General features: G+C 42.2%; 1 protein-coding gene across 1 annotated transcript; it reads left to right on the top strand.

The window, feature by feature from the left end:
* Positions 1-28,433: 28,433 nt before the first annotated feature.
* Positions 28,434-57,656, top strand: LOC310702421 (uncharacterized protein; the record flags this gene model as incomplete). Its single annotated transcript, XM_083493898.1, has 7 exons — positions 28,434-28,587; positions 38,202-38,406; positions 42,040-42,098; positions 43,881-43,987; positions 48,654-48,792; positions 49,002-49,076; positions 57,568-57,656. Exons 2-7 carry the CDS (start codon positions 38,327-38,329, stop codon positions 57,654-57,656), a joined length of 549 nt encoding a protein of 182 aa, XP_083350024.1. The 5' UTR covers positions 28,434-28,587; positions 38,202-38,326.
* Between the last annotated feature and the right edge of the window lie 14,433 nt (positions 57,657-72,089).

Here is a 72,089-nt window from a genome sequence, read left to right as displayed (position 1 = left end):
TGTATTAAAAAGTAACCAGAACAAATGCTCTAACTATACTGCTTTTGGGCTATTTATGGCACAATTTTACTCAGAAGTACTCACTGCAGCTTCATCAGGAATATATCCAAGGGTAGGCCTTTGAAAGGTGCTGTGAAATAAATTAATATTATATTAACGCCTGATATGATGCCTGTGATACATGGCTTGCAATAAAACAGGGCTTGACAACCTAGCACCCATGGGTGCCTCAGACTCTGAGCTTTCATTTTTAAAAAATGTATCCGGCACTCCTAGGAAGCAAATGAGGGAGTGAAAGTTGCAGGTACCCTGTGAGAATGTCCCCCTGGTGGATCCCTGATTTTTGTCTCTGTGGAGGAACTGCAAGGGTATAAAGGAGAGGGAGGGAGGGAGAGAGAGAGAGTTGAGAGAGTTATGTACTGAGGTTCTAGCCCTGGGCCAGCAGGGGGATACTGTAGATAGTTTTCACTCAGGTCCACATATGCAAATAAGGAATTGAAAGTGACATTCAGTGATTGGATAATTACAGAAAGTTGTTACCGTTGCTTTGTGGTTGAGCTCTATATAAGCAGGTTGGCAGAACAGTTCAGTGAATAAACAAGAGCTGTCTGAAGAATCGCTGTGTCGTCTGATATGTTCACCCACAACTTAACAGAGAGGACAGCAGGAGAGGGGAAAGGATCTAGTGTGGAGAAAAGAGAGCAAAGTTAAAATAACTTGGTATCAACCTACAGAAAAGACATGCAATGGAAACAGCAGCAAAACACATCAGAAGTCGCCTCAGGTTGTCATGTTTTCAAGATGGGTACCACAGTCTGAGGGATAAACACTTGATTATCTCCCAGACATTCTGAAGCTTTTGTGTGCAAAGCTCTTTCTAGAGATGGATGGGTGCAAAACAGCTGGCTCAACTGGGCAAAGGATAAAGGACGATGTGCAGCCATGAGCTATAATAGCTCCTCTACAGCTTGTGCATTATAAACTGAGATCAAGTTAGCTGATTGATGCTGTTCATTAAACTGACTGTTGCTCATCATACAATGAGGTGGTGGTGGGGAAACCCCCTGAATGCAATACTGTCACTGTTATTGGTACAGTGGTACCTCGGGTTACAGACACTTCAGGTTACAAACACTTCAGGTTACAGACTCCACTAACCCAGAAATAGTACCTCGGGTTAAGAACTTTGCTTCAGGATGAGAACAGAAATCACGTGGCAGCTAAAGTGGTACCTCAGGTTAAGAACAGTTTCAGGTTAAGAACGGACCTCCAGAACGAATTAAGTTCTTAACCCGAGGTACCACTGTACTGATTTCACTGATACACCTGAGAGTATGTCTGTTGTTCTAGCTGCAGAAAGTGTAGACCATAAACATGCACACTCTTGACAGAGAAAATATGTATCATGGGATATGGATTATTGTCATGATGACACTTGCAGTGAAAGCAGTGAGTGTTATTTCCAGGCATGAGAAACTTGATAGGGACATAAAAATAATAGTGAACGTTGATATTTATGAGTACAGAGCAGCAAAACGTTTGTTGAAAAATATAAAAGATTATGTACTCCCTCTGCTGCTAAGCACTAGCAGGTCAGCCTGCAGCAGATGTCATGTTTGTTCAAAACATCAAAAATAACAAATTGGTTCAGAATTATGCAATCCATTATGGTCATATGGGAAAAGCTATTGGTGCGTTTCCCCCAGTCTCTCATATGACCACATGCAACATATCCTGTAACTTGTACGCACTGTCATTTCTGGAGAACCTGAGACATAAACCACCTGTTATTGCAGAAGGCTGATTATTCAAAATCCTTTATCACACCTAAATGTTTACCTCTGACAACAGCAGCCACTCACAGTCTTCACATATACTTCCAAATCTTACCACATAAGCCAATGCAACACTTAGACAATGCTAAGAATTGGGGTTAGTATGTGAAAGATCAGAAGCATTGGCCAAAAATATCTGATATTTCCAGACAGTTCCAGCTCCTGAATCACTTCTAAAACTGATTCAGTGCAACTGCATAACAAAATGTTCAAATAGCTTGCGGTAATTGCTAAGTCAGGGGATATGACAATAGTTGATAGAGTATGAAGTCAGCGATTGTGATGAATAGGTTCATTGGAATGGTTTTGCCTGGAATAAGTTTTATTATTTAACTTAGTTGTGTTCATTTAATATTTATTACCTATTGTTATTTATTTTTATTATGTATAAGAAATGCAATACCAGGTTCCTGGATCTGCAGTGGTTACTTCTTAGACCTTTGCAAATTAATGACCAGCCACTGAGGCATTAAAAATATAAAACAAAAGTTTAACAGGAAATTACATTATTAGCACACCACCTTCATTTTAAAATGTGAATTTTAGGATGTTCCAGTGCTTCGATTTTCTTAGATTTTAGATATTCTAACTAGTGGTCATTTCTGAGTGGAACTGTTTCAAATTTTCCCCATGTCAAACCTGTGTTTCTTTTTAACATACAATTGTTTTAAAAACTGCTGGTTTTATTTATATTTTCATAAAATGTTATGTTTACTTCTTTTCCGATGTTCGCTTTCATTGATGTCTTTAATGGATATTTTAGATTGTCCTAGAGGCTTTTGTTGTTTAAACAGGAGATAATTTTTGTCAAATAAAAATATTTCCTTAGATTTTTCAGTACATTTTCCATTCCAAGGTTGTTGATTGTGTACCCCTCTCTGTACAGACATCTCAGAAAAAGTAACTAGTCAAAGACAATGGAATCGTATTTCATATCTGTGGGGGTGCCTATGCCTCATGTTACTATTTGGGATGCTTTGGTCTCCTTGGCCTTTTAAAAATAGCATAATGGTGGAGGGCAGCCAATCCCTTGGTTATTTGCTACATGTCTGACATAAATCATCATCACATCAAAAGAAATGACATTCACAAGTCAAAGCTGCATGTATTGTCTTTACTCAGCTACTCAAAGTTACCAAAACGGTTTTTCCTGACACAGCACTGAGCAATTTATTCAGCAACACAAAAAAGAAAGAAAGATAAAATAGAATGCAAATTGTTCATGAACAGGATGTCCACTATTGCTTTACTTGGATAAAAATAGGACCCAATACATACAAAAAAGGGCATTCTATTGAGGTAACTACAGAGAGGGCAGCCTCTAAAGAAAGGTTAGCATTGTCAGCTCTGATAGTATTAAGCATATTTTAAGGTGGGGAGTCTGATTCTAGGAGTCCCATTTTCTTTCCCCCTGACAAAGCCACCAGCAATTTCAGAACTAGCATTGTGCTCATTATGTTCCCCTTATACACAAAGTTCACTGGATCAGGACCATTGTGGTAATACACCACGTGACAGTATTCTAAACCTTTTTTGGTGTGGAACGTAATGCACACATAGCCAGGCTTGCAATGGATTTATGGAGACAGAGAGGTCAAAAGAGATAATCGCTTTAAGGGTGGGTGGGGGGAATCTACATAATTTAGTGCTTCTGCTGAAATGATTTGTAGAACTAATTGACACACTTTCTCAGGAATAATTGAACATGAATTTATCTGCTGCCTTTAGCTTTAGCTAGTAGCATTTTGCCGTCACATTATTCAATTTGACCTCATTACTTCATAATCATTGTCACATTAAACAGATGCCACAATCAGTACAATAGTTAATGTCAAAAGAGAACCTCTAGCCCCATGATCATGTCTGAAGTTGGAGGTTTAGAGACCAGCCAATTTCTATTCACTTTCTCACAATGAAAATGGCGCTGGCACCTTGAGATCTCTGGAGCTGTAGACTGGTACTAGTGAGTAAGCGATACACTTTTGCACAACCAGGTGCTTGTCATGTAAATTTTCTCGCTTGTCCGTCAATGTTCTGGGAATGGTAACAGACTTCTAACCACACAGCAAAAGAAATCAGAGCATGAGGCTGCAAATATTCACATATATTTATTCGTTCAGATTTTAAGGCTGTCCCATCTCGAAAGCTTGAGACAGATCACAATGCCTGACAGATATACATATATATTCTATTTGTAACATTTCTAGCTCACCCTATGGCTGACAGCTTAGGGTAGCTATGTGGTTCCTCCCAATGTGGCCAAGGCAATTAAGCTGAAAGATGGTAACTGGGTTGAGGTCATCTGTAGATGCAGAAACATGGAGAGGGGTGGACCAAAAATGGTTGGGGTTTTGTAAGCATTTCTTTGAGTACTAGCAAAAGCTCAAGACTTTTTATTCCATTGATTTGAATAGGTGAATCTAAAGATGCAGTAGCTCTGAAAAAGCTCTGGAGGGGGGGGGGGCAGAAACCAATTCGTTGATGAAGATGCTTGTTCCAAGTGTCTTCAGCAATAGGTTGATATTTGTGCCATTGCAGCCATTGTTTGATGGCTTTGCTGCCACACATCTTTAGCATTTGGTGATCGGCCAGCAGAATCAAGGCTGGAGATTGTTCAACATGTGCTGTGTCTGCCTTGATTCTGTAGGCAATAATTTAAATGGGGATATTTTCCCAGTCTCTAACATCAATTTGTGACCTTCTTGGTCAGCTGGAATTTAAAGCCAGGTCCCACTGGCTCTATGAGTATACTAGTGCAAGGTGTCCCTTAATATTCTGACACAACTACAGATTTTGGACATTCAGTGAAGCTTGCCTCATTATAGTCAAGCATGACTAATTCTACTGAGGTTCAACATAGCAAAACCTCAGAGTGCCTAGGAGAGATTGAATCCCAGTGGTTTAACTGACCATCATTATTCCAGTCTTGGTGAACTTGTTTGTCAAACTTCTCCAAAATGGGAAATTGGATGTCAACCACCTACAAGTAGAAGAATAGACAGTTCAGCTTGCTTTCACCAGGGTGCTCTGATTGTTGCAACAAGCAAAGCCCCCCCCCCCCCAGCAAGCTTTCAATAGCCGGGATGTTCAAAGGCCCACTCACATCTGTGAGCTTTTTGTTTTACCTGCTAAAATTGCCTGAAATTGATCCAAGCACAGACTGAGCCTCCCTCCCCACCTCAGGTGATGAATTCTGCAAAACTGGAGGAACAGGTGTACTATTCTCTCCCCACAGCTCCAAGCAATTGCAATTTCCCTTGGAGTTTTAGCCCTCTCCCTTATTTCTACATAGTGCAATCATTTCTTTTCAGGACAAGCGATAAACATCGGAGTTGATGTAAGGATAAGATCACTGGCTCTTATCAAAGATTTAGAAGAGGGCTCTGCATAAATAACAGACACTCTACCTTTGATGATCCCATTCCTAGTCCTTGCTGTCTGTCCTGTGAGCCTAAGGCTGACTGCCACATGCAAATTTCATGTACTCCAGGGCTTACTGTGTGATACATGCAGTGAGCCATGCAGATGGAAATCTGGCTAACAGAATGCAATCAGAAGATGAAAAAATAAACAGAAGCACAGTGAAAACAGAAACTAGCTGAAAAATGTATTGCTAGTGTGGTTAATAGGACTGTGCTTAGCATTTAGATAGTTTAGAGGTTTCAAAGTGCTTCACATGCATTATTTTCTCAGAACCCTGTAGCAACTCAGAATGATATGTCAGTATTATTACTCCCACACTGTAGATGTTGGAAGGAGTATGAAGCTCAGAGTAGCATTTCTAAAACCACATTGTGAATTCCTGGCAGGGGTGAACTTTGAATCAGGGACATTCTGATTTGTCACTCAGTCTTTTAGCCATGTTTATATACCACCTCTAAGAGTTTACACCATTTACCTAGTCATTAATCATATAAAGATTGAAATCCAAAGCATACAAATGAAAATCGGATGAAACTGCAGTGGGAGAAACTAAAAATGAAGAAGAAAACAGATATTCAGGAACGGTGAAGGCAGAAGTGGGAGCAGCCCATAAGATAGTACCATAAAATACCTTCAAAGTAGCCCCAAGAGACAATCCAAGGCAATAGGAAAGACTAGAAAGATGCAGTGTCCATGCAAACAGAACAAAATTGACCTGGCTCTGAAAGAATAACATTCAGCACCAATCATAGTTCTATGGCTCAGTGGAGACATTGTAACCTGACTTCAGACTGCAGATGGGCATGTGTGACGTGTCTGAATGCTCTTCCATGTTTAACTTCTTGCAGGGGGAAAAATAGCATCTCAAGGCAGCACATCTTTTCCACTGACTTGCTTGTTTTCTATGTGCAGGAATATTTTTATCATTTGATAATTAACACTTATAGTAACTGTGTTAACCAGAACCAAGTACTGTATGCCATAAGCAAAGTTTAAACACAATTCTTATAGACTATATATAAACAAATGGGAGATATATTGCAATAAAAAGATTGTGGTGGGGCATGGGCAGGGGAGTCAGATAGACTCACAAAGAGTACCATAGAGGTACACATTTACCTCCCTGGTTAAAAGAAATAATCAAAAGAAGGTTGGGTAAAAAAAACCAAAACAGCATTAATCTTACAGGATGATGCAGTGACATCTCAGAAAATGTGTAGCTTCTCCAATCTTTTCCAGCTTTATTGAAATATTGCGAAGGAGTCAACAAGAAGTGTCAAAAAAGCTTACTCTTATGTACTTGATTGACATGTGCTTCTTTACACTGCCTGCTGCAATTATCACCTTAAGTGACTCTTACACTATGGTGCAAATTCATTTAAGAAGATTTCCCTTCCTATTTTGAGCAAAGAATTAGAAGTGTCAAAACAAACTCTTCAGGATTAGACTTGAGTCATTTCACTTCTGGCTATTTAGTATCTCAATTCTGATGGAGTTCTTTAGTTGGGGGAAATGAAAAATGAAAATGTTCTCCTGCTCTGGAATATCAATAACATTTGCGAGAAAAGTTTTTTCTGTGTGGTAAAGTGTATATATTTGTAAAGGTATTTAAATACTCCACCTCTGCATGGCACTTACATAGTTCCCAATATTTTTGTAAACAGAACTCAGTACATAGGCCAAGAATCTTCTTACAGCCCAAGCATATTCAGAAGCAACTCCCACTGTGCTGAATGGGGCTTAACCACTAGTTACTATTCATAGGATGGCAGTCATAATGGGTTGGTGTCAGTAGGGCAACACGGGACAAAAATATGCAAATTCACAGGAGAGTATAGCTTCAAAGAATGAACTTCAAAGGTAGTAGAATTGAGGGCAGGGTCTGGAACTGGCACTTGAAGGATTTGGAGAGGAGGACTGCCATAATGATGAACGTGAGAGGAATGACTCCATAGACGAGGGCAGCAACAGTAACATTACTGGAGTGGAGAAGCATGGTTTCAATTATCCTTTGGCTGGAACAATTGGGCGACAAGAATATTGCGAAGGGATTTTGCTTTTTGAGTGAAGGAGTGCCAAGTCGAGAGGAAGCAGGAAAAAGGAAACGGGGAGGGTGGCAAACAACAGCTGGGGGTGAGATCAGGAGAATTTAAGAAGAGACCTGCTGGACCAGAGCAAAGGCTTATCTAGGTCAGCATCCCATTTCCTACAATGGCTAACTAGATGCCTATGGGAACCCTGCAAGCAGGACATGAGCTCTCCTGCTCATGATATCCAACAATATAGCCATTATGCCTAGGAGCCATGGGTAGCCTCATCCTCCACCCCCTCCCTTTAGACATCACCTTTTTTACAGCCTTATTCTTCATGAGAAGAATCTCCCATTCCCACCACCCTTCTGAGTAATACCCCTCCCCACCTTCTCACTATATAGAAGGATCTGGCAACTTCTGTTTCAGTGTATCTGAAGAAGTGTGCATGCACACGAAAGCTCATACCAAGAACTAACTTAGTTGGTCTTTAAGGTGCTACTGGAAGGATTTTTTTTATTTTGACTATGGCAGACCAACACGGCTACCTATCTGTAACTTCATGAGAGGGTGAGGGGAGGTGTTGTGATGCTGAGAGCAAGTACCAGAAAGCCAAGGAAGTTGCTAGGGCAGTCAGGTGTTTCGGATGGGGAGGAGAGCAGCTCACCAAGGGTAGTGGCCTGGTCAAAAACTAGCACCCAACAGGCAAAGATGCTGTGGCTTGCTGAACATGTGCTAAAATGGGATGCCTTAACCTGGGCACCACTCCCTCTGATCTGACCTCAAATGAGGCTGGGAAACTTACTTGGAAGCAGGAATCCCACAAGCAAACACTCATACAGATGGAAGGTGGGAAATCATCTGGCTGGCTGGCTGGCTGGCCACATTGATATGGAAGCTTGAGCTAGGTCCCACTCCCAAGATTATAGCTTACATAGTAAAGGTAAAGGTAAAAGACCATTAGTTCCAGTCGTGGCCGACTCTGGGGTTGCAGTGCTCATCTCGCTTTATTGGCCGAGGGAGCCAGCGTACAGCTTCTGGGTCATGTGGCCAGCATGACTAAGCCACTTCTGGTGAACCAGAGCAGCACACGGAAATGCCGTTTACCTTCCCGCCAGAGTGGTACCTATTTATCTACTTGCACTTCATGCTTTCAAACTGCTAGGTTGGCAGGAGCAGGGACCGAGCAACGGGAGTTCACCCCATCATGGGGATTTGAACCACTGACCTTCTGATCGGCAAGTCCTAGGCTCTGTGGTTTAACCCACAGCACCACCTGCGTCCCTATTGGTTGTTACTGTTATATAAAAAAATAAATAAATACAGCAAGTTTCTAGAGTGTTCTACTTAAGAAGAGGGAGACCCTGGTTTAACTCTTTCATCTACCAAGCTTACCTTGAGCTGCCATTGAGCCTAGCTTACCCATACATGAGCTCTTTGGAAGAAAGTTAGGGTAAAAATAGCACCCTGAATAATCTGTGACTACAACATACAAGATACAGACGAATAACTGGCACTTAAGGCTGGGAAGATGAAGAGTTCCGATGCTTAGTCTGCAAATCTATGTACATTTACTTGAGACAAGGATCCAGTGGGACTTACTTCTGAAAGGTTGCAGTCCTGCACATAGACTGCTTAAATTCTGCTGTGGGATGGATGGCTTCCGAAACCACAAAGTGCTTCCTTTGCATGAGGAACCTGCTCGATTGGCAAGTTTCTTAATACTGTAAGCATTAACAGTGGCACACATAATAGGTCTGTTGTAAAGCCTAAGTGGTTTTAATAACAAACCAAGGACTTTCATTCATTCTTTACAAACAGCATTTTTAAAGTTTAAAAATGCTTAAATAAAGGATTTTACAGGGCAACCAGCTATTAGTGGCAAATGGAAGGTTTTTATAAGTCCCCCAAGCTAAAGATTAAACTCCAAATGAATAAGCTGTGTCAGGCAAACTGTTCAAAAGCTTGTCTGCTAGAGTGTCTTTTAGAAAAAACAATAACTCCAAAAAAGAAATTTTATATAAAAATATGTATCTAGCAATTTTATATATTTCATATACAGACCTTAGGGCTGCAATCCTATGTTCATTTAGCTGGGAGTAAGCCTCTCTGAACTCAATGAGACTTATTTCAGAGTAGACTGCTATAGGATTGCACCATGATACAGGAAAATTCAAGACTGGCCCAACCAACAGGCATAGTTAGGGGTCTGCTTCAGATGGCAGATGAAGGGGAGAGGGGAGTGGCAACAAGGTGTTGGAAGGCAGAGTTGTGTGCACCACATAGCCTGCCCTGCGCCCCCTGACCTAAGCAAGCCTGCTGCCCTCAGGCCAGGCAGAGGTGGAGAACTTTGATCCAGTTTGCAAACTTACCTAATTTGCACTTTCTGAAACAGTATGCAAAAATGAAACAAAGCCACCCTTCAAAAATTCGCACCTCTCCAAATTTTACAATGGAGCCAAGCAATGTGTAGCAAAAATGCATATAGGCAGCTGAAGTGTGCATATAGATGCATGCGTTCGTGAAAAGAGTATACAAAAATGCATTATATTAGGGGGAAATGGCTTTCAGAAATGTGTTTATTTGTCAAACCTGCATAGACAATGTGTCTATTAGGAGAAATTCACACTAAAGTTTTGATGAATTTTCATGAGGATTCTTTTGTTTAAAAATTGTGAATTACTGCAGTAATACAAGAGCTAAATTTAAGATTATAAAAGAGAGAGAGAGAGAACTGAAATTTACAGATTCATCCATCCCTAGGTAGAGACAAACATTGTTCAAGTGAGATTAAACTGCAGGTCTGCTTGGATTCTGTGTCTGGAAGGAAACAGAGGTTGAGGCTGGGAGAGGTACCATGTTGTGCTTCGCCTCAGGCAGTCCAGTATCTTTTTCAATAAAAACTATCAAGCTGGTTGATAAGCAGTGTGTGTCTGAAGAAGGCCACTTCTGAGCCAAGTCTTGTACTAATTTTTTCCTTACTTTGAGCAGGAGCTGGCAATGCTCATGGAATCCCAGACAGCTATCACTAGCAGAGCAATGCCTGGTCGCCGCCTTTTCTCATCCATTTTATGTAACTAATAGAATGTTAGCAAACATATTACTGCCCCCATGTAGAAGCTGCCTGAAAGGTCTTCCTCATAGCAATTTCAGTTATAGACAAGCTTATTACTGTCACTGCAAGAAACTGGAGCCAGCATGGATTCTTTCCACAGGATGGTGGCAGATACATGTGATCAAAGCCGTCTTTACCTGGGGGAGTAAGGGGTGCGGGGCACCCAGGTGCTGAATTCAGGGGAGTGCCAAATGTATACCTACTCTATACCGGTCCCTCTCAATCGGTGGCAGTGAAAAGCAATGGAGCAAAAGTTCCCACCCCATAGCATCAAATATTCCCAACGAGTCAGAGAACAAAAGCAGTTTTTTCCACTGCGTCATTATTACAGGTGAGCGATTTCCCCCCTAAAAAAAGGTCAATAATTTTGGCTTCCCCCCTCCCCCCAAAAGCTCAATAAAAGTTAATTTGGGGGTGCTGGGCGAATCTTTGCATCCCGGCGGCGCATATGCTAAAGTCAGCTCTGCATGCGATATGTCTTTACTTGTAACAGAAGCCATATGGAGTTGCAAAAGGTTGCCTTCACAGTTGTGTCCACCAATAAATTTATTTCTGGGACAAGTAGGTGGCAAAGTCTCTCTTTTTGATCCTGCGCCGCAACTTGAAATTATGAAGTTCTTGAACTGTAAGTCTTTGGGGAGTGTCGATGTTCTCTAAAGGTCATCATGTTATTTTTCTTTCAAAAAAGGCAATTTGATGACTACTGAGAATTAGTCATGGAGGTGGTTTGCATCAAAAGGTGAGCCTGTGAGAGACTGCTTTTTTATGGAAAGCATAATTAATTATGCTCACTTCTTCTATCATTCTGAGAAAGACTATTCCAAGAACAGAATACTTCGGGGAGGGGGGAGGGGGGAGGGGAATAGCAAGTTTGTGTTCATTTTTTCCTTTGCTCACCAGCAGATGTTTCAGGGAAACAATTTTTTTTATTGAGTAATTCAGTTGAAGAAATAATGGCTTTATATCCATATTTGTTCAGCTTTTCCTTATTCCTGGGAATTATCATCTGATATGATTCAATATTAATTATGGTACTAAAAACAATCTACCTACCCATGGTTTAATCACACATATGAGCACAAAAAAAGCATTTTTATTCAACGTTGTTCATAATACATAACTAAAGTGATTTCAGCATGAAGCTAGATAATGAAACATTTTTTTAAAAGGTATGTCAGTCTAATGCTATTCTAGACTGCATCAACAGAAGTAAAGTGTCCTGTTCAAGGGAAGTAATAGATACACCCTGTTCTGCCTTGGCCAGACCACACCTGGAGTACTGTGTCCAGTTCAGGGCACCTCAGTTAAAAAAAGATATTGACAAGCTGGAAAGTGTGCAGAGGAGGGCAACCAAGATGATAAAGGGTCTAGAAGCCTTATGAGGAACGGTTGAGGGATTTGGGTATGTTTAGTCTGGAAAAGAGGAGACTGAGAGGAGGTACAATAGCTATCTTAAAATGAAGAGTGGTCACATAGAGGATGGAGCAAGCTTGTTTTCTCCTGTTTCTGCTAGGACCCAAACCAATGGATTCAAGTTAAAAGAAAGGAGAGTCTGTCTAAACGTCAGTAAGAACTTCCTGACAGTAAGAGCTGTTTGACAGCGGAACAGAGTACTACAAGGGGTGGTGGACTCTCCTTCCTTGGAAGTTTTTAAGAAGATGTTGGATGGCATTTCCCATGTATGATCAAGTTCCTGCACTGAATGGAGTTGGACTGGATGATCCTCAAGTTCCCTTCTAACTCTCCAGTGTTATGATCCTTGGACAGCAGTCATTCACTTACATATCTATAAATCCCATGAGTTTAATGGGGAAGTACAGTCCTCATTCAGGACAACACTCTTAATTTTCTAAAGTCAAACATGTAGGACAGGAGCAGGGCTGTCTTAAGCATATGCGGCGCCGGGGTGCAAAGATCCACCCGGTGGCCCCCCCCAGGTGTGCAGGAGGGCAGAGCCAGCCAGCCACCTCAGCGTCTCGCTGGCTCTGTCGCCCCCGAACTCATGGTGCAGAGCTGCCCACAGCAGAAGAGCCCACTGCAGCGCTCTGACCGACGGACGGGCTCTTCCCTGGACTCAACTCTTGGGCCCCGGACTCTTGGCCTGGCACCCCTGAGAGCCCAGCGCCCAGGTGCCCCACACCCCTAGCACCTATGGGTAAGACGGCCCTGGACAGGAGTAGCTAAGATGATGCCCTCCAGATGTTGCTGGACAATCAATCACGCCCATCATTCCTGACTGTTAGTCCCAAATATCTGTAGGGTACCACTAACTGACATTTAATAGTTTCCAGCTTCCAACTAGTTCAACCTCCCCCTGAAAGATGTTGGACTCTCTTCTATGTGTGCATGATGTCCACGTAAGAATGCCCCCTCATTAAGGTGACTGTTCATAGGATTAACACAGTAAACTTAAATGGTTTCTTGGATCATGCTATTGCTCAAAAGCATTGCACAACTAAGCTCTTAGATTTTGTGACCCATATTGCACGATTCATTTTAATGAACATTTAAATTTTTAATATCAGAGCTCATTTTGTTTATTCAGGATATTAAAGACAAAGTTGCTCAGGTTCCTGCCACACAAAGAAGCACAATGCTGCCAGATGCCTGCCCAAGTAATTTTTTGCTACCAAAATGAGGAAACTGCATTGCCGTTGGATGTCATATTGCCTTTCAGTGGTGAACCTTGCTCAGTCGCTGCCTGCCTCCCACTGAGCTCCATCATGAATTGCTACAAAGCAAAACAGCTTCTTTCACCAGTTTGTATTTGTGCTGCATTCAGAAGAGTGCCTGGTCACCATAAACAAATTCAGAACAAGGGGAAATCATCGGAGAGGTGAAAAATAGCTTGGTCAAGTTTCTGGAGAAACATATTCTCCTCTTATTTACCAGAGCTCAAAGTGACAGCATTCCTCTTTTCAGTCCCTGCTTTGAGATGCTGTTCCAAAGCTATGCACTGAAATAAAGTATTTTTGCATTGTCTATTGTACTTGGCTTGAATCGACGAAGAAGAAGCCCCCGCAAAGTCAAGACAGCATCATCAGTGTAAACTGTTTTGAGGGTTTTTTTAAAAAAGAAAAAGACACAATCAAGTAGCATGTAAATTGTATGACTGAATAAATTTATCAATCAAATATTGGTGTGCCCAGTAGCTTACAAGAAAGGGACGAGACTTGGTTTATACACGTTACTTGGTCTCTCATTATTCAGCACTGGGTGATTCATAGCTGAATGTGTGAAGAGTTTCAGGTGATAATAATAAGCTCTGCCTTTGATGTTTGATCTATGATGTCACTCACAGATGGATGTTGCCACTCGATGCTGGTGAAAAATATGAATAGATGAAATAGCCCTAAGAAAACTCGTGCTCAGTGTTTGCTCTGGGGTTATTTTTTTTTGGTTGAAGGGCACAAACTTTCTTTAAAACAACTAAATAAATAATGTGCTAATTATTTTGTTTTTTTTAAAAAAAACACTGAATCAGAGTAGACAGGGCATAACAGATAGATGAAAGGGATTCTATAGAAAATGCAACATATCTTGGGATGCTTTGGGATAGGGGGTGTTAATTTGCACTGAGATATTGCAAGCAGTTTGTTGGCAGCAGGTTCTTTAAAATATTATTTATAGGATACATGCCCAAAAGTTTAAATCTGGATTAAAGGGGGGAGGGGTATAGGCTTAGGATTTGGGAAGATCCCACATCAATAGTTCGGCCACCAATAACAGTGGATTAGTAGTGGATTTATTCTCCTTTATTCTGTAACGCTTCCCCAATGCTACTATGTTATCGCTGTCTGGAGGGGCTGTTTGGGAAAGGAAAGTGGGACGAAAATAAACCAAAAAAGTTGGTACAAAAAGTTGGAAGATATCGTCAGGAGGTAACACAATAGGAACTGACTAGAAAGGAATCAGTGTGACTTCTCCTAATCATTTACAGGTGCAAACAGTCTTGAAAGGAGATTGCACGTGACTGTGTTGATAGCACAAACAACCATCATGAAACTGCTTTAAAAAGAGTAGCCCATAGAGATGCGCTCACAGGCTGCACACCTGACTCTGGAGCTCTAGACAAGTGCGATTTTCAACCGATTGCTCTGCTTAGGTCCTGCTCATTTTACTGGCACTTCCACAGGTCTTTGTTCCCCTCTCACGTTTAAAGTACCACTTAATAATAGCAATGACCGCTCCACGCTTAAAACGGGGGGCGCCCTTTGCGTGGACGCGCGCAGCCCCTAGATCTGGAGTGGCTCCATCAGCATAGGCTTGGCTTTGCCTTCCCTCAGGTGGAATACCTGGAGGTCTCCGCCTACCTCAGTCAGTTGTCCAATCCCACCTGGGGGAAGCGTTGCCAAGGAGACCAGGCCAAGTAGGGGAGGGATTACCTGCCCACACAATAGAGGGAGGATCTTACCTGGGAATCCTCACTTGGCTCCAGAGCTTCTCCCACCCTACCCACCCTCAGTTAATGTCTTATTTGCAGGTTAACTTTTCTTCACAGGTTTTGCAGGTTGACTTTTCTTCACAGGTATGCGGGCGCTGCTACGTTAAGGTCGCTGTTAAAGGGCCGGAAAGGAATTTCCCTGCATTGGCAAGTTTCGCCTTTCCCGTAGCAAAACGTCACAACTTTGGCGGTATCAGGCCTTGGGCGGAATCCTTTAGTCCATCTTCCTCTTTGCGGCGGCGATACCAGGGTTCCCCGTTAACGGGGTTTCTGAAGGGAGGCTTTGACCGTACGCCGAAAGGTCGTCATTGCTCTCCCCTGTGGCGGCGGCGGCGTAACAGGGGCGGCTATCTCTGCTTGAACATATGTTCTCCAGAGCTGGCCCATCCCCCCCCCCACACATTGGATAACCCTGATGCTCCCTAGGTCCCCGGCTGGGGACTGGGGAGGGAGAACGCCCAATGCCTGAGCCAAGGTCTACCCACATTTGAAATTTAATAAAGTTGTGGCCAATTTAATCCCATAGCACGTTGTCATGAGTCGTTATTTCACATGACGGGGGGGAACGCGCGGGATCTGGGGACTCCGCCTGTCCACGCAAAGAAATTGCTCGAGTACTCAGACATTTCCTTCCTCATAGAAACTGAGCAGACATGACACCATTTTATTCAATGTAAGGTACAGACTCCGCAGCTGCTTGGCCGTAATAATAAACATTCATTCAGACCCTGCAGCAAAAATGTGAGTGGATATTGAGGCATGACATGCTGCCACTCACACTTGCCAAAGAAAGCATCAAGAAGCTACAAGTTTGAGTAGGAAAAGAGTTTGCTTAACTCTTTCCACTCTGGCTGTTTTCTTGTTTAAAATCTCCTCCCTCCACCAAGGGAAAATATATGGGTAGCAGCATAACAACCATGGTAGGTTGGATGAACCAAGTTCCATGCCACCATTTCCTTTTATTTTCAGGCTCTTTTGAACCACATGCCGAAGTTGCAAATGCAATGCATTTCTTAAACACCTAAAACCAAGATTTTGGTCATGTAATTAATGTTAAAATCCTGCCTCCAGGCTAGCAATCGAAACATCATTAAAAACTTCTTCATGGTGACTTTCTTCTTATGATGACTACAATTTACAAATTAGAAATTGGTTCGGTATCAGTCAAGTACACATTACAGTATCTATACCCTTTTAAACATATTCATATTCTTGTAATTGTACCTTATAATCTTTTTTAATCCTGCTACATATTCTTGTAGGAGGACACTGTAACAGTAATAGGAACTTGGGAAGAACAATCAAAGCCCATGGAAATTCATAGGACCAGACAAAGCAAATAATGGGGAAATGTTGTAAAATGTTCTCTTTCACCATGATGCCCCCTTTTGACAGTGTAAAATGCCCATGATGGAAGTAAATAAATAAATGAGCAAGACCTGATCTTTGAAGTTTTTATATCCAAACACATCAACGCCTACCCACCCAGGCAAAAGTCAAGGGATAGATTATAAAACAAAAGTTATGGAGGAGGCTTGCTGCCTGCCCAACCATAGACAAACGAGAAGCTAAATAAAAATTGCCCAGAGCATTATCACAGGCTGCTCAGCCAAGGCATAGAAAAATGTTCTAAAGTAGCATGAAATGCAATCTCTACAAATAGAAGCAGCAAACCCCATCAGGACTCAATGGAAAAAGAAAACCTGCATGAATCTAAGGCCAAATATAGTATGTCAAGAGAGAGAGACTATTCAATGAGTGTAAGACTGAGTTGTGATGGAGGGATAAGCTCATAGCTCATGTACTTAAATACAACGCTAAATAAACACAAAGTTGAACTGGAAACTAACGTTTTATTCATTTCCTTTGACTGGGTCCTGAATCTTTTATCACAGAGGTGTGTATTTATAAAAATGAATAATTTGGGGGGGGGGAGGGGGGTTGCAAAATCCTGCCTTGTGGTAGCCTCTCATTCTAGCAGTATATCATATCAACTCTCTTAATTTCCCGAAACACTCCTGCATTAACAAAGTCAATCTTAGATTCTTGGTCCACGTAATATACACATCCAGTTTAACTAGTATGAAGACGTGCCTTCTAATTAATTTGTCATTTATACACTTTGTATTTGAGACCTTACTAAGTATCACCAGCTAGGTTGCTTTTCCATTAAGATTTACTTCATGGAAAATGGCCTCTCTTCATTCTAACAGATAATTTTGGGGTAAAAGCACAATTTAGTTCCTTAATTTGTTGCCAAGAAACAGGAAAATGCAGCATAATGTGTCTGTTTTCCAGTTCTTGGAAGAGCTTAATAGAACATATGGAGAAGGATCTCTCAGCATATCAGCTCCAGACTTGAAACCATGAACTGACAGCTTTCAGATATGATAGAAAATACAGAATATTTTCAGATTTAGTCCTTAGCTAAAGAGATGGCTACTGCAGCAAGATAAGCATTATGGCAGAAAAAGATCTACAGAGTCTTGCGGCACCTAAAGGATTAGTTCATTTATTGTAGCATGAGTTATCATTGGAAAAGTATCATCCTCAGGCTGTCCTACATGTTTGTATGATTTCCAAGGGTACTAAGGGTTTAGTCGTGGGCATAGGCAATCTTGTCCCTCCATCTGTTTTGGGACTACAACTCCCATAATCCCTAGCTAACAGGACCAGTGGTCAGGGATGATGGGAGTTGTAGTCCCAAAACATCTGGAGGGACGAGTTTGCCTATGCCTGGTTTAGTGGATATTCCTCCAAAGTATTTCCCACGACCCCATTTGCTCTCTCAGCGGTCAATCACAGTTTATTAAGGTTTTAGAGTGATGTGGTTCAAATGCTCCCTTCTCCAGTAATGGTTTTTGCCTCTCCTTCATTTCCCAGAGCCAGTCTTTTGTGGAACAGCTGCTTTGGGTGCAAAACAATAAGTGTGTAAGTGACAATTGGCAATCTGAAATAGATGGGGCTGGTATGGCATTGACAAAAGACTTCCAACCTGAAGTCCAACCCCCTCCCCCCACATGCCTGCTATGGCATGCTGTAGGAGTTATCCAGCATCGAGGACCCAAAGTGTTGCAAAACTAAAACAGGGAGCAGAAATTTCATTTTGCTGTGAGAGAACATCGTCTCCTGAAACAACAAGAGAGTCTTAACTTTCTGAGATGATAAACAGTTTGAAGGAGGCTTCATTGTCAAACGTGACCAAGTGCAAATAGCTATCATATTTTGGAGCAAAAGGGGCATTTCAGGCCTGAAAGGAGCATATTTCTTTAATCTGGGGGAGCGGGGTTGTATCACCCTGGGGAAATTGCTTTTAGTGTATTCCTCCACCCCCACCCCCTGCCTCCGTGTTAAACCACCAAGTAGGAAGACTGGCAAATAAATTGAGTGATTCTTGCTTGTTCTGTTTACTCATTGATTATGAACACTTCATTTCTACATTTGAAGTTGCTTGATCTGATCCCTCGCAAAAGAACAGGTTTAGACAGATTCTCTATATGATACAGAGAAAAGATTAAATAAGGGAAAGTATCTGGTAAATCTCCCACACAGCTTCTCAGTCACACTTCAAAAACTGTTTGTCATGGCACATATTGCAAAATAACATTGGCTGAGGCAGCCAAACTAATTGTCAACAAAAATGATAGTGTAAATGAATAAAGAATGGAACCATGCCAGTACAGTTACAGTGGCCATCTTTCAAGCATTTCCCATTTTTTACTTAGCAGCTGCTGCACACGGTATGGCTGCCACAGGGAGACGGCTTTCCATTGTTCCATGCAGCATGGCAAATTCTTCCCATGTAAACTGAAAATGCTATACAGTGGTACCTCTGGTTACGTACTTCATTTGTTCCGGAGGTCCATTCTTAACCTGAAATTGTTCTTAACCTGAAGCACCACTTTAGCTAATGGGGCCTCCTGCTGCTCCCGGAGCATGATTTCTGTTCTCATCCTGAAGCAAAGTTCTTAACCCGAGGTACTATTTCTGGGTTAGCGGAGTCTGTAACCTGAAGCGTATGTAACCTGAAGCGCATGGAACCTGAGGTACCACTGTACTGGCTCATTGCTCGGTGTCAGCTTGAAATGAGGATGTTTAAAGCAGTCTCTATTTGCAGGCCATATTGCAGGGGTAACCAACGTGGTACCCTCCAGGTATGGGTTCATCCCTTGCCCAAATAATGCGTTCAGATGTGTCCTCTCAGATTTATCGCTCTAGTCGACAGTGGTAATCTGTTTGATAATGGCGAACTATGTGGCAAGGGATGCAGGCAGGCAGGAGACATAAGAAAAGGGGACAGACCTGCGAGTATAGGGCGGCATACATACATACAAACAAACAAACATACTTAATAGTTGCATCCAACCAAACATTCCTTTTATGGTGACAGCATTACTGTATTGTGCTACGGCATGGCCCAGATATGATCACACACCTGTTTCATGACTACACAGATAATAGTTTGTTGTCAACTGTAAAGGCTGGCATGAAAAAAAAAAGACTATTTACTATTTTTGCCGCAGTGGCAGTTGCAGCCTGGCCTGGCGAAGCTGAGGGCAGCGAAATTCCTTCCCGCGTGACCAGCCGACAATGTCATCAGCCTCAGCTAGTCAGTGGGACTATCAGGGATTTCCCACAATTTTAATTTTAATGGACCAATCACGGCCTAAGAAGGCGGGACTTGGGAGTGGGCTGGGATGGAGCCTCCAACTTACATAAGCCAACGGCACTTGGAGTCAGCTCCATCGGCTACGGACATCCCACTCACCCTGTATAGTTTGACCTTACCTGAAGGCAAGCAGGCAACTAATGTGCATGTCCTTGTTATGGAATTAATCAGTCACCATATTAGGGACCAGAGAGGAATTTGCTAGTTTGGGGTTTTTGCCTATGTTATAGGAACCATCAGAACTTGCTGGCAGAACAAGGCATTGGGTTGGATCTTTAGTCTAAACAAAAGGGGGTGGGAAGAAGCACTACCTCCCTTCTTCATAAACTAAGTATCTGGGTACCCTAGTAAAGGGGTCCAAGGGGAAGGTTCTGACCAAATGCCCATATGGGGGCTAACAGACTTCTGGCTGTTCCCTCCCTGCAAGAAGTGAGGTTACAGGGAACCAGGCAGAGGGCCTTCTCGGTAGTGGCGCCCGCCCTGTGGGAACGTCCTCCCATCAGATGTCAAGGAAATAAACAACTATCTGACTTTTAGAAGACATCTGAAGGCAGCCCTGTTTAGGGAAGTTTTTAATGTTTGATGTTTTATCGTGTTTTTAATATTCTGTTGGGAGCCGCCCAGAGTGGCTGGGGAAACCTAGCCAGATGGACAGGGTATAAATAATAAGTTGTTGTTGTACTCCCCAAAGTAGGTCCTTAAGGAATCACCCTATTTGATGTGTGCCATGTGGAATCCTTAACCCAGGATCAATCCTGATGACATAATCAGTCAGTAATTGAGCTGGTCAATTCAGGATACATATTCAATACCTTTGCCAATGTCTACTGACACCTGTAATCAATAAAGTTGTGGCCATTTGAATCCCAAGATTTGAATCCCATGTTGTTTTTGGTGCTTCCTGCTTCATGGGCCCGCAAATGAATATGAAATGTTGGGATAATTCTCACCACAAAAATAGAATCATAGAGTTGGAAGTGACCCCAAGGGACTTCTAGTCCAACCCCCTGCCAAGTAGGAATCCCAACTAGATCATACATGACAGATGGCCATCCAACCTCGGCTTAAAAACCTCCAGTGAAGTAGAGTCCACAACCATCTGAGAATGTTCCACTGTCAAGCAACTCTTACATAGAAAAGATATCCAGACCAGCAAATGTGCTTTCCCTGTCCCACCCGCTGTGTATGCAGATGAATGCACAAAAGCAATAACTTATTTTCAGTCTCTGTTGCAAATACTGTGCAATATGAGCAGGAGATAATAGTCATCCATTTCATTAATTCAGATTATTAAGCTCTCTTTAAACGACAACCTGGTGAAATCTCATTTACAAAGGAATAGCTAAGTAGGAAAAAGAAGTCATGTTTATATTTTCATCATCACCAGACTAGAAATTTATGAACCAATCATTCTACATTTTATGGTAGCTGATATTTGAGGGCAATGGATGAAATATGTATTTCATATGTCAGTTCTGAAGACATATTGAATCACCTTAAAATAAATATAATGGACTGTCAGGTCTGACAGTTTATTATTTTTAAAGGGATTTGATGTATATCTTCAAAAACGATGTATGAAATACATATTTTATGTCAGAAAACTGAGCTATAAAACAGTTTGCTGCACAAATTGCACCTCAGAATGAACCACAGAGGAATTTATTTTTTAAAAAATGATGATTATTTCAGACAGGGCAATACCATAGAATGGTCCATAGAATGAAGGAGCAGAGCGGGGGAAATAGTTTCTACCAACTTTCCCATTTCTTCCTTCTCATGAATCTTTTTGCCAGTGATCACCTCTATTTAAAACCATTCCTTCTACCAATGTACTGAACTAAAATCACTGAGGGAAATTCTTTCACAATGCAAAATAAAAAGACAGCGTTTCCAAAATCAAAAGAAATCTAGTCATAGGATACATGACTCCATATGGCGTGAACCCTTTTAAAGGAATTGCTGAGGCTTCTTAATGGTCTGTGTGCAACCATATGAGTTCTGTACCTGTGTGGAGCCTCATTTGGGTGCTGCAGTCTGGAGTTCCCCCTCACCAGTGGACCAGACTGGAAGCCTGCCGCTCCAGTGAAGCTCTGCCCAACAAGCTGCCCGTGATTAGGCAGTTCAGACTATGATATTTGGCGCACATCCCATCACAAAGCGTGCACTATTCTTGATTCAATGTGCTGCCCGCTTCTTCATCATTTCTCATCTAAATATTCAGAATCATCTCTTTGTAACCTCTTTGTACAGATGTTTATGTTTTGGAAATCAGAAAACCAAGGGCATTTGGCGTCTCTCTAAAAAGAGGCACGATTTGCAGCAAGCATCTTATTCATTTAATGCAGGAAAGAAAAATAACAGAAAGCCAGTGTAATCAAAACAAGTTTTTCATCCTTGCCCTGGGGAAAACAGAGTAGAACACAGGATAAATTTCATGTTTGTTCAGCCTTTTCTTTGACTTTGGGGTTAGATTTTGAGGCAGTGGGAGGGAAATGTTTGCTTTTTCTACATCGAGGTGGGGGCCAATAGCAGTCCTCCGGGGCTCTCTGTCTGGTCCTCAGGATTCCTCCTAGGTCTTGCTCTCCCCCAAGCATTGCCCCATCTCCACTGGGCACACCAGACCTGCTCAAAGCCTTCCTAAAGTGCTTTTGCACCTGTGATAGTGCCATGTGCATGCCCTGATGGAAGGTAGAGATCATATGTGTGCATGAGCAAAAACCTTTCATTTTGCTGGAATGTAGCCTACTACACAAAGATAGGAGCCTTATCCATTGGCCCACCCACTAAAAGGTAAAGGGACCCATGACCATTAGGTCTAGTCGTGACCGACTCTGGGGTTGCGGCGCTCATCTCGCTTTATTGGCCGAGGGAGCCGATGTACAGCTTTCGGGTCATGTGACCAGCATGACTAAGCCGCTTCTGGCAAACCAGAGCAGCACACGGAAACACCGTTTACCTTCCCGCCGGAGCGGTACCTATTTATCTACTTGCACTTTGACGTGCTTTCGAACTGCCAGGTTGGCAGGGACCGAACAATGGGAGCTCACCCCGTTGTGGGGATTCGAACCGCCGACCTTCTGATCGGCAAGTCCTAGGCTGTGTGGTTTAACCCACAGCGCCACCCGCGTCCCTTGGCCCACCCACTACCCCTGAGCTAAAAAGGGTTCCTCAGCCCTGATCTTCATCCTTGCCATAGACAGCAAACCCATTCCTCACGGAAACAACTGCTAATTCAAACGCTACTAAAAATAAATTTGCAAAAAATAAATCAATCGAATCCAGTCAAAACCTTACAAGCAGAGCCCCAAATGGGAAAGTGGAAAAAAAATTAACTTGATGTCAATTAAATCAAGCTGTGCTGCTTTCTTGTTTCGTTCATGCAGACGTTAGATACTGCAGAAGTCTCCAGGGAACAAACCTTGTGAGCATGGAAAATCAAATTCTGAACAGAATATTAAGATTCTAAGTGAAATGACAGGCATCTGAGATATATGTGGGGTCGGTGGGGGCGAATAAATGGATTGAAATTCCTCAGAGGTGCAGCAGTCCAGGAAGCTATACCAAACCGTATAGTTCAGAGTAGCTGAGAAATATTTTGCCAAATAAAATATGCAAGCAATTACTTCTTTTACTTCAAAAAGACATTGAGAAAAACTCAAATAGATTTTCCTAATCTAATTTCAAACCTGAATTGATTTGGTTGGTGATGGGGGCTAGGAGTGGAGAACCTTTCCTTCTTCTATTTCTCTATTAATTGGTTCATTGCTGATCCTGCAGCTCTCAAATATATATAAGAAAGACCTGCATACTTTTAATTCTTTCATATTAGCCTACCTTAAAAGTACAAATTCAAGGTGCATCAAGGGTCAGCCTCATTAAAAACTTGCAGTCTTATACTTGGAAATATTTCACCGACCTTGGTAGTTCTAACTACAGGGTATGTAGTTTAGGGATTAGAATAAAATTCCCCTCGCCTTTCTTGAAGGATAAGTGGCTTAACATTTCTCTCGTTTACTGGCTAATCTGGGAGAACAATGTTCAAAACAACATAACCTATAATGTTGTGCAAAACTGTGGTGCTGCTCTGGTCCAATTATATTTTGAGAACTGGAGTTAATTACGTTAATGTGGCATCAAAAGCAGTAAATTTCAGAATGTAATAACTCAGAAGGGAGTTCTAGGCAGTACAAGAAAAACAACAGCTCAATAGTTCCCTTGCACTGCTTGCCTTTCATTAAATACACCTAGCTACAGCGGACATATGCACAGTCATACCTTGGTTCTCGAACGCCTTTGTACTCGTACGTTTTGGCTCCAGAACACCGCAAACCCGGAAGTAAGTGTTCCAGTTTGTGAACATTTTTGGAAGCTGACTGTCCCACACGGCTTCTGCTTGAGTGCAGGAAGCTTCTGCAGCCAATCGGAAGCTGCACCTTGGTTTTTGAATGGTTTCGGGAGTCGAACAGACTCCGGGAATGGATTAAGTTTGAGAACCAAGGTGCCACTGTACTTGGGTATCTATTTTGAAAAGCTCATCAGTGTAGCATTTACAGTGTACAGCATCTTGGCTGTTGAATCTCTTTGCGGTGGTGGAACCAGCACAGGCACCCACAGATACACAGACCACACACTCTGTGATAAAATAATTTAGTGTGTACCGGTGTACATACTATTTTGCAAGAGGGTAAGAACTACACCTGCAATTAAACCTTCAAAGTCCTTGCTTCACATGTTGTTCTGCATCTGTGGTGGAGCGGACAAGCCTTCCTCCTTCTCGCGTACAAAGGGCTTCAATGGGCTGGAACCAGCCCAGGGGCAAAGTTGCCAAGCGTCTTCCAGAATATATGAAGGAAGAAAGTGTTAGCTAAACTTTGGAAGAGGAGAACCAGGCTCTCTCACAGATGTTTAAGCAAAGAAATCTCTGCACCTCCTTTTGCTAGTGTTCCTTACTTGCTCCAAGTAATTAAGCATGGAAATGATAAAACAACAAAAAATACTTAAATGATGAAATATGCAAATGGTGAAGCTCTCTCTCGTAATTACACATTGACTTTGCCAGTCATTGTTCATTTGCTATAATTTGCTATTTTATATCAAACATTGCAAAGGGAAATGCAGCTCATGCTACTCAACAAGATTCTTCCATTTGTGGAGCATAATTAAAACGTCTTTTGACACTGCAGCTTGAAGGACCAAGTATGTATAGTCCATGAACTCTATATTACCGTATTTTTCGCTCTATAACACGCACCTGACCATAACACGCACGTAGTTTTTAGAGGAGGAAAACAAGAAAAAAATATTCTAAACAAAACAGTGGATGTATGATTTTTGTGGTTCATGCTGTGGCCACAGACATGTGATCTGACGGTGAGTTTGGGGTAGCCCAATGCAAAAATCCTGAGGATCCATGTGGGTCCATGCTTTGTAACCACGTTTTTGCCCCATTGCGGCCCCATGAAACAGTGGGTGCGTGTGTGTTTTTTGTGCAGGCTGTAGCCATGGACATGCTATGTGATCTGATGGTGAATTTGGGGTGACCCAGTGCAAAAATCCTGAGGATCCATGTGGATCCGTGCTTTGTAACCACGTTTTAAGTGGGGAGGGAAGGAAAAGCACTCAAGGGACAAGGAGCACACGTGGGGGGGTGTGTGGAGAAGGGTGCTGCTAATAATGCAGGAGAGGCTCCTCTCCGGCTTTGCTCCTTTAGAACAAGCAGGCTCTGCATCTCTCCCTCCTCCCCAGCAAGGAAACCACGATAGTAACCACTCTGAGACAAATCAAGAAAAAGTGCGACCAACACTCTCCCCCAACAAGCACAGTGAGGTCAAAACACACACACACACACACACACAGAGAGAGAGAGAGAGAGAGAGAGAGAGAACTGGCCCTAAAGTTGCAGGGCGCTGGAAGTCGCAGGGGCGCTGGGGGAGTGAATGGGAAGCAAGAGAAGGAGAACGATCCCTCACAGACACACAGACACACAGAGTGTCAATTCTAAAGTCGCAGGGGCGCTGGGGGAGTGAATGGGAAGCAAGAGGAAAAGGAGCCCTCACACACAGAGAGACACACAGTGTGGATTCTAAAGTCGCAGGAAGAGTGAATGGGAAGCAAATCACACACAGAGAGACACACAGAGTGTGGATTCTAACGTCGGGAGAGTGAAGGGGAAGCAAGAGAAGGAGAAGCAGCCCTCACGCACACAGAGACACACAGAGTGTGGATTCTAACGTGGGGAGAGTGAAGGGGAAGCAAGAGGAGAAGCAGCCCTCACGCACACACAGACACACAGAGTGTGGATTCTAACGTGGGGAGAGTGAAGGGGAAGCAAGAGGAGAAGCAGCCCTCACGCACACACAGACACACAGAGTGTGGATTCTAACGTGGGGAGAGTGAAGGGGAAGCAGGAGGAGGAGAACGATAGCTCAAGCACACGCACACACACACACACACACACACACACACAGCCCCTACAGTGTCTAATCCAAAATCGGACAGCAAAAAACTGCAGGCAGGGACAGAGAGCACGGGGTTGTTTTAAAGCAGCCAACTCCCGCTCTGCTTCTCTCCCTCCTTCCCGGCTCCGCTAGCTGACAGGAGCCCCTTACACCCGCTTTGCTGTTTCAAAGCGAGCCACGGACTGCTCACGACTGCAGCAGATTCCCCCGCCATCTGTAGGCATTCGCTCCATAACACGCACAGACATTTCCCCTTACTTTCTAGGAGGAAAAATCTGCGTGTTATGGAGCGAAATTTACGGTAGTACCGTTAAAAAGAAGTCAGTGCAGCACACCTCCATGTCTACTGCTCAATGTGTGTACATCAGGCATAGGCAAACTCAGCCCTCCAGCTGTTTTGGGACTACAACTCCCATCATTCCTAGCTAACAGGACCAGTGGTCAGGGATGATGGGCATTGTAGTCTCAAAACATCTGGAGGGCTAAGTTTGCCTATGCCTGGCGTAGATGAACAAGTGCTGTACACACAATATGTGACTGAGCTCTACATCCTTTTGGGACCAGAGAGTCTGTTCTCCCTTACAAAAGTAATCCCATTTCATTCAAAGATGGTGAATAAAACTTTGGAGTCTGCATATATCAGAAGCATTGTCTATTTGAAAACTAACCTGCCAATTCCACATGCAGATAATTGACATTTTTTGCCTCTTAAAGCAATTACCTTCTTCAGGTTGGGAGCTGGATTCTCCCCAGCTGAGCAGCTTGGATGTCAAGACCCCCTTGTATGGAGGCAGGTGAGGTGCCAATTATAAAGAAATAATTTGAGATGCTACCTCTGCACTGGAGTGACTTTAAAAAATACATGGAAGTAATCCTCCTTATGGCATATTTTTTAAAGATAACGAGCAAAGACACAAGTTACTAACCATGTGTTATGATTGCCATAAGGTATTATCCTAACATGTTGAAACATAGCAGAGGAAATATGGGAGTGATTCATCACAGGAAATACGAGTGTAGGTTAGACGTTGCCAACCTGGTGCCCTCCTGATGTTGCAGAAATACAATTCCCATCATCCCTGACCATTCGCTATGCTAGTTGGGGCTGATTGCTGTACAGTGGTACCTCAGGTTAAGAACTTAATTCGTTCTGGAGGTCTGTTCTTAACCTGAAACTGTTCTTAACCTGAGGTACCACTTTAGCTAATGGGGCCTCCCACTGCCGCTGTGTGATTTCTGTTCTTATCCTGAAGCAAAGTTCTTAACCTGAGGTACTATTTCTGGGTTAGTGGAGTCTGTAACCTGAAGCGTCTGTAACGCTTCATGAAGTTGGGGAAGGGTGGTGCAGATTCTAAGGAGACTATACAATATCACTGCATGCCCTCCAACATTCTTCAGATGAAAATAGGGACATTTCCCCCTCCCCCCCACAACTGACCCTCCTTGACCACCCAATCTCTTATCAGATTTCTTATCTACACACCAACAAATTAATTTTACAAAAGGGCAAGCTTAGATGCAGATGCACAAAGCATTTAAAAAACAACAAGAAGACTCCTTGCACTTTGTTCCCCCTTTATTCATGCCCAGGGCAGCCCTGCCCTTGGCCTGCATCTCACAGCCAGTGCAGCACATGGGGCTGGGCCTTGGCAGAAGCCTCTCCTCTTCTTTGCCTGCTCTCCAGCAGCTGTTAGGAGCTGTCCAAGGGATGAGGCCAGCAGCAGTGGCGATGGAGAGGTCACAGAGATGCAACAGGATGCTTTCTTGCCACGGCCACTTGGGACAAGCACTGGCTCATCCTCCTCCCAGCAGCAGGGAATAGGGACATTCTGGGATCAAATCAGAAGCTGGGATAGCTTTTGTAATTCTGGGACTGTCCCTGGAAATCAGGACACTTGGAGGGGATGTCAGTGGCTGGCATGCCTTTGCTCCAAGGAACAATAAATTAACGCATCTTCTGACTTTTCCATATTTGTAGAGTTATGAGATAAATAATAAAACAACCCCCTCTCCGAAACTGTGTGTTGTTTTTCAGGAGAGAAACAAATGCTCTTTTCAATTCACCCCCCCCGCCGCCCTCAATAATCCTGCAAATATCACTTGAAACCTCCAGTTATTCCTCACTGACTCACACACTGTCATACAAACTTAACTCACCAACCCAGCAGCTGGGCTGCAGGATGTTCTAGGCTGATGCTGTGATTGACCCTGGCCTGCATGACAGATGTCCTAAAATGACCCGAGTTGTGGGAAAGAGTGGTCCTTTATTTGTCAATTGGAGAGCGGAGAACATGCTCTGGCGAAGTCTGCTAAGCAAGTGAGATCACTGGCCAACTTAGTGTTAACAGGGAAAATTCGACAGGAAAAAAAAGAACGCCCCCATTTTTTTTAAATTATGGGTAAAAAGACTAGATGACAATGAATATATTCGTTACTTAGTGGTAAATAGCAGAAGCTTCTTAACGATAATAGTGCATCTCACATTTTTGCATTGTGAGGCTTTTTGAACAGAGGAAGTGAGGTATGAAGTGCCAAATTTCCACTTGCTGCCCTGGAAATTGTGCTTGAGATTTTCCTGGTGAGCAACGGCCACAGCAGTGATAGAAAACAGTAAGCGAAGATTATTTATTCACTTCTTATTTAAAGTTTTTCTATGTTCATTATCCAATATCACTACCATAAAATCAAATAGAAAAGGACATTGACCTTCTTCCAGATCTGAAACAGGCACTATATGTTCTTCTGTTTTTCTGCTTCAATACTTTTCATCTCTTCTACTAATTGCTTTATGTTTTTGGCAGCTGGTTCATTTTATTGCCATTATCATTTGTTTCTATATCAAACAATCAAATTGAAATACAGCTGATCTAGATATTGTTTGCCATATTTTTAAATTATGAATAGTTATAACAAGTTCAAGTAACCCTTGCCTCAAGTATTTCCACTAAAAATGGCACTGCAATAAAGGTACGTTTGGTGTACAATACTGTATTGTTGAAGCAGAGGATTTCAGGATAATTTTTCCCATTTATCCCCAATTAAAATTCTATACTCCGGATCTAAAGCAAACTCATCCAGCTAAAAGCCATAAAATCTTATACTCATTAATGTGCAATCAAGACTTTCTATCTTTTTATTCTGTGTGGAAAACTACAGCAGTCGCAACATCGGCAGGGAGTCCTATAACGCAACTGTAGAATATTTTAGAATGATTAATCTATTGCAGCAGTAAAAGTCTCCAAAAGGTTATTAATTAAAAGAACTAATCTTGCATTTTGGGACTGCACAAATAATTGCTAGTAAATCCAATACCTCGGCTCACCAATGGGAGTTTACTTTAAATAATCTCTGAAAAGTATCTGACAAAGTTAATTGTGGTTCAGAATTTCCAATTTATGTAGAAGTAGCTAATAAAAAAGAATTTGTGTTATTTATCACCGCTGTCTTAAAGCTGTATTAAAATCCTATCCACAGCCAGTGTTTAGAACTTTTTTTCTGTCATTCTTTTGTACAGAAGTGGTTTGCACCTGTTCTATTCAGTTACCACTGGTTCTTCCATCTTTCCTTTAGTCCATAGGCACCAGCTCCTAGGGGCCAAAGCACTTTCGGGGACCCCAATGTATGTGTGTGTGTGTTTTTAGGGGGCCAGGCCCCCAGAGGTGTAGCAAGGTCAGGTGGTACCCGATGCGGAATTTTTTTGTCACCCCCCCGCCCATGTCTCCTTGGCTGTCAGCCAAGCAACCCCCCTTCTCCCAGCTTGCTGTAGGCTTAGGAGTCACAGGCGGGGGGCGCACCAAATGTCACCCTGCTTCAGAGAAGACACCTGTCCTCTCCCCTGCCTGCCTGCCTGCCTCTTTGCCTGCCTCCTCCACCAGGGAGCCTGGGCAGTGTGGCAACCCCCCGCCCATGACTCCCAAGCCTACAGTGAGCCAGGGCAGAAGGATGGAGCCCTGCTGCTTTGCCGGTGGCCCTGACGGCCCATCAGGGCCGCCGCTTGCCATAGGCTTGGGAGTCATGGGCGGAGGTGTGTGCTGAATGTCACCCCCTTTCAGGATGACACCTGGTGTGGCCTGCCCCCACAGCACCCCCATTGCTCCGCCCCTGCAGGCCCCCTCAGTGTTCAGAGGGTGTTAGGCTCTGGTCGAATGCTGTGTGTCTGCATTGGAAAATAGGAAAGGAAAGGGGCAATATTCTCAGGGCTAAGAACAAATACAGTGGTACCTCGGGTTACAGACACTTCAGGTTACAGGTGCTTCAGGTTACAGATTCCGCTAACCCAGAAATAGTACCTCAGGTTAAGAACTTTCCTTCAGGATGAGAACAAAAATTGTGCGGCGGTGGCGCAGTGGCGGCGGGAGGCCCCATTAGCTAAAGTGGTACCTTGGGTTAAGAACAGTTTCAGTTTAAGAACTGACCTCCAAAACGAATTAAGTTCTTAACCCGAGGTACCACTGTACAGTACACACACACCCACACACCCACACACACCCACCCCACTGCCCCTTACAAATCACCAAAACCTGCTAGTTTTCACTTGCCCTTATACGGAACTAGATTTTCTTATCCCTCACCTGTTTTAAGCTTTTCTCTTCCCCTCAATGCCTCATGGCCACCTTAAAACAGTAGAATGTGGAACAAGAGCCAGAGGTAAACACTCTGAAGCCTAACATTCCTCCAGGGCTGACTTGAACATTCTCAAAGACTTCAAATGAATCTTGCTTTCATATATAATAGAAAAAAGTTGCACTACGTTCTACAGTTGAACCTTGTCAATCTCTTTTGCTTTCCAGGCAGGCAAGGTGAACCAGTTGCTGATGGCGCGGCTGCCACATGTAACCTTACTTTGTTTCCTGCAAATCAACACACATCTGTGCCTCTGAATCACAATCCATTTATCTGAAGCAAAGGAAGTGTTCTGTTGAGACTTTGATATGCAATTCTTTTCTGCAGCATTTTTGACAATCGCTTTTATGATTCAAAATGAAACAAAGGCCAGAAAGCGAGGGGGAACTTTGGGTGTTGGTTCTGCAGCTTCTTCTTTGGGGAACGGAGAAAACGATCACTTTCCAGCAGCTGACTGTTTATATATTCCCCCTAGTTTGCCAGTTTCACTTGCATTATTGCAGGGAGAGGAGTTGCTTCTTCTGCAATTCTTAGATGGATAATTCTGACTATGGTTGTATACGCACAAAACTCTGGAACTGTAATCATTCCCTGGTTGACTGGCAGAAGGAAAATTCCCCAAGGGACAACCTCAGCCTGGAAATTACCTCCCAACTCAAAAGCATCTAAACTCTTAAACCGTTTGGATGTAATGATGATTTCAAACAATAATTTCTGAGGCAAGGCTCTTTGCAAATAATTTCCAGGAGCAAAATGCACCAGGAGAATTGCAGTGCAACAGGCTTAATCTATGGAACAATTGTAGTGATTGTTATTTAGGAAACAAATGAAGACTGTTCATGTAAGACAGACTACCAATATAGCGATAAGTTATCTGAAAGTTCTGGTGAAATGTTTCACTTGGCTCTGGGCTCCAAGAGACAAACAGGAGTTGGTAACTTGGGACTAGTTTTCATAGAGGTGGAAAACCAGTGACTTGCCTGTAGTCTTTCAGACTGCAGGCGTGGGTGGTGTTTGTGGGGGTGTTACTTGATGGAAAGCTAGCATACAAGGGAAAAGGTTCTGTTAGCCTAGTTTTCTATATGAGGGGCTGGTGGAATATGAATTACTGCCTGCAGTCTAAATTGATACAATCCAGACAAAGGTCTATCAGGGATATAACAATGGTTTGGGCACAATGATGGCTACCATTTTAGGAATGCAGAATCAATAGGATTGTGTTTTAAAATTCTTGCCTGTTTTTTCCTGGACGACCAGGTGTATGCCAAATGCCAACTGGGATCAATTTCTACATATGACAGCTGCCATAATGATGAAGGATATATTCCCTTTCATTTTAAATTTGATTATGGTTAAATTAACGAACAGCAAATGCTGGCAGATTGCACACATATTCTTATAATAAGTAAAGAACTTTCTATGCCCAAGATGTTATCCTTTTATTTTTTGCTATTTTAAAAATGGATAATACATTTAGGGCCCGGGGTTATAATTGTTCAACCTTATTGGGTTAGGAATGGCAAGAGATCCTCTCTCCTTCCACTTAAACCAGTACACCAATAATTAATATATATATATATATATATATATATATATATATATATATATATATATATTACCCAGAATAAGTGAACAGTGAAAGTAACTGCTTTGGCCATTGTTAGCCATGTGAAATTAATACTTGCTTTACTCTGGTGTAAGCCGCTGTCCACTGTGGCCATACATTATAAATGGAGGGCACTTTAATTTGCTTCTACTATGGTATTTGCAGCAGATCCATTTAGAGCTATAAAATGAATGAGCGTGAAAAAGAGATGAAACCACATTTCTCTGGAATAATTTGTTTTTGCAAAGAAGCAGGTATGTGGTATAATTAAGCAGGGATGTCAGTGAACAAGGCAGGGACTTTTAACAGGTGCATCTTAATTATCCATAACCAACGAAGATTAAGCAACAAGCAAATGATCCCCTGGACTGATGCCTGTATGAAATAGGCTGCGCTTATTTGCACGAGACACAGCTGTCATTTCTTAATGACAACTGAAGGGAAACAAGCACCAAGCTGCATCTAATCATTTTAAGAAAGAGAGAAATGTGGAGGGAGAGTCGGAGGAAATCACCAGTCGGGAATTTAGCATACAGCCTTACTAGCTTATTTGGGGCAGATGTATGCCTCTGCCAGGGCTGCTTCCTTATGAGGGCCTTTGATATATGATATATCCGATATCTTTATTGTCATTGTCCCATACAGAACAATGAAATTGAAAAACTACATAAAACATTCAAAACCCCCTAAAAACTCTGAAACCCCATTTTAAAATACACTATACTATACTATAAAACCCCCAAAAAACTCTGAAACCCCATTTTAAAATACACTATACTATACTATACTATACTATACTATACTATACTATACTATACTATACTATACTATAAAATACACTATACTATAGAGACCCCTTATGCTGAGTTTAGAACCAGAATTGCATTTGCGTAGAAAGTGTTTCTCAGGTGGCTAGTCCTGGTCTTTATAACCCTATACCTTCTTCCAGAAGGCAGAAGCTGAAAGAAATCATTTCCGGGGAGCGCACTATCCTGTGCTATCTCTGCTGCTATCTTATGACACCTGGCAGCATAGATTTGATCTAAGGTGGAAAGAGTGCACCCAATTACCGTATTTTTTGCTCTATAAGACTCACTTTTCCCATCCTAAAAAGTAAGGGGGAAAGTGTGTGCGTCTTATGGAGCGAATGCAGGCTGCGCAGCTATCCCAGAAGCCAGAACAGCAGGAGGGATTGCTGCTTTCACTGCGCAGCGATCCCTCTTGCTGTTCTGGCTTCTGAGATTCAGAATATTTTTTTTCTTGTTTTCCTCCTCCAAAAACTAGGTGCTTCTTGTGGTCCGGTGCGTCTTATAGAGCGAAAAATACGGTATTCTCTCCGGAGTCTTTACAACCCTGGACAGCATTGTTTTTCCCCTGGCCGTTTTTTCAATACTGGGTAGTGCTATTTTGGTGTGGTGTGTGTCAGACTCACAGCTGAAAACCCTCTAATTTTAATTATTTATAAATTGTATTTTTATTAACAACCAACAAGACGAAAGAAACTACCAAATAGACTTGTGCAATTCTTAAATACAGTTTGCTACAAAAGTGGTAGCAAACCACTTTTGTACTGTCAGCAGGTTTAAAGAAATGTTTCCCCTTAAAGATGGTAGAATCAAGGCTTCAGAGACAGATACTTCCAAAAGGAAACTAACCCATTAATCATATGTCTTCCCTTCGCTGCGGCAACCCTCATTAATAGATGGGTCCCACTTTCCAAAGTTCTGGGAAGCTCTTCAAATTCTCCCTCTGGAATGCAAAGAGAATCAATGTGCAGCCCAGTTGCCTCTCCTGTTGCATTGCAATAGATATCATGCCATTGATGCAGCTGTATCTTGCAGACAAGTTGTGTCTCAATGGAACATCTCAATGGAACATCTCAGTGGAAAAAGCCCTAACACACATGCTCTCCTGAATGGAAAGCTACATTCTCACAGACTGTTGATAAAGAGATCCCTTCTCTTCATGAAATCCATTTCATTGCTTCGTCTGTTGAATAGAAAACACCTGAGTTTTCTGATTAAGGTGTCATCCTCAATTTCACCATACATGAAAGCAGAGCAGCGGGCACCCACTCCTTGGTTGCACATAACGTCTAATCCTGCTTTCTTTCCTAGAATGCCATAAAACTATTTCTTCGTATGAACAGTGAAGATGTAAGAACCATTTATCATCCTCCTGTGCTGGCTGCCATGATGCATTACTTTGTATATTTTTCCTTTAATCAACAGAAGTCATTGGCAGCCAAACCAGGCTGGGACCAACAACAGACAATATTATTGAAGAAACTCCTTCTGTGATCTTTTTATGAAATGTAGTATACTACAGCTGCTGCTGCTACTACTAATAAACCAAATTAACACGGTGGGGAATAAATATCTCAGATTATAATACAAACTGTAGCAAAATATATTGTTTAAACAGTGAGAAACCAATTCCCCCCCCCTCTCCAGTTTAAGAGCTATCCATATCAGTATGGATGCTGATCATACCCATGCTCTCATAACCATAATGGCCAGATTTGATTATATTATTAATATTTATTTATTTATTCAGTTTGTATACCACCCTTCATCCGATGATCACAAGGCAGTTCACAACATAAAAATACAAAATGAGAACATGAAATACATAATAAAACAAAAACAAGCCAATAACCCCCTTCCCACAAACACATTTGAAAGGCCATAGATTGCTTAATCAGCCAAAGGCCTGGCTACAGAGAAACATTTTCAGCTGGCACCTAAAGATATGTAACGCAAGTGTCAGGCAAGCCACCTTGAGAAGAGCATTCCACAAATGTGGGGCCACTGCAGAAAAGGCCCATTCTTGTGCTGCCCGCCTATGGAGGAAGCACACAGACTAGGAACACAGATAATGGCCACAGGATCTGGGTCAGTCCATTCCAGTTCTCCTGCTGCAGCAACTCTTAGGAATTGTTCTATTTTAAGTCATGCTGTTAAGGACACAGATAGAACATCTGACAAGACTGAGATGCTTCCCCATTGATTCCATTTGCCCTATGATGCTTCCATTTGAAACATCAGTCCTTAAATCTCTGTCTTCAGCAGTTGGGTTCTCAATGAGTACTTTATACCACTTGACATTTAGGAAGCTGGCAGATACTTTCCCACTACAATTTCTTAGAGACCAATCTAGAGCAGGACTCGTCTACTAACTTGAAGATTAAGCACTCTCTGCATAGGTTCACTTTCTGGATATCTGCCTCAGTTGCTTCCACCTATGACTATGATATGATCCACTGTTTATCATCACTGAAACACAGAGAGGAACTCAACGAAGTGCTAAGGCCATTGTTCCAGATTCAGGTAGGTAGCAGTGTTGGTCTGACGCAGTCAAAATATATGTATCTGAAGAAGTGTGCATGCACACGAAAGCTTATACCAAGAACAAACTTAGTTGGCCTCTAAGGTGCTATTGGACACTTTTTTAATTTTTTAATATATTTTGTCCATTGTTCCTTCATTTCAGCTTGCCAGATGAAACAATATCCCTCTCCTTCCTGCACATGCCTAGCAGAGGAGAGAGGAGAAATCCCCATTGCGCTAGTGGAAGTCTTTGCATGGGCTTCCACTAGCAGGACTTGTTGGCTGAATCCAGCCTGGGAGGTTTACCTGAAGGCTGCCATAATTCTGAAAGCCAAGCTGCTTTATGTGGATGCTGGAACAATGAGAGCTGGCATAGCAGAGCAACCACAAAAGTGAGCTGCGAGTCAGCAAATTAACGGTTCAAAGCGACCATGAATTCAAAATAAGTGACCTTAGGTGAGCTGCTATTTGCTCAATCTTACAGTCTGATTCTGTATATGTGTCCTCAGACGTATGTGTTTAATAGGGCTTACTCCCAAGATTGCATTTTTAGCTCCCGACAGAAATCAGTGGCACCTTATACAAGTCTACCTAATATGCCCGTTGTAAGGATTACTGAGATAATGTATACAAAATATTTGAATTACAGTGGTGCCTCGCAAGACGAAAAGAATTCGTTCTGCGAGTCTTTTCGTCTTGCGATGTTTTTCGTCTTGCAAAGCACGGTCCGTTGCAACTGCGCCTCTTCAAGCGGCTTTTTAAAAAAAGCGCGAGACGTTTTCGTCTTGCGAAGCAAGCCCATAGGGAAATTCGTCTAGCGAAGCAACGCAAAAACGAAAAACCCTTTCGTCTAGCGAGTTTTTCGTCTTGCGAGGCATTCGTCTTGCGGGGCACCACTGTATGCTGTATAAGTCCTGAGGGTGGTAGTCAACTATGTTTTATTCAGAGTAGTCCCATTGAAATTAATATAAGTTTGGTCAGAGGCTAATTCAGTATAAAACTTAGGTGAATAATAAAACAAATAACAACACACACAAAAACCTTCATGCAAAATCCTGTAATTCAAAGGTGTACTAAGAATACATGCCAAAAATTAAAATTAAATGATAAATATAGCAAGCACCTTTAAACATCCATGAACAATTCTACAAGTTGCTAAACCTAAATTAAATAGGCTCATACTGACACAATACTATTCCCCCCCCCCACATGTCTGGTGAATCTAAAATATTAAAATTCAATGCAAATAATTTCAGTCTCTTGAATTTTTCTTTTATACGCATGCCATTTTAAACAGTGCTGGCTCCTGATCATGCCTTGTGCATGACAATACATGCATGCAGCTGTTTCATGAGCACAACTCTACACACATGGGACAAAGGCCCAAAGTGATGAGCTAGGTGTTTGGTAGTATAGGAATCCATGCATGGACAATGCATGTAGAAGAGGCAGAAACGGAAGTGGTAAGGTATTAAACCACAGGAACAAGTGAGCTCTCCAAAATTTGGCTTGGACTGAATAGTTAGCTAATCCCCCCCCCCCAAACAAGAAGAGATTGTTTTTCTGATCCCACCTCCACACCCCATTGCCCAGGAGCCCCACAATGCTGAAGCACATTCCCGTTTACTTTTTTTAAAGCTGTAAGGTGTGGTGGTGTGAGCAGCAAAGAAATTCCTTCTCTCCATTTCTCTGACACTGCATGGATTAGCAGTGTATGTGTTGGCTCATAGGTTACATAGTTCCCTCCAGAGGTGCCAGCTTCTCCAGCGTATTAAGGGGGCAACGACACATGACTTCCTGATGTCGTGAGAAGCCAGGGGGCAGAGCTGAACACCCTCTGAAAATTGAGGGGGCCTTACTCCCTCAAAAACTACATGGCGGACAAAACTGCCTTGGTCCCCAGGAGTTGGTGCCTGTGGTTCCCTCAAAGACTGCCGCAAAGGGAGGAAGGCAGTGGGGGAATGGGAAACCACTCTTTTCTTTCTATGGAATCTCCTGCCTAGAGACAATCCTGAAATATATTTACAAATCTGGTGATTTAAGCACAGCTGAAAGGCGGCATGGAAGGCTCTCTTTTGGGCACCTTTAAACTTCAAGTACAATAGCTCTCCAGTGTCAAGGTGAAATCTATAACAGCTAAATCTTTATGACAGCATAAAATCTCAAGCACCACAGTACCTCATTGGCATGCTGCAACTCACCAGCAAATCGACTGACTTCTCCAAAGAGCAGGGATACGCTGCATCATCCAGTCAGAACAAGGGCATGGGACAGAGATTCCTGCATCTGAAACGGAGTAAAAAAAATATCAATAGGCTTCACATCATTAACGTTTAACCAGGAAAAAGTAGCCGTAAGTTAAATAAGAAAATGCACTGGTACCCTCAGAACATTTATGAAACACTCAAAAATGATGACATTCTCAGAGCGAGAGAAATAAAGGTAAGAGTAATAAGAAATACAAGTTAGGTTTGCTCCAAATATTCTCCTGACTTGGTTTTTAAGCAGGAAACAACTATCTGGGCTGAGGGGGGGGGGGGGAGAAGCATTTCCCAAAGTGGAGTTTAATTTTTCCAGTCCTGTTTTGTACCATCATTTTTGCTAGCTAATAGTGCAGGAAAGTCATTATAAAAATTCAGTATCAGTGCTCTTCCCTCCCCTTCTAGGATTAGTCACATCGGTGATCCCTGAGTGAATGTGTTGAAGAATCACCATCCTATGTAGTCAACTGGGTTTGGCTACGCCAAGGGACAAACAAAGAAAATTCAGAGAGAGTGACACAGAAGAACACATGTTGACTTTTGAAGCAGCTGCAGAAAAATTGTCAAAGGGTGCAGTGGGAAGTTACTTTTGGCCACCTCCTGGAAAAAAGTAAGTACCGTATTTTTTGCACCATAACACTCACTTTTTTCCTCCTAGAAAGTAAGGGGAAATGTCTGTGCGTGTTATGGAGCGAATGCCTGCGGGTGGCAGGGGGGAACTGCTGCAGTCGTGAGCAGAGGATCCATGGTTCCCCTTCCTTCCCTCCTCCGTGGTTACAAAGCATGGATCCACATGTATCCTCAGGATTTTTGCATTGGGCTACTCCAATGCAAACTCACTGTCAGATCACATGTCTGTGGCCACAGCATGAACCACAAAAATCATATAGCCACTATTTCGTTTAGAATATTTTTTTTCTTGTTTTCCTTCTCTAAAAACTATGTGCGTGTTATGGTCTGGTGCGTGTTATAGAGCGAAAAATACGGTACTTTCATTTTAGCACTAATCCTAATTACAAGAGTGTGAGGCATGGATTTGGTACATAATCTGTCTTTGCTAGATATTAAAGAATGAATATAAGAATTCTAGGCAGTTCCAAATTAATACCTCACGAGTCATACTACTGCCCGCCAGGGCATTAGACGTTCCTCTCTATCTATGCCTTTGTCCTGTGAGAAAGCCCCTTCAGAAAACTTCAAAAGTCGTTTACATTTCAGCTTGGGGAGCTGCGTTTCAAAGATAAGTTCAGAGGTTCAGCTGGACATGTACAAGCCCTGAGGTATACCTAATGACCTCTCTGGAGTGTGACCACTGTTTTATAGCAACAGTATCATCCATAATTCTTGTTTAAACCTTGGACATGTCCCAGATCGGCAGCTTCTTGCTCCATCAGCTTCCAGTTTTCATTTTTTTTTAAATGAAAGGCTGCTTCTGTCTGTTCCCACTGCCCATGTCAGAGTTGTGTCTCACCTGACAGTAAGAGCTGTTCGACAGTGGAATTTGCTGCCAAGGAGTGTGGTGGAGTCTCCTTCTTTGGAGGTCTTTAAGCAGAGGCTTGACAACCATATGTCAGGAGTGCTCTGATGGTGTTTCCTGCTTGGCAGGGGGTTGGACTCGATGGCCCTTGTGGTCTATTCCAACTCTATGATTCTATGATCTTTTACACTGGGATTGTTCTGCCTTGCCAATGGTCGAAGGAACAACACTTTTCATAGGTGAGAGAATGTGAGAGTGAATAAGCCATTAGCTATATGGCTGGTGTGATGTGCAGCAATAGCACTGCTGGAACGGACAATAGTGTGTGTGTGTGTGTGTGTGTGGTGATTCAGGAATTATTTTAATGAGCATGGTTTCTATCAAAGGTACAAAAGTTAAGTGAGTTGGTCCACCCTGCATCGTGCCTGCACAAACTGATTAGATTTTACCTACGTAACCGACTGTCAATACTTGACATTTCACTGCTAAAGCAATTAAGTCTGTCAAGGAGTACGGTTCACAATAATACAAAGTGTCAAATATGTGGTACAGTTCACAATATCACATGGGAGACTTTTCATATTAAATACATATATATTAGAATCCTGTTGCAGACTACCTTGGAATTTTCCTGCTTTGAATTATGATTTTATAGTCAATTTTTTTTTTTTTTAAAAAAGGAAATCACATTTGAAAGATTAAAAGGATTTTGTGCTAAAATATTCTGTGATGATGCCTGGGGTCTATTCACATAATTCCTAGAGCTTTGAAAATGCAGCATCTATTGAAAGAGGTACATTATTATAAATGAAGTAACTGAAAGAATACCTTTCACAGAAAAAATACCTTACCATTCACCTCCTCCTGATTCATCTATTTTAAATGTAAGACAAAAAACATGAACCAGTTTTTAAAAACAAACAAACAAACAAACAAACAAACAAACAAACAAACAAACACCTTGCTGGCCTTTTATCAAGTTTTAGACTAGGAGAAGCAAGCAAACGAGCAGTTTATGTGAAAATGCCAAACTAGCCAAAATGAAGGATGGTTTTTAGTTTCACTTTTTCCATTTCAATACCTTCAGGGTTACAGTGTGTACAAAGCTTTAGAAGGTCACAGGTTCACCATCCTTCATTTAAGGCTTTAGAAAGGTTAAAACCAGCACTTCAAATTGTGCACAGAAACAAAAGCCCCTCTCTCCAATAACCTCACAGTGACTAGACCCTGTCAACGACATGGCTGCCATGTTCTGAACCAGCTGATGTTCCCAAAGTCTTGACTGGATATTACTTAATTGTGGCAAGGTTACAATCAACCAACCACACCTACAACCAGGCAGGCTCTACTATTTATTTAATTTGGTTAGAAAGATTGGTGGCATAAATAGTGTTACTTCCAAGAAACCATGGTTGAGGCAGGGAAACATGGATGGAATTTCAACAAATTCAGCAGCTCTTACAAGTGTTCACAAATGTTCAAAGGGAGCAAGAAAAGGGCTGTGGCAACTACAAAGCTTCCCTCATAGTTCACCTCATCCCATCTTGTTAAAAAAGAAATCCTAACTCTGACCTTAATCCATCCTGCGTCACCACAGGGTTAGGACCTTTTTCTCAATGTTAGTGTGTTCCTGCTGTGCAGCCACAAGCCTTCTGCTACTGTAGCCCAACACAGATTATCGGACTGAAAATGTGCCCACAAATCTTTGATTGATGTATTTAAATATAGCTTTATTTTTTTATCTATGCAGAAATAGAACATTATGGCATGAAAGGAAAGCTAACTTTTATTCAGGGGCATTTATAGATTTTTGTTTTTTAATGATACAATTACAGAGTTCCCACTAACGCTAGTGTTTGATTACATGCCTAGAAGCAGAAGCTAAATGTTGTAATGGTAAGTCAAGCCAACATTACCACAAGCAAATGTTTTGACTTGTACTTAAAACAGATGAAAAAGATTGCTGATGGGAAGAGTGCAAGGAGGAGGGATGTAGGGTGGGAGGAAAAATATCAAAGTAAATAGCCAAAGGATGAAATAAAGCACGAATAGAATTTGAGGGATGGAGTCAAAAAACAGAAATGGGGCCAGGGGCGGCGGCGGGGGGGGGGGTCTGGGGGGAAGGAGGAGGAGAAAAGAAAGCTCCCAGTTAAAAAAACCACATGATTTCTTTCATATCTGGAAGTTAACCAGCAGATTAATAGAGAATGGCATCAATTCTTCCATCCAGGATGGCAAATCACAAATTACAAAGCCTATCTGGTCAGATTAGTTACTGTGCTCAGAACAAAACTAATTATGTTACATGCAATGTGAGAGACAGCAATTGAAACGAAATACAGTGAGATCTTGGTTCTTGTACGGAATCAGTTCCAGGAGTCTGTTCGACTTCTGAAAAGTTCAAAAACCAAGGTGCGGCTTCTGATTGGCTGCAGGAGCTTCCTGCACTCAAGCGGAAGCAGCGTCAGATGTCTGGCTTCCGAAAAACGTTCGAAAACCAAAACACTTACTTCCAGGTTTTCAGCGTTTTGGAGCCGATCTGTTCATCAAGTAAGCAGTTCGAGAACTAAGGTTCCACTGTACTCAAGAGGACTTCCCCCCCCTACATAGAATTCCAACTTGGGGAAGGGGGACCTTAAATCTTTTTATGATCTCTTCTTATTGCAGGGAAATGCAACTTGTGACCCACCAAGCCAAATGCAGCTTAGCACCATGTATTGCAGCCCACCAGATGCTCAGTTGTCTCCCCCATTTTTGCACTCCTAGGCAGTTAAAAAGAGGACCAGGATATTGTCACGGACCTGGAAGGCCAGAATTCATGACTGGTGAGTTGCTTTCCACTTGGTTGGCCACAAGTGGTAAAGAGGCCCGAGTTTTCAGCTGCCCTGGTCAGCTTGCTGACTTCCCACCACACTAGCTTTCAGTGGGTGGCTGTGCAAATGCTGACAGCTTGACAAAGCACACAAAATAGCATTTGCATGGCACCATCATCTGTCGAAAAGCTGTTCTCCTACTGGGATGTCAAAAGGCACCAAGTCTGGCACATGCCACTGGCATTCCTACAAGCAACTGAGTGTATAGCAACTCCAGCTGGAAGTCACTGCTGACTGACTGAAAACCGCAGCTGTCGCACATGGAACTGATCATGAGAATATGCCCTTTGGTGGGAAAAAGGCCAGCTCAGTCTCTTGAGCAGGAGAAGGCCATGCCAACAGTTTTGCTTGACTTAAAATCACAGAATACCTCTAATATTCACTTTTATTGTCACTTCCTTAAATAAACTTGCATAAAGACTATTTTAGAACTGTCTAATGAACACTACTACTTTGAAGGAGTTATTACAGCCACTGCAAGTCCACCATGAATGGAGGGACAGCCAGACATTGTTTATGAAGACTAAACCCCTGTGAAGCTAGCATGAAAGCAACAGGATTGCTCCCCCAGCTTGGAAGTGTAAAGGAGAAATGAAGCATTAACCTCACAGTTATACTGGACCTCAGGTGTACACATCATGTGTAAGAGACAAGACCCTCCCATTCCCCTTTCCATCTTGCTTATCAAGGTGAGCCTTCTGAGAGAGACGGGAGGTGGAGTGGTAGGCCCATGTTCTCTTCTCTAAAGCAGGGCTGGAAAACCTTTGACCCTCCAGATGTTGTTGGGCTTCCATTCCCATCAGTCTGAGACAGCATGACAAGAAATTAGGGGTGATGGGAGATTTAGCAACACATGGAGGGCCAAAAGTTCCTTAGCTCTGCTCTAAAGAAACACTGTGATTAGCTCACATCTTCTTATAAAGGCCCACTACGCATGACAAATGCTGATCCAAATTTCTAATAGTTGCTTATAACATTTCTATCCCACCTTTCTTCCAATGAGCTCAGGTGGTGTACGCAGAATTATCCATCTTAGTACCTCAGTAACAATAGTAACACTGGCTTTTCTACACTACAGTGGCTCTCAAGCATTATGAAGTCTACTAATTTGCACCATATTTCCAGTTTTGGCTCCCAAAATACATGGCCTACGTAGACTGATTTGATATGATTAATGATTATCCAAATGGAGTGCAATAGCCTGTCAAAACAATGAATATAAGAACAGAAGGTTCATTTCAAAAACAGTCAGGCCTTCTTATTTAGGTTCATAGGTCAAGCTAGGCAGCCTTCCCCAACTTGTTGTCCTCCAAATGTTGTAGAACACAATTACCATCAGTCCTAGCCAGTCCTAGTCAATGGTCAGGAATGAGTGTAACTGTATTCCAAAACCTCTGGTGGACACCATCTTGGGGGAGAATGAGCTAGAGTGTCACCAGTGAAAATAGCCTCTTGTTTTATTCCTACAAACCACAAAATATATAGCAAGAAAATCCCCATTCTCTTTACATTTTTTTTCTAGAGGGTCTATACGCAAACGGGATTCTCTGTTCATTCCACTGAATACATTTTGTGTTTCTCAGAAATGTGGTTCTTTAGGCTGTCACTCATCATTACCCGGAAAAGTAATTGAGACAGATATTAAAACACGATCTTGTGGAATTAATGAAGAAGGTTATCAGTCAAATGAAATCAAATGAGAAGAGCTTTAACTCCCCTTCTATTTTCACACAGAGAAGAAAATGAACTGCAGACAAATTTTTAATTGTTATGGGCTAGACAAGATCAAGATGACAGACAAGGAGCACCACAGTGCAGGGAAAAAAGAAGACAGAGCCAAGGTTAACAATAAATAAATCAGACATGCAGTCCCTAACCCTCTTTGTACTTAAATCTCAAGGATCACAATTTTCATTAAACAAATGATGCACCAAGCAGTTTGCAGGACGGATTCAAACACATACTAGAATTGTAGGTTTGTGCATCTGAAGTGGATTAAAATGCACTGTCGTCCTAGCACTGAGTCCCTAGATGGACTTTGGGCAGTTTGAAAAGTGATGCGGAAAACAAACCATGAGCCTTAAGTCAAGACCCAACCTTGGCTACAGCTTGTAGTTTCTCTGGGGGAGATAAGCCACATTCCCGGGTTTGAATATCATGCCAAGCCAAACCGTAGCTTGGCTCCAGGCAGCACAACAGCAGGAGGACCAGGAGAGGAGAGGAGTGAAGAGGCTGCAGTTTTTATTGCAAGGATCTGCACCCTTGTGTGTTTATGCTTAGCGATGGTTTGACTTAAGTGCTAAGTGTCAATCAGGCCACTTTGTATTCAGTGACACAGTAACTATAATAAGAAGAATAACAAGTGTTATATATGTATCGCTTCTAAATCTCATTCATAGCCAGTGGCGGAGCAAGTTGATTGGGTGCCTGGGAGCAGGACACTCCAGCCAGGGCAGGACGCTCCGTGGGGCCTCCAAGGAGTCTGTTGCCTCCTCCCATTCAGCCGCCCTACAGCTGAGGGGGAGGTGGTGGGCGGACCGTTAGGGGCACAGCCGAGCCTGCGTGCGTAAGCCTCTTCCAGGAAAGACGCATGGCTTAAGTGCGTTGCAGGCCCCATGGTGAGTGCTGCCCGGCAGTTTGTCACCCCGCCTCAGTGGTGACACCCGGGGCAGACCGCCCCCACCACACCCCCTTCCTCCACCCCTGCTCATAGCGCTGGTGCTGTGATGTTACCAAGTTTCAGTTATTATTTCAGCGAACTGAATCACAATTCTGAACCTTTAAAGGTAAAGGTAAAGGGACCCCTGACTGTTAGGTCCAATTGCGGATGACTCTCGGGTTGCGGCACTCATCTCACTTTACTGGCCGAGGGAGCCAGCGTACAGCTTCCAGGTCATGTGGCCAGCATGACTAAGCCGCTTCTGGTGAACCAGAGCAGCGCACGGAAACGCCATTTACCTTCCCGTGGGAGCGGTACCTATTTATTTACTTGCACTTTGACGTGCTTTCAAACAGCTAGGTTGGCAGGAGCAGAGACTGAACAACTGGAGCTCATTTACGACCATTAATTTAATGACTGCTATCTAGGTGGCTGACTGCCTGAAAGTCTCATCTGGTGAGATAGTATTTGCCCATCATCTGCCAATGACCAACAAATTCTGTTACATCCATTGAAATTATGTGGGAAATCATTGCAAACCAGATTAAGCCATCCATACTGGTCCACATATTTAAAATATGAGTGGCTTCTTACTTGGACAATTTGCCTTCTGATCCAATGACACGAGGAGAGAGAGATCATCCCTAGGTTTAAAGGAAAATATTGTTCATGGATTCTAGCTAAAATGGGCCTGTGGACGTAGCTAAATGACAAGACCAATGTGACTCTTCCCAGTTTCCAGACTCTACAGTAAACACAGAATGGAGCTCTCAAAGGGTTCACACAATGTAAAGGTCATAGGATCCAACTCCTCGGGGCAGTGGGGGCTTCGGCTCCCACAATAAAATATTTAATAAAATGGCCAAAATATTTAAAGGTTCTGCCTCTGATGGGCATCCCTTGCCAGGGATGCAAGCAGGCAAACAAACTAACACCAACTGCACTGATCTCCTTAGCTGAAGCGGTACAAAATTGGAGAGATGTAGCTTCCAATTACCTCCCCTCTTTAACAGCACATTTGCAAGAAAATAGTTGAAAATAGCTGAAATTAAAGCATGTGGAAAAAACCTAAAGGGTATTTCCAATGTTTCATTCAAATCAGTCAACTACTAATCTAAATATGGCTACTTCAGAGAAAGAGAACAATCAAAGGAGGAATTTTATGTTAGCGCTTTGGAGAAAGAAAGGCAGATGGCTAGGAATGATAAAAAGGTAGCATTTTACAGGGAATGGTCTGATGCAGTACAAAGTATGTGGGTGTCCCTATTTGTGCATTTTTGGTAAAAATATGGCAATAATTTGCAGAATAATAATAATAACATACAAATTCAATGAGCTGTACAGCATACTGAAGATGTTTGTCCATTACTTGATAATGAGCAAGCTTCACATCTCAGTTGTAAGGAGGGGAGAGCACTATTGTAAATACATATCAAATATTCACAAAATAATCATCTCAAGTAGGAAAAGGACAAAGAGAACATGTTGGAAATGAAGGTGAATTCAATGGTGCTTATTTAAGAAATCAGTTTTCCATGGAGTTGGGCTTTTTGTTTTAGTTTTAAACACTACTACTAGGACAAATTACTATATTTCAGGTTGCATTTGCCCCTGGAAAAGAGTGATATTTATGAATAATTCATCTAAAAATTAGCTTTCCCTCAATGCATTAAGCAGCTTCTCTTGATAAGGGTGATCTGAAATTGAAAAAATACTCAAGCAGCAAGTATTTTTAAAGGCAGGGGCATATGAATGCCAATAGAGATCCTGTTTCTACTATTCAAAGGACTTTATGTTATTCATAGCTATTCAAATTGAGTTGTTTTCTTTTATCTGAAAAAGGGACCACAAGCTTGAATAACAATTATAAATATTAACATATTAACTAACCAAGTGACATTAGTGCCAAGAAAAGAAAAGAAAATGCAACAAGCTAAAGAAAAAAGGAAGGACTTCAGGAACTGCATCAACACTAGAAGAAGAAGAGGAGTTTGGATTTGATATCCCGCTTTATCACTACCCTAAGGAGTCTCAAAGCGGCTAACATTCTCCTTTCCCTTCCTCCCCCACAACAAACACTCTGTGAGGTGAGTGGGGCTGAGAGACTTCAGAGAAGGGTGACTGAGCACCAGTCACCCAGCAGCTGCACGTGGAGGAGCGGAGGAGCGAACCCGGTTCACCAGATTACAAGTCTACTGTTCTTAACCACTGCACCACACTGGCTCTCCACACTAGTATCCAAAGTGCATCCATAGAGTCCCCCAACCTTTGGGGGCCTCTGGGCAAAACCTGGAAATCTAAGAACTGATAATGGGCAGTAAAATTATGCTGCTGCAGTTCCTGTGGAGGTAGCTCCATTAGGAAGCCATTTCATAGCCCCAAACAGGCAATGCCCAGAATTTTCCTTCCTTTCTCACTTCCCCAAAACAGGCCACACACACACACACACAGAGAGAGAGAGAGAGAGAGAGAGAGAGAGAGAGAGAGAGAGAGAGAATGGGAGGGTTCTCATTTGCTGGAGGTATTTGCTATATATTCAGTGGTCTGTTTGCCTGAGCTTGAGTCTGGACCAAGGATTCAGAGCCCCTGTGTTTTGATTCGATACATGATACCCAATCACAGAGCATTTCAGGATTTGGGCCTCTGCCATTGGCCCTTAAACTTATGATTCACAGCTTGGAAGTTTAGACAGCCAATCACGTTGGGAGTGGGAGTGGCCCAGGCCTTCAGAAATGTATATAAGCAGTTGCTTTGCCCCTGTTGTCTAGTTCTGTTAGTTCAATAAAGTTTCTTGCTGTTATCACTTTGTCTTGCATTGTGGGAACCCACCTACACTTTAATATTTATGTGGCAGCCACAATCTATCAAGAATGTTATGCTTGGATCCTGCATTGTAGTCCCTGTGTTTATTTAGCAGCATCCTGTACTAGACGACCTCTGAGGTCAATGATTATGGGGCCACACTAGTACACTTAACTTCAGGGGGCGGGGAATCCATGTTTGTCACATTTAAGCATTAAGATCCTTTTCCTCCCTGCACACCAGAGCACAGGCTCACTTTTCTTTTCACATTGTTTGCTCTTTTGGCATTTGTTCTCCTCTCTGAATCGGCTGGTTTTCCTCTGTCCCCAAACACTTAGTTTCCACACTCATTTAGTTTCCATCCTCATTCATGTCTCCAGACTGGCTTTTTGTGCTAGTCAGAAAGGAAGGCTTTTTAAGCATTTCCCACACATTATCTGTTTTAATCAGGTTTTAATTGGCTGCTTTAGAAATGCATTTTTAACTAATTGTTACACACAGAGAGCCTTTGGGACCTACCCACAATTAAAAGCTTTAAAATCCCAGTTTCGGAAAAGAAAGAAACAAGGATTGTAGAGAAAGATCCTCATAAAAAAGGGCTCTCTAATGAGCCAGCTCTCATGTATTAAGAAATTTAAAATTAGAAATAGCAAGTCAATTCACAGCACCTCCTTGTTATTGTCAATTACAGCTTTCTGGTCCTCAAAAGAGTTTTAACAACTCTGGGCTTGTCACATCTCTTTCAGGTAACCATTAGCCGCTCCAGTAACAGAAAATTAATTCGCAAGCTAGTTCTTTGGCTTGGCAGTTTCAAAGATTAGGGAGTTCCAAGTTTGGGCCTGTAAAGACAGCAAGCAGGTTTCTTCAGGAAACATTTGCCATGAAGCAGCTGAAAAGGCAGGCTAACTTGCATATAGTGTCAATGACCTCGGCTGCTTCCAGATGACCTGTTTATTGAGCAGTCACCCCAGTTTATCTGCACAAGGTTTGTGAGGAGGTATGGCGACATCAACTATTTATGAGCGTTCATTCTGCTTTGTTTGCAGGGAGGTGATATGATGTTGCATCAAGCAGTTGTCACCCCCTCCCACTTCTGTGCGCATTTCACTGTCATGGCAAAAAGCCTGCTTTGCGAAGCAGGGGAAGAGACCAAATCAGCTTTAATTGCACTTCCTGAATTTGCCAGTGTGCGCCTTGAATTCCACCTGAAAACAGCGACATTAAAAAACAAAGAATATAACATTGGACTGTTTTTGTCTTGCATGATGTTATTCTTAAAATGCCATTGTTGTGTTTGAAATGGTGCTTTGGGTGGCTATGATGCTTGTGCAATAAAGTCTGCTACTTTTCCATTTGCATGTTTTTCAAATGACACGTGTATTTTTACTTTTCAGAAGTGTGCACGTTATCGGTGCACGCGAAAGGCTTCTCTATGATTTACACGCTCAATGCTGGTGATTGTACTTGTTGTGAGTGCAGTCATACCTTGGGTTGCAAACGTGATCCGTGTGGGGGGCATGTTCGCAACCCGCAGCACCACATCTCTGCACGTGCGTGACACAATTCGGCACTTCAGCGCATGCACGTGATGTCATTTTGTGCTTCTGCACATGTGCGAGCACCAAAACCCGGAAGTAACCCATTCCAGTACTTCCGGGTTCGGCACAGTCCGCAACCCGAAAACGCACAACCCACAGCGTTTATAACCTAAGGTATGACTGTATAGCAAGGCTGGGTTATTGATGCCATTACTTACTGCACATTGACTCACAGTCTTTATCACTTGAGAGGTAGCTATGAACACAAACTTTTCCCGTATAGGTGCACTGGGAGATTCCTCCCCTTGCCCCAGGTTAATTCTTTACAGTCATTTAAAGATTCCTGTGCCTCAGTTTTTAATAGAACCATGGCTAAAATGTGCGTTCCTGTTGCCTTGGGAAACACTAGCATTTAATTCATGTCACTACAGAGACTAAATCCTACTTACCCCATTAACACAAGTCAACACTAAATATAGAAACACCCCCAACGCTCTCCCCAAGTAACTGTTCCACTCGGGAACATATGCATTCTACACTAGTCTGATAGCCAAACCAGATGTGGCATTACTTACATGAATATATTTAAGGTGGGTTTGGAGTTTTGTTTTGATTTTGCTATGCAAATTTCAGCCGTGAGGAAGCCTGATGGGGAAGGCAGTGCTTAACACATACTCTCTCAAGTAGCAACTTCCAAAAGATGATTTTGTCTGACCATGGTATGGAGAGTTATGTTTTCTTCCCTCCTGATGCCCAGGTGTTAATTTACATTGGTGCAATTAATGTCATGTCTAGGTACACTATGAACCTACAGCTTTGCTGCTGAAGCCCTGCCGCTGTATATATTTTATTTGTAGCCTGCGTTTCTTCCATCTTTAAACCTCAAGATGGCATACAAAGGGTTTTCAGGCTATTTCCTTCCAGACATTGAACAGTCCTGCGAAGCTTCAGCAAGGCAGCCGCATTGTGTGCCTTGGGTCTCATTGCTTTGGGAAACTGGCTTATTAATTCCAGTGACAGGTATGGAGAAAACCATTTGAACAGAAATGAAGTCAAAAATTAAAATAAACTCTGCTGGTCTCTCAAGGCCCATTATGCGCTCTCTCGTTATTATACGATAACGCCAGAGACTGTTTTTAGATCTAGTGCTCTTCAAGGTAATGATCGCTATTTGGATTGTACTGTTGTCTCTAATAAAAAGGCAGATGAGTAGGGAACTCATTTAAGTTTAATACAATTAGCAGGCGGTAGGCATTTGTGATCCCTTTCCAGCTCTCCCTGTGTGTTTCCAAATAATAGTCCAATAAATTTTGAATGTTTTTTAGTTGGTGCTACTGTTCTGTCATCTTATAGGATATTCTTAAAGGCTGATCAGAATGTGCCTGACTTTCTCAGTCATACCCATAAATCCTCTTGAGACTCAATTAATTTAAAGCAATGGAAGCTCAGTGGCTTTCAACTTAAAAGGCACTGGAGAGACACATTAATCTATTTTTAAATATTATCCATCCTTGTGCTGGGTAGCTCGCAGAGTGGCAAGAGAGCCAGCTAAAGTCACCGAGGCTATTCACAACCTAAGGCAATTCATTATATTTGTATGGAGTGATTCCACATCTGCAAACCAGCTTATTATTAGTGCTGGGCAAACAAACAAACCAGCATGAAAACTTACTGAACACGGATCTTATGCCACCCCCTTTGAAATGACACCTGCCCAACACCTGGGAAGATCCTCTCGCTCATCCAAGGCACAGATTCAAGATTAGAGTACTATAAAGGTTCTCAGTTGTCAGCAAGGTGCTGTTTTTAATGTCTCTGATAAAAGTTATGCATAATACATGAAAGAAGACTAATTGCCAGTTCACCACTCACTCCCGAGTGATTTATATTGTGGGTAGCAGTTTCATTTTTGAAAAATAATCCAGTAATTAAAAAAATCCTATTATTTTTTAAAATATGCGAATACTTCTTTTAGCCATGAAATAATGTTAGCCTTAAGACATATTGAAGGGTTTGAGTGAGGAAGGTGTAGGAACATGAAAAGGTAGCATTCCTATGCACAGTTGCTTTTGTTCCAATCTCATTTAAACTCGGTGGGATTCATTTCAGAGTAAATGTGAATTGGATTCAGCTGCACGAGTGTGATCTCTAGGCAGTCACAAACTTGGCATATGGTTTCGTCTGTGTGGTGGTGGTTGTTTTAAGGTGTATAACGGTGTTTTGCCTGTTTTTTTGTGGAGGGAGAGGCATGTGGGGGGCAGAAGATTAAGGATTCACTTTTGGATATCACTCAGTGTTCAGCTAAGGCTAATTTCAGCTGCAACATGCACCACCCAAATAACCATTTCAGAGAAGAGAAACTGGGAGTGTGTACCTGCACAATAATCTCTGGGCCGTCCCAAAACATAAACACACACCTCCAAGAGAACACCTTCCTTTGAGGCAGCATGAAGTGTGTCCAGCCTAAACACTGCCCCAAGGTTTATTGCACCCCTGTATGCCCCAGGTTCCTTATTCCACACTGGCAATTCTTAGCCAGGGGCCAGGTACCATGCCTGGTTGTGTCTTGTGCCAGACACAACTAAGAAGGCTGTGATGCTGAAGTTTAACAGGTGGTGATGCTGACACAGCACAGGAAATTTACAAGATTAGCTTTAGGGATACTACCAGCGTTGTGTCTCTCGTAATTGCTGTTATAATAAATGGCCCTATTAGACGTTTTAATGTTTGAAAAGCTGATTTTCCCAAAAAGAACCCATTTGACTCCCCGCAGAGATGACATATTATATACAGTACTCTCACTTTCCAGCCATTTCCAGTAATAATTGAAGATGGGGGGGGGGAGCATTGTTGGCCTGTTGTTTCTTTTGTTGGTCCAATTGCTCTCTCAAAAAGTTTCTTTTGCAATTATTTTAAAGTTTAAACTAATTATTATATGGCAAATTCATTGTGATTGGCAGGTGACATTAGACAAGGTTGTGTCAAAGCAAGTGTTATCCCACACTTTCTAGTGCATTTCCCTCTTACATCATAATAAAAAGTCCAATCTTTTGGAGAAGTGGGTTTGTTGAGCAAGACCTTCTAATCAACTATAACTGTGCGACCAGAATTAACAACAACAACATCAACAACAACAACAACAACAATAATAATTTATTTATACCCTGCCCATCTGGCTGGGTTTCCCCAGCCATTCTGGGTGGCTTCCAACAAAACACTAAAATACAATAACCTATTAAACATTAAAAGCTTCCCTAAACAGGGCTGCCTTTAGATGTCTTCTAAAAGTTTGGTAGTTATTTTTCTCTTTGACATCTGGTGGGAGGGCATTCCACAGGGCGGGCACCACTACTGAGAAGGCCCTCTGCCTGCCTCACAGCGAGGGAACCGCAGAAGGCCCTTGGCGCTGGACCTCAGTGTCCGGGCAGAACGCTGGAGGTGGAGACGCTCCTTCAGGTGTACTGGACCGAGGCCGTTTAGGGCTTTAAAGGTCAGCACCAACACTTTGAATTGTGTTCGGAAATGTACTGGGAGCCAGTGTAGGTTTTTCAAGACCGGTGTTATATGGTCTCGGCAGCCGCTTCCAGTCACCAGTCTAGCTGCCGCATTCTGGATTAGTTGTAGTTTCCAGGTCACCTTCAAAGGTAACCCCACAGAGTGCATTGCAGTAGTCCAAGTGAGAGATAACCAAAGCATGCACCACTCTGGCAAGACAGTCCGCGGGCAGATAGGGTCTCAGCCTGCATACCAGATGGAGTTGATAAACAGCTGCCCTGGACACAGAATTGACCTGTGCCTCCATGAACAGCTGTGAGTCCAGAATGACTCCCAGGCTGCGCACCTGGTCCTTCAGGGGCACAGTTACCCCATTCAGGACCAGGGAGTCTTCCACACCTGCTTGTCTCCTGAGACCCCCAAACAGTACTTCTGTCTTGTCAGGATTCAACCTCAATCTGTTAGCCGCCATCCATCCTCCAACTGCCTCCAGACACTCACACAGGACCTTCACCGCCTTCACTGGTTCCGATTTGAGAGAGGTAGAGCTGGGTATCATCTGCATATTGATGGACACCCAGTCCAAACCCCATGATGATCTCTCCCAGAGGCTGCATGTAGATGTTGAAAAGCATGGGGGAGAGGACAGAACCCTGAGGCACCCCACAAGTGAGAGCCCAGGGGTCTGAACACACATCTCCCCCCCCACCACTTTCTGAACACGGCCCAGGAGGAAGGAGCAGAACCACTGTATGACAGTGCCCCCAGCTATGTGACTGGTGTTGGCTAGCACAATAAACTTATTGATGATAATATGTGGTGCAGTGGATAGAGTGTTGAACTAAGACCTAGGAGAACAGGGTTCAAATCCGCACTTGGCCATGAAGCTCACTGGGTGACCTTGGGCCAGTCAGTCACTCTCAGCCTACCCTACCTCACAGGGTTGTTGTGAGGAGCAGGGGGAACCATGTAAGCCATCTTAAGCTCTGTGGAGAAAAAGGTGGGCTCTAAATGCAATCAATCAGTCAATCAATCAATCAATCCCACCTGAAAATGGTAGCCCCCGGGAAGTGCCCAAAGTTACAGACCCCAAGTGCACTGAGTGTCAGAGGCAGGCCTATACTCTGTGTAGGAACAGCTGACCTGACAGATAGCCTCCCTGGCTCTCTGGTTAAGTGAAAAGGAAGAACTGAGCCCAGGAACCCATGGAGAATATTGTCTCCAATTAGTGTCTTACCAGCAGCCACAAGTTTTTGTTAAGAGGCCTTATATCACAGCAATGCTGAGGTTTAATGTGAACCGGGAATACTCTCGCCATCGTTTTCCAACAGTAGGAAAGAGTGGTTCTATCAGGTGTCTCCTTATAAAAATAAAAATCAATGCATATGCCTAGCTTTAGATAGCAATTGTCCTATTACTGTGACTTACTGTCTAGAAAAGGTTGAGATATTTTTTGTCACAGACTTTTAAGCCAACGGCATGATATGGTGAACCTCTCATATGCGTCTGCTAAATATCACCACTCCAGACATAGATAACCAAAACAGAGATATACTTTTACAAGCAAAGATTTAAGGAAAGAAACAATAATAAAAAAGGGACTGGGACATTTTTCTGAGAAATGGAAAATTGCCATAGGAGTGAATCAAAACAGATGAATCTCTTTTCAACTCCTGCTGCCTCTCCAGTTGTGCATCTTCAGTATCTCTGAACAGAGCACCTGTTTGCCTCAGTAAAATGAAGATGAAACTAGACTTAGAATTACTACATTAACCGACACCCACAGTTATTCTTAAAGTATAACTCCTTTGGTGCTACAACATTCTCTTTCAAAGTTTCAAAACGGTCTTAGTGACATCCATTTAATTGGTTTCCCAAAAAATAAAATGAAAATGCAACTACTACCTAAGCCATGACTCTTAAATCTTTTTTAACAGGTGTTCAGTGGAAACACACGCAAATTTAAATGGGTAATGAAGACTTCTGAAAGAATTTTCCTTGTTACGCTATAATTAAAGCCTGAGGAAGCCTCTTACAGTGTTTCATAGACTGCCACTACAGTATTTCAAAACGGCAAAAGTATTTTCAAATGCTGAAGTTCCTTAAAACTCTCAGCATATGTAACTCGAAAGCTGAAGCTATCTGCATTTATATTTCTAACCCTTGAGCTGGCGTGGAAGAGCTCAACTCTCCTATGGGGTAAAATATCTGGCATGAGCTAATCTTACAACTCATGCATAATATGCTCTTTGAGCAATTTTCAGATCATGCCATAACTGATGCTAATAGTCTTGTTGAGCACCCAGATTGTCAGCGTGCTCATTAGATGGCTTGTAATTTTCACAGACAGCTACCAATGAGCACACCAGGAACTCTGAGACGTGTCATTAGCACTTCTCGATTATGCAAGTTAACCTCCACAAGATCAAAACCTGCACTCTGGCTTCATTCCTGTCACACAGCACTATGATGTCCCATGACTGCTGGCAATCCCCAGTATGGTATGCATTTTGCCCCTGCAGGAGCTCCATTACAGGGTCACTCATTAATGGAGCTCCCTGAAGGGGCTAGAAAGAGAGGGTAGGAAAAGGGATAGACCAAAACCTGCCCTAGAGTCCCTTGTGCAGTCAACCAGAATCTGCCCTGGAATGCAGCCTGGCAAATTAGCAGCCCTCTCTCACCAAAGGGCTGCAACACAAGCACCACAACATGCCTTGTTCCCAGTTCCCAGCCACTCCAAATGCTTGCCTTGCCGCAAACAGTAATTGCATGAATATGTAAATTGGGGGGGGCATTTTACTCACTCTGTTGAGATGGTTGCTGTTCAAAACAGTGGCTACAAGTCTTTCCAGAGAGACTTCCAGATTCTTGAGACACTGTCCCAAAATCTGTCCAACTACATCTGCATCACTTAATCACTTTGTTATGACTCAAACTGCCTGAGTCATAAGATGTGAAAAGTTGAGTTCTGGAAGAACTATATGAAGCAACCAGGTCACTGAGCAAGAGTCAGATATCGTGGAGCAATTCCTTCTACATTTCCCCCAAGTCTGTTCTCAGACCTCCAGCCTATGCCAGTTCAAGGAAATGTTGTGGGAACTGCACATGAGAAACCAAGGACTTGCTTGTTATGGCAAGTCAATATTGGCCATGCAGAAACATAGCTGAAGGTAGGTAAGGTTTCTAGTGTATCAGCTATATACCTATTTGAGGTATTGTATCCAGAATCATCAAAATGGCCTAAGCACAGCTCCATATGAGTAGGTAGCAGAGCATCACCTATGGAAGTTGGAATCCCTGAAACACAAACACAGTGAGCCACTGTGTTGCAGTAGGAGCAGAGTCAGTCTTGCAAATGAGCATAAAACCTCAAGAAGATTCCTGCTGGATCAAGCCAAAGGCCCGTCCAGTTCATTCCCCTGTTCTCACCATGGCTGACCAGATGCCTATGGGAATCCTGAAAGCAGGAGCTGAGTGAAAGAGCACCCACCCCACTGGTGACCTCCAGCAGCTGATATACAGAGACATACTGCCTCCAACAGTGAAGGTAGAATGGTGATACCCAGGTTCAAATCTCTGCCTAGTCATGGAGCTCATTTGGGTGACTTTGAGCATTGAGCTAGTTACTTTCTCAGCCCAGGATATCTCTTTTGGCTGTTATGATGCTCAAATAGCCATTGATGTGAGGAATACAATCCATATACTGTATGCAACTTTGAGCTCCTTAGAATGGTTCCTGGTGGTGAATCTGTGGGCCTTGAGATGTTTCTGGGAAACAACTGCCTTCTTCTCTGATCTTTGACCATGCTCACTGGGGTTGATGGGAGTTGGAGTTAGGGTTGCCATACGTCTGGAATTTCCTGGACATAACCGGCATTTGGTCCTCTTAAACAGCATCTGAGTGGAATTCGCTGGAATGTCCAGGGAAATCGAGACATTTGGCAGCCCATGTCAGAAGTGTAGATTTTGGTAAATTTCATTTAAAATAGCTGATTTTGAGATTTTGCAAAAAAAAAATAAATTTATTTTTATTTATTGAATTTATATACCACCCTATACTCAGACTGGATGACAGCCAACAAACTGAAGCTCAATCCAGATAAGACTAAGGCACTGTTAGTGGGTGGTTCCCTAGACCAGATGGGTGGGAGATTGCCTGCTCTTGATGGGGTTACACTTTCCTCCCTATGTTAGAGGAAAGGAAGGGTAACAATGCAAATAAAGTAACAAACCAAACAAAAAAGAGAAATGTCAGTCTGTCCCCCACTGGGGGGCAGATAGCCGCAACCAATGCCTAAGCAACCACTGACATTTTTTGAATTTTAATAAAGTTGTGGCCAAAATTATGCCAAAAACCTGAAACAAAAATTCTGTGTGAAGTGTGAGTTTTGGGGTGGCCCGGGGACCTCGACACGCAACACATGTGTTTGCAAGAACATATGATCCTGGGAGGCAAAAGGCAGGAAGCAAGAGCAATCCATTGATGGCACGTTTATGTGCACAGTGAAGGAAGTTGCCACTTGGTAAACAGAGGATGCAACATATTAAAAAAAAAAATAACTTCAATATAGAAGCTGAAAGTTTCAAGAAATTAGGCTTGCTACAATTCTTAGCAGTAGAAGTAATGAAGGCAAACATGCAAGAAAAGGTCCCTCTCTTTTCACTTTGATCTGACTGAATTAATAACTTAAAAGGTGTTCTGAAGTAAAAGGAATACTCAAGAAATGCAGCACAATGGATGAAAAGCAAAAGTGGCAAAAACGCTTTGAAAACTGGATTGCACTTCAAACAGGATGTGATTTTGTAGGCTATGCCTCGGTGACAGTGTGGTTTCAGAAGCAACTCACTAACCATTGCAACTGCATAAAAACAAAGATTCTCTGGGAATATAATGTGTTAAACGCTGACCCTTCCGTACACATTCTAGGCACCTTGATGCAATGGGGGAAGGGCAAAGGTTCAGAACCTGAGGAAGAAATTGTCCTGATGAGAAGTTTGAAAGGAATAGCCTTGTGATCCCCAGCACCTGGTATTCAGAGGCATGCTGCTTCCCGTATGGAGGTATGGAAAGCTATTAGTAGCAACTTATCTTCCATGAATTTCCTGGCAAGAGAGACGGCTGTTCCATCCTTTGCTTAGTGGCTTAGCATGGGAAGACAGGCTATAGTTGACTTACTAGATCAGAGATGTCCATGGTCCAACCTTATGGAGACGGAGCAGGTTACAGAAGGACTCGGGTACCACATCCAGTGGCATTAAATGCCAATTACATGCGCACACAAACATACCCCTCTAGCTACCTATCCCTCTTTTAAGAGAAAATTTGCAGGGGGGAAATGAAAATGAAAACATAAAATACGTTTGAAAATTATTCAGTTAAGCAGAAACAACTCAAAGGCTATGAAAGAAAGAAGGATAATAACAAGAAGATTTAAAGAAGGGACTATTGACACTCAAGGCAGTAGAAACATGAGATGATTGGACCCCACTGAACTCAAAGCATGGGAACCCCCAACAAAAAAGTTATAATTTTGCAAAATATTTGGACTTTATGATATGTATTTGTACAATTTGGAATATTGAATGTGATTTGATTGGTTTATTAAAATGGAAAACTTAATAAAAATTATTTTTTTAAAAGAAAGAAAATTATTCAGTTAAGCAAGACATGATTCATTCAAAATGGAAATTACCAATTTACTATTTTCCAAACAAAAGTTTGCTTAAGAAGCTGCTGCCTCAAATGAATACCTTCAGCTTCCACAGCTTCAACTCTTGACCTCTGCTTGGAATCCTGTCCAGATATTATTTTGGACATGCGCTCTGCATATTATTCTTTGCTGCTTTTATCTGCTGGCTTTGAGTGAATAATCTCTAAAGCCAGCACCAACTGTGAGGTTTTCAAGTACAGCATCACATCTTTATCTTTTATTTCTGTAATAACAACAACAAAAGCAAAGCCATATTAGGGTGCTTCACCCTAATAAAAAAGTTATTTCCTGTGTTTTATTCATTTAAAGGAAATAATCCAGAAGCAGATCAGTTTTCCTAGCCCGGGCAAGGCTTAGATCAATCAATGAGTGCAATCTCCAACAGCAAGAGGAATGAAACATTTACAAGTAGCATCAATACAGTGTCAAAAATAAAATGTAGTCTGACAGTTTGAAAGCAGTTGTGTGTATCACAGGATAATAAATATTTGCTAGCAGGTCGAAGCCTTGCTTTGGTGAAGCTATAGATGCTATTTTAAAAATAATAAAATAATTCAAGTTTATAAGTTCATAAAAAAGAATAAGTTTGTTTTACTTAAACAAAGCAGAGCTTAAACAGAGTAGAGTCATTGAAATCAATGGATCTAACTTAGTCATGTTTGTTAATTTATGAGTAAAACTCAGTTGAATACCATCCATTGAATTAAATGGGTGTGTTGTTAGAGAGTTCTGGGGTTGTGTCTGAGTCCATGGATTGTGACACTTGAAATATGTATGGTGGTAAGAATGTGCTCAGAGGCACCAACTTCTGAGAAAGAATGGAGAGGGGTGCCAACCGTCACATGACACATGACATCAACATCCCAATATTCCTCCACCCCTCCAATACACACCATTTGCATTTTCATAGGGCAATTCCCAGAATGTCTGGTTGGGGTCTCAGTTATCTTGTGGACATCACCCCTTTATTCATCAATTAAGTTTGAGAGTGAGAAGTGAGGGAAGGAGGCTGGTCACTGAATAAGTAGCACACATGGTGACAACTCCATAGGGCTGAGGGGTCTTCAGCACCATCAAAGTCTGTTGGGATGGGACTGAGCCCCCCAATCTTGAGAGTCTGGGGCTTTCTGGACCTCACAGTGGTTAGCCTTGCCGCCAATGTTGGGCAGAACTCGGCTTCTCTGGTAGCCCACAATTTTCGGCTATCAAGAAAGAGGGGGAGGAGGAATAGAATGGAAAGGTGGGTTAAAAGGGAAATAAGATGCGTACATGAAAATCCTAAAGCTGCAACCTTCTGTCTACTTATCTCAGTGTTAGCACCATTCCACTCAATGGGACAAGGCATGCAAAGAGTTGCATTACTTACTAGTTTGTGTAGGGGACTAAAGAGTTTAGTCAAAGTCCCAGCTCATCAAGGGCACTAATCATAATACAACTCAAGACAGTGACTTTGGATCAATACAAAATTATATCTACACTTGTGGGTTATGGTAACAAAAAGTTTGGAAACCACCAATTCTGCAGTCCCAGAAATCAACTGCTGTACTTTTGCTTTGTTTCCCTTAAAAATACTATCATGAAGAGCAGCATGATCTATCCAGTGCTACGCATTGATAAACAGGCTACATTTTCCAAGAAGAGATTTATTCATGTCGTCTCCTGTTCAATATTTCGTTTCACCTACCATTCATTTTAGAAGGGAAATGGAAGTAGTTGTCAGTTTTCATTTACTGCTTTCCTGCAATATATTTCAGTCTATTGTTGCACCAGTCAAGCAGTTAAGGGCGAAATCTTCCAGTGCCCATCCGGCATAGGGACCTTGCATCAAAATTGCTCACACATTCCCAGGCTCAAGGTCCTTTCCTGCAGGGCAGTTTGCCAAATCCTCGCATGGGACTTTTGAGCTTTGCCGGCAGAGCGCCTAAAGAATCAGAAAACACAGCCACACCTGCATTTTTGCAAGTCCTCCTTGAAATATGTGACATCCAGTCTACATGCAGCTGGGAATGAGGACTGTGGTTAGGTTCATTAAAAAAGAAATTTAGCTATTTGTAGAATAACCAAACTTACTGCTCTTACCTGCTTGGCTGTGTGTGTTCTGAATGTGTGCAATATATTGAACACATTTTCTTTTTCTCTAACCTTTAATATTGTTATCATTTTTGTTGATAGTATCAGTAATATATATGTAAATATGGATTTGTATGTTAAAGACCACTTTCTTCTGTTTTTTCTTGTTAACATATCAATAAAAAAAATAAAATTTCATTTCAGCTACAGACTCCACATCTACACATAGCATCAGAGAGTTAAATAAACTGGGGGGCATTTATTCCTTATTTTTTTATCTAGTCTAATTTTATTTTTGGATTTCCTGTATCCTCTCCCAGCTGTCCCTACAACATAGCCTTTTAATTTAAGAGAAGAGTATAGCTACCAGTCCAGAGTGAAATTCCAGGAAACAGAGTCCTGTGGTCTTAGACGCATGTTACTAGAGTTCAATCTGGTATTGGTAGTCATGGTATCCTCTTCAATTAAGCTGAAATACACCAGCAGAAGACCAGTGAATGCATTACAAATATGTACAGTGGTACCTCAGGTTAAGTACTTAATTCGTTCCGGAGGTCCGTTCTTAACCTGAAACTGTTCTTAACCTGAAGCACCACTTTAGCTAATGGGGCCTCCTGCTGCCACCACGCCGCTGGAACACGATTTCTGTTCTCATCCTGAAGCAAAGTTTTTAACCTGAAGCACTATTTCTGGGTTAGCAGAGTCTGTAACCTGAAGCGTATGTAACCTGAGGTACCACTGTATTTACAAACATATTTTAGCTCTGCCTGGTCAATACCCTTACACCCTTTGGAGCAATTTAAGAATCTGATTCTCATTGCACATTTGCTACACTAAAGGGCAACCATTTGAAAAGTCTCACACAACACAACTTCAGTGGCAAATATTGGAGGTGGCTTTGATTAACACCACATGCTGACAGAGGAGAACTGTCTGGGAGTAGGGGATAGGAGATGCAGGCTTTGATATTGGTAAACTGAAATGGTGAAAAGAAAATTAATGGGTACAGTAAGGTGGTGTAGCTACAGCAAACTGTTTTTCATAAACTATTTCCCCATATTTTAGAATAGGGGTTCCCAACCTTTTGGGGCCTGTGTGCACAACTGAACATTTAAGAAACCACTACAGGCACAACAAAATACCCATTTCATACAAAGAAAAAAGTAGAGATGCTCCATAACATCACCCCAGGAAAAACAGGCAATGGATGTTTGTGCAGAAACACTTTCATGCCTCAGAACAAATAAAACATAGTAAAAGAAAAGAGAAGCTCCCTGCACCCAATCAAAGAACCTCTTTTTTAAAAAATGGTTCCAAGGATGCCATTGCAGCAGTAATACACTTTAGCAGCAATCTTATGGGGACCTTTGTGGGAGTAAAATTCGCATTGAAGTCAGTTGGGATTCACCTAACGAGCCTGGCCAGCAGAAGCCCTGAGGAAGGACTTCCACTTGCACAATGGGGTTTCCCCCCTCTTTCTACCCCACCCCCTGAAATCAGCTGAGAGGTGGACCAGGAGAACCCCCAGAATGTGGTGGGGTGGGGTGGGGATAGGAGGGGGGTTGTTCTGCATGGCAAGGTGAAATGCTTACACAGGTGGCAGATTTGTCATAGTGAAACACTGAATTCCATCTAGTGGCTTTTACTTTTGTGTAATCGTGTTTAGATAATTTCAATTAAAGTTGCAATTCGAAGCATATTCTCAGGAGTTATCCCACTGCTCAGGACTGTACTGTCATTTATTGCTGCAACCAATTTAACTTTTCAGCCGGTGATTTCCTAATAAAAGTCACTGCTCTACAGCTTGCAGAGCTGAACGTAAAGCCTTATGGTACTCCACAATACCCACTTCCTTTAAATACACTTAAATAAATTACTTGAAACCCTTCTTGCACATCAATTGGGGGGAGGGAAGGCTATATTGCACAAGCATCACATAACTGATTCAAGCATGATGTGCAGTTTGTCCAAGCAAGCTTATTCGATACAGAGAAAAGAAATAATATACAGCTCCACTGCTAACATTTGTTAGCAAGAGAAATTGGAGCACCAGTTCAGAGTCACTGACATTTCTTTATGAAATCAACAAACTCAGGAAGCATAGCATTTCAAGGAGTAAAGCATCTCAGAAGAAGTATTTGTTTCAACCAGATGAAAATATGAATGACAAGTGAGCTGTCTGTAACACAGACTTCAGTATTTGCTCTCGGTTGCAACACTAGAACATTTAATTGCACAGGCCCCTGTAACATTTAATGGGGAATACCCAGTTTCCATACAAAGCTATGATTGCCCCTCCCCATCGTCATTTTCTACTCAGGGACAGTTTGCAGGTGAATTCATCTGTGACAGCTAAAAGGGACAAATCAGCTCAGCTTCTTTAAAAGTACAAAAGTGCTTTTTATAAAGCAAATGGCTGTGAAAGCAAATTAGGAATATGCAATTGTAAAAAATAAATACATTTTGTTCTAAATAGTCTACGGCAGACAACATACTCTGCATGAAGAAAAGCCCTCCCAGGATTCATCTCAGGCATCTTCAGTATAAGGATCTCATGTAGCTCCTGGAAAAGCCTTTACAGTGGTACCTTGGGTTAAGTACTTAATTCGTTCCAGAGGTCCGTTCTTAACTTGAAACTGTTCTTAACCTGAAGCACCACTTTAGCTAATGGGGCCTCCTTCTGCCGCCGGAGCACAATTTCTGTTCTCATCCTGAAGCAAAGTTTTTAACCTGAAGCACTATTTCTGGGTTAGCGGAGTCTGTAACCTGAAGCGTATGTAACCTGAGGTACCACTGTATCTGAGTCTTGGAGAGCTGCTGCCAATCACAACTCACAGCACTGAGCTCGATGAATCAATGGTATCTGATAGTACCATTGGTCTGTCCATAATAATCCACAATGAGTTCTGTAGATAAGCTGGTTGGGTTTACTCACCTCTGTCCTTCAGGTTCTCAGCACAGATAGAAGGACCAGGATGTGGGGTGTCCTAGCCTTCCAGGAATTCCACTTTCCTTGCTAGTTGGGCTAGGGACTAGGAACAAGGGTTTTGCACCTGGCAATGGACCAAAGAGACAGTGTGAGGATTCTGCTGAGGTTCTGCCCATCCTACTGCCCAAATTTCTCCCTCCTTGAGCTTACTATAGATATGATCATGAAGGTAGGGTTGGAAAACTCCCAGAATGTGGTCCTGGGGAATTTCAACATTCACATTCATGATCCCCCATCACTTTAGGGGGTGGACTTTGAAAAAATGGCATTAAGGGCAATGCTGTTTAGAAAGGGAAGACGAGTCCTAGACAAGAGAGATAGACCCTAGAGAAGGAAATGGCTAGAATACACAATACGGACCATAACTAGCCAGAACAGCTGAATGATAGGCCATCTGAAAGTGGGGAAGCTGCACTGCTATTAAAAAGAAGAAACTGGATTTTTTTTAATGAGCTGTGAAAGAAAACTAAAGCTGAACAGGGAAAATAGGAGAGGAAGAAATTCACAACACTCGGCTGTTCTCCCATAAAATGTAAGTGAACAAAGCATAACTATTCCACAATAAATGCTCAGTGTGGAAGCAGCCTAACTAAGTACAGGAAATGGAAATTTTTGCAAAGTCTCTTTCTCGCTGCCTCCACATTGCTGTCCTCTTCTGCCATTTCCAGTGTTGAATTTCAGATTCGAAACTCTTCAGGACCAGCACTCTTTAAAACACAACGGACATTAATAGCACTATATAAAAAATAAAAATGAATAGCCCTGTCCATTAAACTATGCGCAGAAATATATCTTTTTAAATTACATATTACCTGAACTATATGTTAAGTCATGCAGTGACTGGCAGCTGCAGTCCTATACACAGTGGGAGTAAGTCCCACTGAGCTCAGGAGCAGACAAATTAACTATGTAGGATTCCACTGTACATGCCACTCGGCTGGCACACAATGTCTCTTAACTGTGAAAGTTGGTGACATTACAGTGTTACCGCTGCGGGAACAGCTGTGAGGAATCTACAGGGCCACTGAATGAAGCACAAGAAACCTGACAGGCCTAATGACAGCTGAATGACACATCTTTCCAACTTGCACCCTCCTGCATATATTCATAAAAGGTGCATCTTCTAGGAGATGATCATTTCTTATGCTCAAAATATAGGAGAACAATTCTCAAACTATCCACCTCAGCTTTTGTGATGCAAGGCACTTTCAGAGATTTCAAATTAACACATCTTAGGGGGAAAACTTCTCAAACCCTTCCCGTGCTAGGTATTATGACAGAGTTTCTGAAGCTGAAGAAAAATGGGGTGAAATCTAAGGTTAGGATTTGAAATGCAGATTCAATCACATCCCACAGATTGATTCTTGCTGAATTTAAAGAAGAATCGCGGGCAGGGGTGGTGCTTTCGCTGCTTTGTAATAATTACTCCCGAGTTCCCATTTCCTCTTGTTTCTAGTGCTGAGATGACAAAATGTGCTATGCAGTTAATCAGCCCAAATGACTAACTCTGGCACATGAGCTACTCAAGGCAACCAAAAAAACCACACACACGTATTTTTTTAGTTCAGCCACATAAAAGAATTGTTCCTCCTTTAGTGGGAATCATCACCCTTGCTCCATTCAATTCATCACTCTCTGTCTTCTCAACTTTCCTTCCTGGCTTTGATCCCTGCTCCCCATCTCAAACCCTGCCCAGATAACCAGCTTTCTTCTATTATTAAAGGTTTACTTTGGATCTTTACTGAGCAAGATACATGTGGAGTCCCCAGGGCTCAACGCTGCGTTTACCTCAAAGGCAAATCAACAGAGATGATCATGGGTGTTCATCTCGCTTGCCCTTCTTCTCTCCTCTGTACTGTTGAGCTTAGCTACAGGCTATACTAACGGAGAAGGAAAAGATCACTCAAGTTGTTGAGCTGAAGGGACACACTTTCCCCAGCCCAGCTATTAAATGGCCTTTTAACTATTCAATAAACCACATACAGCCCCAGTAACCAGATTCTGGGCTAAACAGAAAGCAATAACTGAATTATGCAGGGATTGTGCTTGTCTGCACTCTCCCCCCATCCCTTCCCAGTTAAAATCTGTCATCTCTCCAGTGCTAGGAAAGAAAGAGACAGACACGCATTCAGACTAGCCGTATTGCCACCCTGAGTTAAACACAACTCCCTGCTATGGTACCAGTAGATGACTATCAGCATTCATGTGTGCTTTTGCCATTTCAGGGATCACCTGGAGTAGTTGCAACTCAACCCAGGAAAAATATACCACTGTTTTAGCTCTTTTAATTTACTTATTTGTTTAGATGTTGTTACAAATTTATATTCGTGTGCATGTGCATGCATGTTTAAGAGAGAAGTTACTTTGCTTTTATTCCCCCCCCCCCAAATTTTCAAAAAGAAAACATTTTTTTAAAAACACATACATATACACACAGACATTTACACTTATTTTCACAAAGCCATGTTCATATCAATACCTTTATGGGGTTCTCTTAACCCCAGGACTTCCTCCCATTCCTTCCCTTGTTTCCAGAATTCTTCCCCTTTTAACTGCCTCTAATTACTTTATCTAACTTTGCAATATGAACTTCTTGCTGAGTTTTAAGGTGGAACGGGGAACAGCAATTCCTTTTCCCAATAGCAGGCAGCGCCACCATTGGCCAGCATTCAGTCAAATGGATGGAAAAGGTTGTGTAGCAGTAAGCCAGTGATGGCCAAACTTGGTTCTCCAGCTGTTTTGGGACTACAATTCCCATCATCCCTGATGCCAGGGATTCCTAGAGACATTGATTTTGAATCCCTGGGGTCAATGGGACTGTGCCAGAGGGTAAATAAAAACCTTGTCAAAAGAGGACAAAAATGGGCCTAGAAGTTTGCAAGGTACAATAATCAGGAACTATGAGCCTCAGAAATTAAGTACCTACATGGGCATGTACAGAGTACACCTCCTTTGCCAATGAAGAACCTATGTATTTGTTATAGCATCGTTATTATTTTCACTTTTTTATGCTTTATGTTGCCTAGTGATAGTGACTGATGATTAATAAATATTAATTATATACAGATATTTCTTGACATTTTTCATATATATTCCTAATTATTTGGGTTGGGGTCAGTGACGTCTTTATAAGCTCATGGGAGGGTGGCAATAAACTCAGACATTTGGGAAGCCCAGGTTTATATCCTGGAACATTATTCTGCTCCAGATTTGATTTTAAGCTGTATTTTAATCAATTGTTTGATTTATGTTTTTAATGTCTCGTATATTTTGATGTTAGCCGCCCTGAGCCTGGTCCTGGGTAGGGTATAAATAATATTTATCATCATCATCATCATCATGATACAGTGAATTCTGCAGGGTTTAATTCTGTGTATGCATGGTTAGTATTAAAAAGCTGGATAGCACAATTTAATTAGAATAAACACAGGTGGTTTTTAAAGCATTCTAATCAAAGACCTCTTTGTTTTTTATTTCATTCCAAAGCCTTCCTAAAAACATATATGGCAAATAATTGACCTTTAAATAGGGAAATCAAATGAAAGCTTTTAAATCCTGTTCAGAAGACTATGACTGCAAGCCAACAATCAGGATGAGATTATACACTGCAGATAATTTTATTCATTCATTCATCAAAGTTATTTATTAGTTGCTTTTGTGGGTCAAGCCTTACAATCTGATGCCTTCCCTTCTAAAACTAGTGGTGTACAATGAGGCTGAAACTAGCTGCTCCTATCTCTCTCTGGTAGTTGCTAGTAAACTAAAAGTTGTGGTGTAGCAGAATTGATGGCGAGTTTAGTCATCCTCATTGGCTGCCATTTGAAGGAGCCAAGATGCTCTCAGTGTGACAACACATCAGTTGTTTTAATACTTGACGCATAAATGCCACTTAGTTCAGTGTCCAAACTGTCCCAATATCATCTAGCTTCAGCCAAAGTGATAACGATTATTTAGTTAGTTCATTGTTCAGCCTTCGTTTTCTGAGGATACAAATGGAAACTTGAAGCGCCCCCGCGGTGCAAATAATGGAAAATTTGACCAATAACATTCCAGATACAGCCGTGAAATGATTTCTGTCCTAACTGTCTTGTCAATTAAAGTAGCACAGGAAGATGACAAATTGCTTACAGGTTGTGCTCTCTTGCTGTCCTGCACAACAGTTACCAAGAAATTGACCCATCATTTATAATTAAAGTGGCATGCAGTATGCAGCAGTAATAGGCACATTTTTCAAATGGGACTGTAGAGTGATGCAATTAGAATAATGCAAAAAGAATTCCAATAAAATTGGTTTAATTGGGGCATGTAACACAACACTATTTTTCTCCATAATAAATAACAGCATCAGTGGGGCAGCTCTACAATCAGGATGGATTAAAATCTGACCAGCATTGCCAATTAAGCACCTTCTACCACACAGCATCATCTAAGAACCAAGAAAATTCAAGAGCCTCTTTTTCCAGAAACAAATTACACCCCACAGATGTATTTACAATGAACAGATTACCCGCCACATCTGTTTCAGTGATTTAAGACACAAGCATAAATGCTGCCTGGCTAATACCTCTTTTTATGCAAACACGCTTCCAGGAATTTTGCCAGGAACAATTATAATACCACATCAAAGTTCAACATAGAACTCACAATGAAAATAGCAGCTAAGGTATTCCATTAGGTAAAAGGTAAAAAGGTAAAGGACCCCTGGATGGTTAAGTCCAGTCAAAGGTTACTATGGGGTTGTGGCACTCATCTCGCTTTCAGGCCAAGGTAGCTGGTGTTTGTCCACAGACAGTTTTCTAGGTCATGTGGCCAGCATGACTAAACCGCTTCTGGTGCAACAGAACACCATGACAGAAGCCAGAATATTTGCCGCAGGCCTGTATGAATGGAGTGGTAACTGCAGCAAGTGACAATGTACACAGTGCCATGGTGACATCTTTTCACTTCCAAAGGCTACTAGTATAAGGTGGTGTCAGGGGGCAGGCAAGTGGCCCCAACACAAAATTACCTTCCTCCCCCACCAGTCTTCCCACTGTTGCGCCTCTCTGGCTCTTTCCATATACAGTGGTACCTCGGGTTACATACACTTCAGGTTACATATGCTTCAGGTTACAGACTCCGCTAACCCAGAAATAGTGCTTCAGGTTAAGAACTTTGCTTCAGGATGAGAACAGAAATTGTGGTGCTTCAGGTTAAGAACAGTTTCAGGTTAAGAACGAAGCTCCGGAACAAAATAAGTACTTAACCCGAGGTCCACTGTACCCCAAAGGTTTTTCTTCATTATCAATAGACATATATGGCACCTTTCTCCACAGGTGCCTGATAGGGACAAAAGTGGGGCAGGGAAGAGAACTTCAGAACTGCAAATCAAATGACAAGCTCTACTGACACTCAGCTCTTCTCCATTGTTTCCTTTTGAGGGGGGTGGGATCTGTAGCATTTCCCCTTCCCATATCTGGCTTTCCTTGTCCTCTCAGTTTTCTCAGGGGAAAGCTTTTCAGCATGGCCTTGCAGCAACCGAGGATGCAGATGGCGCTGTGGTCTAAACCGCTGAGCCTCTTGGGCTTGCCGATCGGAAGGTTGGTGGTTTGAACCTGTGCAACGGGAGGGGTAGAGTGCTTGAGGCATGCAGGAAAACAGGGTGGGGGGCACTTTTGATAGAGTGGCTCGGGCAACCCAGCCAGATGGACGGGGTATAAATAATAAAATAAATTATTATTGTTGTTGTTAATTGGTTTTAAACTGCATTGTGGGTTGTTGGAGTTTTTTTTAATGAAGAAATGATCTGTTGGGTGTGGAGGTGTTGATATTATTATTATTATTATTATTATTATTATTATTATTATAGATTTTTGTGAGCTGTTTTGAGCAATTTTGGGTGAGAAAAAAATGTGTGTTATGCAAATGTATGTTATGCAGTGGGAATTTTGGCCCTGACAATCTATTGGGATATAATGGGATCTGTAGTGTAAGAGGGCCTCCAAGCATGTTCTCAGGGCTGCATGAATGATCAGTAGTAAAGCAGAGTGGGAAGGGGGAAATGGGCAAATCCTATTCAGAGAACATACGCGTCTGCCAACACCTGGCAATCATAACTGAATCAGAAAGGGGAAAAATAAAATAAAGCTTCAATCCTAAACACGATTACTTAAAACTTAGCTCTTAAATAATACAAAATCCATTGGACTTATTTCAGAGAAAATACACTTAGGATGGGAGTCTTAATGTGAAATATACTGTTATTTCTTTTTTCTGAAATCCAGTGTCTGGGATATAATTCTCTCTCACACACACCCTGAAATACGCTCTTCTGTCTTTCTTTGCCGCCACCCTAATAAATAAATTTATTTTATGGTGCTGCAGGCCTTTATGTCTACAGGAGGGAGGATCGCAGCAGCTAAGGAGACGAGTGCTGCCTTGCTGTGCAAGGACTGCCATATCAATATATTGCTATTGTTGCCTTTTTGACTGGGTCACTGCCATTACTGCTCTGTTCAGTTACTAAGTCGCTGAGAAATAGTGGCAGGAACTTTGTGCTCCAGCTGCAGGGGAGGAAGATAAGCGAAGGCAGTTAGTTCACTGGTGTTGCTTCCTTGGAACCAGGGACTTTATGGCTTTATAGAGAGCAAGCAGCAGTGGTCCCAGATATTGGGGGGGGGGGGGCTCAGCAAAGAGGGAAGGGTAACCAAAGCAAGAAATAAACAAGAACATTTGTTCTGTAGTTCAGCAATTACAAGTCTGTAATTAACAAGGCCATAAACCTGAGGTGTTTTATGCGACTAGGGATTGAGAATAATTAAACCAATCCTCCCTTGTCCTCATTTGCCAACCAGAAAAGTCAGCCTCTCCATCATTGTCTCGTAAGGATATTTAACTTAAAAAGAATCTGGAATCAGTGAACAGCAACAGTACCTCTTGCTAATAGCAAGCTTTTAAACTAGTAATAACAAAAAAAGCATCATTACTATCAGGGACTTACACAGATAAAATAATCTACCTAAATACTCAAACCAACTTGATTCCTATAAAAGTAGGTAAAGCAACATCATGTTAGTATATCAGTTTGATCTTTTTTCACCCTGTTTATTCCTCTTCTCCCCCCTCACCTCCCCCAAAACCCACCAGCTGTTTTCATTCCCATCACTGGTTTGTCTTTGCTATAGCGGATTATTATAGCATGCTTTGGAGTCTTCATATATCTTAAGGGCTGTCACATGGAAGATGGTACAAGCTTGTTTTCTCCTGTAGAAGAAGAAGAAGAGGAGGAGTTTGGATTTGATATCCCGCTTTATCACTCCCCTTCAGGAGTCTCAAAGCGGCTAACATTCTCCTTTCCCTTCCTCCCCCACAACAAACACTCTGTGAGGTGAGTGGGGCTGAGAGACTTCAAAGAAGTGTGACTGGCCCAAGGTCACCCAGCAGCTGCATGTGGAGGAGCTGAGACGAGAACCCGGTTCACCAGATTACGGGTCTGCCACTCTTAACCACTACACCACACTGGCTGTAGGACTTGAACCAATGGATTCAAATTATGAAAAAGGAGATTCCGACTAAACATCAGGAAGACGTTTCTGATGGTGAGAGCTGTTGAACATTGGAATGGTCCCTCTTGGGAGATTGTGGACTCTCATTCGTTGGCTGAGAGAAGAGACGACAAAATCGCTCATGGTTAGCGGCAAGCGATGCTCTGAGGGAACACTATTTATTTGCCTAGTGATGTTGGAGCAGAATAAAGAAAAGAGCTGGTATTTCTGGAAAAGTGATTGGTATATTCTGTGCATGTTATACACCAGGGATGGTGAACATGTAGACTTTCAGATGCTGTTGAACTCTGACTCCCATCATCCCTGACTATAGACCATGCTGGCTGGGGCTGATGGGAGTTGGAGTCCAACAACAGTTGGACAGCCAAAGTTTCCTCATTCCTCTTACTCTGGGATTGTATGTAAAAAGAACTCTTGACAACTGCTTATATGAGAGAATTGCTGCCACCTCACCCAATATATTATTTTGCTCACTGAAATTACTGCTCTCTTTTTAATGAAAGATAAACATTTTGATTAATTGTTCTTCAGTACATACTGTGTAGTAGATTATAATGAATTTGTAACTGTCTGTGCCTTGTTATGTTGATAATTACGATGACAGAAATACAGTTGAAATACACGCAAGCCCCTTTGATCTCAATTTGCAATTCTAAATGGATGTGTTGAACTAGAATGCTCATGGAATAATGAAATGTTTCTCTGGCAACTTTTCAGACTATCCAGATAAGGCTACAGCTTTCCACTCAGTTGAATTCTAGTTAAAATGTCTGAGAGAATATGGGACATAGCACTTGCCACTAATCTAAGAGCAAAGCACTCAGCCAGATTTGAAAAAAAATAATTTTCTCTCATATATATATATATATATATATATGCTTTCGTAGATTTTCACGGGTACAGGAATGCAGGTTTTGGTGTCTTCGGGTGTCTTCCCGTGTAAGAGTTGGGGTGTCTAGGCGACGTTTCGACGAGGTCTCACTCGTCATCTTCAGGCTGGTGCTTTCGGCTTCTTGTTACTGGAACAGAGCAGGATCTCAGTGTTTGAGTTCCTATAAATACTGTTGAGGGGGTGTGGTGTATAGCCTCCGACGTTCTGGGCAGAGAGGAAGTTCCCAGGTTAGTGTGACTTTTC

Source organism: Podarcis liolepis (assembly GCF_965112155.1).
Source record: "Podarcis liolepis genome assembly, chromosome: 3".
NCBI lineage: Eukaryota > Metazoa > Chordata > Lepidosauria > Squamata > Lacertidae > Podarcis > Podarcis liolepis.
This window is presented reverse-complemented; position numbering and strand designations above follow the sequence as displayed.